At 47.0% G+C, this 72,089-nt stretch overlaps 1 protein-coding gene across 5 annotated transcripts; it reads right to left on the reverse strand.

Annotated features, from left to right (window-relative positions):
• Positions 1-15,372: 15,372 nt before the first annotated feature.
• Positions 15,373-41,356, reverse strand: LOC135825927 (uncharacterized). Of its 5 annotated transcripts, XM_065338567.1 has the most exons (3): positions 40,760-41,356; positions 40,437-40,584; positions 15,373-17,508 (listed from the first exon to the last, which is right to left on the reverse strand). In XM_065338567.1, the coding sequence occupies exon 3, from the start codon at positions 17,505-17,507 to the stop codon at positions 16,578-16,580; it is 930 nt and encodes a 309-aa protein (XP_065194639.1). In that variant the 5' UTR covers position 17,508; positions 40,437-40,584; positions 40,760-41,356; the 3' UTR covers positions 15,373-16,577. The 5 variants fall into 5 exon arrangements, with proteins under 5 accessions (XP_065194639.1, XP_065194637.1, XP_065194641.1 ...); XM_065338565.1 differs by lacking the exons at positions 40,437-40,584; positions 40,760-41,356 and adding an exon at positions 35,198-35,822; XM_065338569.1 differs by lacking the exons at positions 40,437-40,584; positions 40,760-41,356 and adding an exon at positions 30,900-31,915.
• Positions 41,357-72,089: the final 30,733 nt, after the last annotated feature.

Genomic DNA, 72,089 nt, shown 5'->3' on the forward strand with positions numbered 1-72,089 from the left:
GACAACATGGCAGTCCTACATCTCAGAACGAGATCAACTCCTACAGCGCGAGGCTCGTTGGGTACGGCTCTTGGAAGATTACGACTTCTCGCAACACCGTAGACTCGGTAAAGACAATGTTCGTGATGTTTTTTCTCAGCCCTCTGATATAAAGCAAACTGTTTTCTTCTGTGACCAGTTGAAGGTAAGCAGCAGCATCCGGTCGTGGAACATCTTTAAATTGTCTACACTACCACGGTCCACCTCTTTCTATTGCGGGAAGTGTGTGTGTGTGTCCATGTGTTTATGTGTGTGTATGTGTTTGTTTGTGGTCGGCCCCAGAGCGCAATGTCGGTGGTGTGGTACATAGAAAAGTTTGTTACATCACAGGGTGTAAGGCCAACCTGCAAATGGAGTCAGTGAGGCCAAAACTGAACACTTTATGGCAGTGAATATTAAGTTAACCAAAGGCATGTGGAGCGACTTGACAGGATTCAGATCGGGAACCCATTATTGAGAAAATGCGCCGTTCGCCATATGATCATCTTGGGTACACCATATCGATATGCGAACCAGCCACACTATGGCAGGAGAATGAACTCTAGAAAGCTATAACTAAGAGTACATAAACCAGAGTGTGCAACTCGGGATGGTTCCTGTGGGAGCGTAATTCGTGCACTACGTCATTTCTGACGGCATGGTAAGCCACAGGTACGGTGAAAAGTTGCGTAACCAGTCGCGGTGGTGCAGGTCACTGAGTTTGTCCTGATTTCGGTTTTTTGAGACGGATAGCCTGGTGACTTTACTTGTCGGTGGATGTACGCAGCGTACACAGTCACACAAAACACCGAAATCCTGAAACAGGACGTCTAAAATCAAGCAAACTTGGCTGATTTCCGGGCTATGAAACATGAAAATTTGAGCTGTACGCAAGTCGCGGCTTGGCTGACCTCATCAGGGTGACGTAGTGCACGAACTGCGCTGTTTCAGATCTGATATGTACAGTTACAGTTGCACACTCTGGTTTATGTACTCTTGCTATAACGGATACCTCTAGTAGTGTAGCAAGAAGGAGTCACGGGTGTGTGTTATCCCCAGTAGCCTGATTGGTAGGGCCCAACCCGGAAAAGCAGCGCTACTGGGTTCGAATCCCGCCCAATGGATCGTACCCCCCACCCACCTTGCGACCCCCCCCTCCTCACTCCCCTCTCGCCCGCAATGGTTCGAACCCACCCGTACTTGAACTCAATTGTCATTAGTGCTAAATTTGTTCCGTGTCTACACAATCACGTCATGTGCCGGTACAATGCATACGGTTGCATGCCGGCATTATCCCCTGTACCCTGTCTACATGTACCTTTCGGCCAAAGTAGCCCACTTGACCTTTCGTCTTCCAGGCTCTTTCTCGATTGGTAGTACACGTACTGGATACAGCAGTCTGCATATAAAAGCCGCCGCTCTCTCTCTCTCTTTCTCTTTCTGTCATGTTGTCCTATCTGTGAGCCAGGTGAGTGTCGCCATGTAAACACAATGGCGACATGTGTTCATGAAATTGTGTCGAGAAGCTGATGCAGGTCTTTTGTAACTTCTCCCTGGAATAATCATCTCTGTTTGTTTTGATGTCCCTGAGTCTCTCTGCTCCTGGTTGTCTCGCATTCTTGCACTGGAGATATTTCAATACAATACAGCTGTTCCTTGCCTTGTTCGTGTTCTGTCTCCTTACTCACTCGACTACCCACTACATTAGTTATGGTGAGTTGTGCTGGGACTGTGTACACTGCAATTGTTCTTTCGGCTCATGGAAGATCTACATGTCAAGCGTATCGCTCCAAGAGTTTGCGAAGTAAGCCAGATAGACCCCACAAGGCAACGGACAAGTTAGCAAAGAACAAGAAGATAAAGAACCCCACTAAATCCATACCAGGTAAGCCAATCAGATATCTGCTCAAACCCATTCTCATGAACACCAATGCCTTTATCATCTCTGGATTCCTTGTTCATAATACTAGTGCAGTAAACCCGGTGTAAGCGAACTCTGGGTTTAGCAACCACCTGCTCTTAACGACCACTTTTCCATGCACGGACAGTTCTCCACAGACACACTGTGGGACCTAGTTCTGAAGACCACCTGGCTTTAACGCCCGCTTTTGCTTGCACCGTGGGGTGGTCGCTAAAACCAGGTTTTACTGTATTGCACCCCACCCCTAGATTTTCCTGTTCCACTCACAATCTTTTCATATTTGAGCTTCAACGTTTGCAGCTCGTTCAACAAAAATGGACGAGATTGCACAGATCGCCATAGACAAGTGACTCCGTCTCATCGCCATCTGTGAAAATTGGGCAAATCCCCTCGAGCCAGATTCCCTATACCAACTCCCCGGCTACTCCCTATATAGAGAGCGGTACGATCGGCAACAGGCGATGCCTTGCTGTATCTGCCGACTTGGCATGTCAAAGGCTTTTGACAAAGTCAGTCACCCAGCAAACGGGCCGTGTATTTTTTGTACCGTATTTTATGATTTTACTTGGGCATTCCCAACAGACTCTAAGGTGTTCTTACAGGGTGCCCAAGATGAATGAATGCGTTACATTTCTGTCGAAATGAATAGGGGATATGATTTGTGCGAAGGGATTTGGGAAGTGCATTAAAGCGGTCAGCATCAACGAATGAAATAGATGTGTATCCAGCTTGAGTTTGCACAATGGGTAAAGAAAGGGAATAATTGACTTGGCCCCGGGTGACTCTACCTGTGTGAGCGCAGTCACGGCGAAGGGAGAAAATGTCAGAGGAGAGTTTGAACAGCAGATATTGTGGATGCAACGGAACACGAAGAATATGGGATTTTTGTATGATAACTTGTATCTAAGCTAATTGTGTGGTGCCGCTCAAGCAAATATGATGCGGTCTTTAGAACCAGGTAACACAACGTCCGTGTGGAACGCCCGTCCTTGGAAAAGGGTCGTTATGAGCAGGTGGTCGCTAAAAACAGAGGTCGCTTACACCAGGTTATACTGGACATGTCTCCAATGCGTTCAATGCAGCACACAGGTACGCAGGCCTTCACAGCAACATCTGAGGGTGTATGTTTTTGCAGTATTCTGCCATTTATCAGAACCGTATGCTTCTCTGAAATCCGGCAGCCTATTCCAGCATTTGCTCGTGGCTTCAGGAGTACCACCAGTTCGTTGTGTCTTGGCCATGTTTTGTGTTTTCGGCCATATTTCCAATTACTATTTGTTGCCAACTCGTCACAACCAACTCGTCACAACCACGCGCTCTCAGCAGAACAATACAGACAACAGCAAGGACATTTCCGTTGAGAGATAATTTTTCCACGCCTCTAGACAGCTGTTTCGCTGCCTGCCAGAGCTCACCAGTAGAGGATGATAAATTGATAATGATGATAATGAAGGGTAAAGGAATGATCATTCTTATACAGCAGAAATGGCGCAAGTGCGCGTTTTCCACATAGATACCATTTAGCAGCGTGCACATGCCATTGTTCTATGTGGAAAACGCGCACTTGCGCCATTTCTGCTGTATAAGAATGATCATTCCTTTACCCTTCATTATCATCATTATCAATTTATCATCCTCTACTGGTGAGCTCTGGCAGGCAGCGAAACAGCTGTCTAGAGGCGTGGAAAAATTACGACTGACTGAGAACAGCGAGAAGAACTACTGTACGCCGGCATTGGTGGAGGACCACACCACACAGGCGACGCAAGTCTTACGCGGAAATGACCCTACAACTGATTGCAAAAACAAAACAAAAAATAAGCGCGCTTTGCGCGCTCTGCAGTGCACTTGTGCCTGGCACGATCCTTGGGGCGCGAAAAAGACCTCTTGCACACAGAGCAGTTGACAGCAGCAGCCGCACCCCCAAAGACGCTATGCGAAGAAGATGCACACACATACACACACACACACACACACACACACACACACACACACACACCATGTACCACGTACCATGTATACGCCCGTCGCAAGAGAATCACGCAAATCTGCAAATACACTGGATGTGCATGCCGTCACCTTTATGGAAAGAAATAAGACTTGTCAGGAGTAATACTACTTGCTTTCGTGGAGTGTGACTGGTGAACTGTTCGTGCTGTGGTCTACAAGCGCTGTGGGGTCTCGTTGGGTCAAATGAAAAACCTATTACTACTATTTGACGGAACAAGATGGCAACAAATAATTATTACGTTATGCCGTTGAGGCACAGAGGACAAAACTCCGCATTCCGCGATGCCTTGGAACCAGGGAGTAGTGCAAGCGCAACGAAATTGTACCTCATTTTTGACGTAATGTCGGAATTCCATCCCCATGTATAATACAGAGTTGCACACTCTTGGGCCAACTTGGGGTTATGGACTCTTGGTAGCAGCGAGATTTGATCACAACTTGCGTATACATGTAGGTGACGCCTGCTTCCAGCTTTGACAGGCATGCACAACCGTAAAAAGCTTTTCACAATGTTGCATTTGACGGCGTGGTATCTTGGTGAAGATATCCTGACTGCTGAGACTGGTATAGGCTCAGACTCAGAGTCTTACTCGGCTGATACTATTTAAGTCTTCATCGTGAAAACTGAAGGTTGATCTGCACAATAATTGTAGTTCCGAAGTCAGGAAAAGACCCTGAGATGTACCTCATGTACATGTACATGTTTTTTTGTTGCAAAACCCAATTCGGTGGAGAGGATCCGAACACAACTCTCAATTCGGTGGAGAGGATCCGAACACAACTCTCCCAAAACAACAAGTAACTCCAAAGCACAAAAAAAGCCAACAACTAAATCAAGAGCATGTGCAGTGAACTCAGAAGATATGATTGATATAGGCGGCAAGCTTGGACCATGCCGCGCGCATGGATGATCCGGGGAAACTTATTGCGTGAGTTGGGTGATGGGGTACAAAATGGACGCAAAAAAGAATACATTTTAGTCCTAGGCTAATGCAACCACATGTTCTTCTGAGGGAGGCAAGAAGAGGAATCACGTACGACTGCGAGTAGTGAAAAGTAGCGCATTATTAAGATGACGGCTTTGAGCAGCAAAGCCAAGTTAGCCCACGCATGCACGTGTTTTGTCACGGGTTCGTCACGCGGCATATGAATAAAAAATATTTTTTCCGAAAATGGTGGATGAAAAATAAATCTTGCGTGGCCGCTTTGCCCTGCCTCGTGTCAGCAAAGCAACTTCCTTGTCAACAATTTCTGTCATCCAGTTAGTCAAAGTGACTCAAGGTAGTGTTTACTCCCCTCCCTCCCTCCCTTTAGACATGACACGTTGGTATCTTGTGCCACGTGACGAGGCCCCAAGGAGGGTCAAATGCATATGCCTCTCGGTGTTGTGCTGTACTGTCTCAGTGTTGTGACACCTGTATGTTGTTGTGTGGTTGACCCGCCGGTTTGAGGCATGGGTGGTCAACTGTGTATGTTGTGTCGGTGTGTTCCCGTTTGAAGTGGCCGGGCCACCATGTGGTTGACCCGCCGGTTTGAGGCATGGGTGGTCAACTTTGTATGTTGTATCGGTGTGTTCCCGTTTGAAGTTGCCGGGCTACCATGTGGTTGACCCGCCGGTTTGAGGCATGGGTTGTCAACTGTGTCTGTTGTATCGGTGTGTTCCCGTTTGAAGTTGCCGGGCCATCATGTGGTTGACCCGCCGGTTTGAGGCATGGGTGGTCAACCGTGCATGTGAATCATTGAAGTTGCAATACGTACATTGCTGTGACTTGCCCGATTGCTGTTGCCGGGCACCTACGCATTTATTTGCCTACTTGTGAAGAGATATCTCTTCTGGTTTATTGCATAATTCTTGGCTCAATGTTATCCACGGTGTCCCTCGATGCAAAGTCTCGCAAATGTTTATCAGACAAAATTGAAAGAAAAAAACTATGGCAAACCCCACTTCCTTGTATTCTATCTGCTTGGTGTACATGTGTCCACGTTTTGTACGTTTGGCACGCACATGCGTGTGTGTGTGTGCGTGAGAGCGTGTCTGGATAAATGTGCATATTGATGTTTTAAGTTTTATTGTGTGTATGCGTGCATGCATGTGGGTTAACTCATGTTATTAAGTTCCACTCAGATGGTGACACAATTAAATTATGGTGAAAAGGAGAAGGACAAAATTTTACGAGTTACGCTGACTGTATAAGACCTGGTCACGTTTGTGGACAGTTAGCCATGACTGGTAACATTGTCATCATGTCATTTAGTGCTCAACATACCGGTACGTAGAGGCGGACCCTAAGTGGTGCATCGCAGCTGGATAGCTGATCCCCCCACGACCACCTGTGTTCATTTTGCAGCACGTAACAGTCGTGGACGCTTATGAACTTGAACCACCTCTTACGACGTCACCATTGACGTCACGGTGATTGGAAGCTGCGCCCTTTTCAGAGTTCAAACACCAGACGAATTTAATGACTATGTCTCTGTTTCGTTGTCGAATGTCATTGATCTCTCAACGAGCATGCTGTACGGTCATCAAGTCTTGCTGGAGCAGCTTAGTTAGACTTCAAATAACATGAAACTTGGCCGAGTAGCAGCTAGCTCTTCCTCCTGCCGCCAGGAGTCTTACGAGTCTATAATTTTCCTTTGCAGATTCATGGAACATGTTTGCCATCCTCTGCGCGCTTGTTTATTATCTATTTTTTTAGTATGAATGAATTTATCACCGTAATGCGCTGGGTATCCTGTAAGACGAGTATAGTTTATACTATGGAGGATTGGGGACCCAAGTCCCCAGCTAGGGAAGTGCGAGGGATGTGGCTAATGCTTACTTTACTACATAACAGACAGTGTGTGTGAGCATGCACTGGTAAGATGGGTCGGATTGTGAATAAGAGTACGAGTGCGAGCGTTGTGAGTCAAGTGATTATTATTATCTTTTTGTTTGCACAGATCTGAGTTACGACAACATGGCAGTCCTACATCTCAGAACGAGATCAACTCCTACAAGGCGAGGCTCCTTGGGTACGACTCTTGGAAGATTACGACTTCTCATGACACCATAGACTCGGTAAAGATAATGTTCCTGATTCTTTTTTCTCAGCGCTCTGATATAAAGCAAACTGTTTTCTCACGTGATAAGTTGAAGGTAAGCAGCAGAATTTGGCCATTAAAATTGTTTTAGTAAGTCACTACACCACCAGTGGCACCACGACCGTTGCGACGGAACCTCTTGCCGTAGTGGGAAGTTTGTATGTGTCCGTGTGCGCGCGTGTGTGTATGTTTTTGTATGTGTTTGTGTGTGTGTGTGTGTTTATGTGCTTGTGTGTGGTCGGTCCCAGAGCGCAATGTTGGTGATGCAGTACACAGAATAGTTTGTTACATCACAGGGTGTAGCCAACCTGTAAATGGAGTCAGTGAGGCTAAAATTCAACACGTTATGGCAGCGAATGTAGAGTTAACCAAAAGCATGTGGAGCGACTCGACAGGATTCAGATCGGGAGCCCATTATTAAGAAGATGCGCCGTTCACCACATGATCATCTCGGGTACACCATATCGATATGCGAACCAGCCACACAATGGCAGGAAAGTGAGCTCTAGAAAGCTATCACGGATACCGCTAGTAGTGTAGCAAGAAGGAGTCACTGGTGTGTGTTATCCCCAGTAGCCTGATTGGTAGGGCCCAGCCCGGAAAAGCAGCGCTACTGGGTTCGAATTCCGCCCGATGGATCGTATCCACCACCCACCCTGCGACCCCCCCCCCCCCCCCTCAGTCCCCTCTTGCCCGCAATGGTTCGAAACCAACACCTAACAGACCCCTCCCCCTCCACCCCCTTTCTCCCGCGAGTAGGTACAGCGTGAGGACACAGCGCGGTTCACAAAAATTGGTACTCTTCTGGTGCTAGTGTTAGTCCTTCGAAAGTGTGTTTACGTCTTACGCCTATCACTTCTCTTTCTCGGTGCGTTTTATATCCTCATGACGCTGAAACTCCAGGTTGCCTGAGGGCACAAGCCTCACCGTCCATCTGCTCCAATTATGTAAAAATGTTGTCTTTGCGTGCGAGCTGCGATCATAGGCATAGTGAACAAACACCTTGTATGATTCGTTTGTTTTTCGTACATACTAAAGCAGTAAAACATGTCATTTCAACTGGTCCCATCCAAATAACTTGCAAATACTGCTTTCACTTCTCACCTCACTAAACAGTGATGGGTTTTTCGATCACAGCTTCCCTATTTTGTCCCAAGCTTCCACTTCTCACTTTCCTTCACCTGATCGCAGAATACAGCAGAACCATCAACCTGACGACCTTGCTCTGTCCCGTACATGTATACCTTTCTTACCACGTGTAGCGGCCACTTCTACAAAATGTACTTTTCATGAAAATCAACACTCGTTTCTAATCTGCACACTCCTACCTTCCACTATAAGTAATTATATTATGGCATGGTTGGGAGGGCAATAATGGATTTTCAGTGCCCGACAAGTAAGCCCCAGAGGCCGTAGGCGCGAGGGCTCACTTGGAGGAGTTCTTTCTTCATTAAAAACACTTAGGATGTGACAAAAAATGAAGACAGAGCGTCGAGACGGAGGAGATGGATGAAGATGGTGATAGTCAGAAGTCTGCTGTGTATCTTCATTTTTGTCACACCCTAATTGTTTAGAAGTATATGAGGATTTGTGTTCCACTGTACTTTGGTGCGCACGATATGATCGACAATTACAGGTGCTTGAAGCTGTGTGTATTCGTCTGTATAAGCCAGTTCTGTGTAGGCAAAAGAAGCATGTAGTAGCACTCAAGATATAAAATCGTAAGTTGACGCATTGGGTTAATGTATATGGCTCATAACTTTTATCTCACCTCGTTGTTCCCGCTCCTTTTTTTAGACCTTCTGGTATAATTGTATCACTCCAATGATTTCGTGACTGAAGAATAATAGTATTTATTGCTGTTCTGTACACTATTATTCCTCAGTCACGAAAGTCCACTGATGAGAGTGACAAGAAAATCGATTTTGGTTAAACCTCTTTTGAGACTTCTTTGTTGTGTGGCATTACCGTGGAACTACCGGTACTTGTCAGGTAATATTAGTCATTGCTAAGCATCAGTGCTAAAGGTGTTCCGTATCTACACAATCACAACGTCAGGTGCCGGTACAATGCATACGGTTGCATGCCGGCATTATCCCCTGGACCCTACCTACATGTACCTTTGGGCCGAAGTACCCCCTTTTAATTTTCGTCTTCCACGCTCTTCCCCGATTGGTAGGACTACCGCAGTCTGCATATAAAAGCTGCTGCTTTACCGAAATCAGTTCATTTCTTTCGTGCTTTTCTACCTTAAAGTTGTAGTTTCTTACTCAAGGTGTGCACTGGAGACTTTTCCGGTCTCTCCCCCCCCCCCTCTCTCTCTCTCTCTCTCTCTCTCTCTCTGTCTCTCTCTCCCCCCCCCCTCTCTGTCTCTCTCTCTCTCTCTCTGTCTCTGTCTCTCTCTGTCTCTGTCTCTCTTTATCTCTCTCTCTCTTTCTCTCTCTCTCTCTCCCTCTCTCTCTCTCTCTATCTATCTGTCTCTCTCTCTTTTTCTCTGTCTATCTCTCTCTCTCCCTCTCTCTTTCTCTCTCTCTCTCTCTCTCTCTCTCACTCTCTCCCTCTATCTCTCTCTGTCCTGTAACGTTGCAATGTCCTGTTGTCCTATCTGTGAGCCAGGTGAGTGCCGTCATGTAAACACAATGGTCACACGTGTTGTTCATGAAATTGTGTCGAGAAGCTGACGCTGGTCTTTTGTAACTTTTGTAACTTCTCTCTTTGTTTTGATGTACCTGAGCCTCTCTGCTCCTGGTTGTCTAGCATTCTTGCACTGGAGATATTTCAATACAATACAGCTGTTCCTTGCCTTGTTCGTGTTCTGGCTCCTTAATCACTCGGCTACCCACTACATTAGTTGTCGTGAGTTGTGCTGGGACTGTGTACACAGCAATTGTGCTTTCGGCTCATGGAAGATCTACGTGTGAAGCGTATCGCTCCAAGCGTTTGCGAAGTAAGCCAGACAGACGTCACAGGGAAACGTACAAGTTAGCAAAGATCAAGAAGACCAAGAATCCCACTAAATCCTTACCAGGTAAGCCCATCAGATATCTGCTCAAACCAACCGAATGAATACCAATGCCTTTATCATCTCTGGATTCCTTGATCATAATACTAGTATTGCACCCCACCCCTAGAGTTTCCTGTTCCATTCACAATCTTTTTATATTTGAGCTTCAGCGCTTGCAGCTCGTTCAACAAAAATGGACGCGATGGCACAAATCGCCATAGACAAGAGACCCAGTCTCATCGCCATCTGTGAAACTTGGGCAAATCCCTCGATCCCCGATTCCCCATAGCAACTCCCCGACTACTCCATATATAGGCACGATCGGCAGCAGGCTGCATCTGCCTACTTGGCATTTCAAAGGCTTTTGACAAAATCAGTCACCCTAAGCTGCTGCAGTACTTGTTCGGCATTGGCGTTTCTGGAACGGCATTAAGGTGGCAGCCTGGTCGTAAATTCACTGAAAAATCGAATTTGTAAATTCATATCGAGTGCTACATCAGTTGAAAGAACATGAACAGCTGCAAAATCTCTGAAAATCTTGTCTCGATCTGGCCAGCCGTTCAAGAGTTATGGCCGAAAATGTGCCCTTGCAAGGAAAGATATTTTTGTTGCACCCTGTCATTTGTTGGCAGCACTGTATTTGAATGTGAGCAGACCGTCCAAAAAATCCAAAAATTCACGTTAAAAAAACACGTATTGGGCTGCACGGCGGCGTGCGAAGCCCGCCGCCGTGCAGCAGGACTTTTGCCAGCACCCTCGTGACGTTGCAGAGATGTGGCTTGATTATTGTAGTTGATGTTGATTTAGTGACTTTGGCAAGTTTGAGTCGTGTCAAGAAGTCAGGTAGGATTCAGTACTAGGCAGTAGTGGAACGTGAGTGGTAGTCTTTGCCGATTTTGGAGGGTATCCTGTATTCGGTTTGAAGCGCTGTGGAAATGGCTTGCTGTGGAGGTCCCAGCACTGGATGTTTTATCAAAGGTACGACCTCGTAGCACGCCCTGAACCTAAAAAAAATCAAAAATTGACTTGGGTCTGTGGGAGTCTGTGACAGACCGCCCACTCCTACCGTTGTGACAGATTCCAGGGCCACGTTGAAGGGCCCTATCCCACCACCCATGGCTGCTTCTGGACGTTTTTTAGGTTTGGATCCTGCGCACGGACAGAATTGGCTAGAAAATGTGAAAAAATTGTAAATCATGGCCAGGAATCGAGGACATCTGAGAGTTGTAATTTTTGTACTCCTCCGAGGTGTGATTTTTGGCGTGCTGGGCCAAGCACAAGGAAGCCATCTGCAAAAAAACTGTAGAAAATGGTTGTTGTTTGATCCTTTGGTGTAATCTTTGTTTCTAGTCGAAGCTAGTTGCTGTTTGGAGCAGAAACGCTGAAATTGACTATTTTCTGCATGTACTCATACATGTACTCATGTACTCAGGCATGCAGTCTCACTCGTATTTTAGCTCTTTTTCTGGAATGGATGCTGCTCTGCGCCCCTTGGTGAACATTTCCTGCGCTCGTGGAGCAGCTGAAAAGGACCACTGGTATGTCTGGTTCCTGGTTTGAAAGTGGAGAGTTGACTTTTGTGTCTTGAAAAAGGAGTAGAGAGCGATAAAGGTACGTCTGTGCCTGATTTTTGAGTGCTCCTCGTACATTTTTGATCGTGATAGAAATTCTCAGCCCAAAGTCAGACCAAAGCGATGATGGTCGTACAGTTTTCTTGTGGATTTTTTAGTTGTTTCATCTCGTATCTATGTCAGTATCGTGATGGTGAAGTGGAGAGGGTGATTTTCTTCCTCTAGGCTTCGTTCGGCCGACTTTGCTTCGTCCTCGTTGAAAAGTGATCCTGAAAAAAAGGTCGATTCGCAAAATTATGTTGATTTTCAATGTACGTGATGACATGCGATTGCTGGCTGTGGTATTTGTTTGGCTCCTGGGTGGCTCGCCAACCGTGGCACTATGCCGGAATTTTGAGTTTTTCCGGCCTGTAAAGCCTGTCAGTGAGGCGCAAGAACTTTGAAATGTCCAGAGGGCCAGCATAGTGGCAGGAGTGTGTGGTGAAAATTTCACTCAAATCCATTGAGAGACACCAAAGTTATGGTCAATTGAATGCCATATGAAATTTAGGACCAGGCTGCTACCCTTTAAAAGTGGTTTGCCAACTACAGTATCTTTGCCATCCAACCCAGCAAATGTGCATTGGAACCCAGGACGGACCCTGTATTTTTTATATTGTATTAAAGGTCTTCTTACAGGGTGCCCAAGATGAATGAATGTGTTAAGTTTCTGGCGAAATGAATTGTAGATATGATTTGTGCGAAGAGATTCGGGAAGCGCATTGAAGCGGTCAGCACCAAGGAATGAAATGTATTTGCTTCCAGCTTGAGTTTGCACAATGGTAAAGAAAGGGAATTATTGACTTGGCCGCGGGTGACTCTATCTGTGTGAGCGCAGGCACGGCGAGGGGAGAGACGAGTGAACTGCAGATATTGTGGATGCAACAGAATAGGAAGGATATGGACTTAGTAAAGTATCTCGTGTCTAAGCAAATTGTGTGGTACCTCTCAAGCAAATATGGTGTGGTCTTTAAAACCAGGTAACACAGTGTCCGTGGAGAACTGCCGGTGCGTGGAAAAACGGTCGTTTAGAGACGGTGCTCGCTAAAACCAGAGGTGGATTGTCCAAGCTCTCAAAAAATGACGCACAGTGTGTATCTCTGCAATATCTGGTCGCTTCGCGGTCGGAACGGAAGCTTTTTGCCTCACCTGTCAAATATGGTGGTCTGGCAGTGCTGTGGGAGTAGCGCATTATTATTTTTATTTTTATTTTATTTCCCGTTTGTCACTTTTCCTCAAACTAGTGAAGATTTTATGACTTGGGGCTCCCCGCGGGCTAGAGTGTACGTGAAGTGTGTGGGTACAGTGAGGGCTGCGTCTCCCCGCCTGTGTGGATTCACAGGAAGTGTGAGTTACGAAGTCTGAAGAAAATGTTGAAAGGCCTCTGCTGGGATGACGACTACACCATAGCTCAGTGGTTAGAGCATCGCTAGCTACAAGCGAGGGTCCCTGGTTCGAGTCCTGGTGGTGACGGTCAATTTATTCTTCAGACTTTTCCCGTTTGTCACTTTCCCTCAAACTAGTGAAGATATTATTTTATTATTTATTTATTTCTGCACCTCGTGGCATGTCAAGACAGCCAATTGAATCGAGGAGAGGGTGAGACCAACCACGGAAGAAGAGAAAGAAAGAAAGAAAAAGACGTACCCAAAAGGGGTAGGGATTAGCAAGTTACAAAGCAAATTACATACGACATCGCGTCGATCGACCTACCACTTGCAACCGTTTCAGCGGTGATGAGTCGAGCGATGGCGACCCAGACTGAGACTCTACTCCCACTAATCAATCCTGTAGATATTGTATGTCGATTGAATGTGTTGAAGTGTTTGCCTTCCAAAGAACACTTTTGTTGAGCACAGTAACTCCTTGAAAGTCATGTCAAAAGTTGCGAAGTTTTTGTTTCAGGCGGAAGTATATCATTCGTTTTTCTGTAATTGTGTTGATGCGATGTGTTATTTTGCCCGTGCAATAGGCTCAAGCTGTTTGGAAAACCCTTGTTCACTTCCCCATGCCCGACTAAGCTTGCTGCAAGTGACAATGAGTATTATCCACCTGGTACCGGAGATCCTGTAATTCATCGAAGTGATCGATGAGTCTCTGCTGGGAGGATATTGCATGTGTGAACATGATTCGTCCGAAGCTATCCCCGCCAACTACAGTTCTGGCAACTGAAATCCGACCCCCGAACGGTGCGCGCACATCGCAAACACCCGTGTTCATACTGGCCAACCCTCCCGGTTTTCCCGGGAAAATCCCGGGAAATCAACACTACTCCCGGGGTCCCGGGGATTTCAAGCAAACTCCCGGAAAGTCACAGTTTCGTTTGATACAGGATTTTCCTGAAAACTCCATGGATTCGCCTCGAATGTCCCGGTTTTTTCCAAAATATGTACGGTGCGCACTCGCACATCGAACTGTGCACGGCACTTTCAAGACCTGACGACAACTGGCACAAGATCTGCACTGACAGGCGCTATGCAGGCGCCGACTGATCGAACTGCGATGCAGGGTCGAACTGTGCCGTACGCAGATCTGCAGAGTTGAACTTTTTTTTGGCGGGAAAAGCCCTTTTTCACTTGTTTTTGTGCCATCCAGGAGAAAAATCCAGGGATTCTGCATGTCTTGTCAAGGGATTGAGATTCTGGTGGTTGGTCAGTATGCGTGTTAACACGGATTGTAAAACTACGAAATAGAGACCGCTAGAATGCGAACGCATCGCTCAGGGGTCGGATTTCAATTGCCAGAACTGTAGAATACAATGACTATGTACTTGTACGGGTTGTTCGCGGGATCCGCGTCGGCATCGCTTGAATGTTGAGAAACACACAAACCAGCCTTCGCATCCGCAGGCCACCACTGTGCCTGTTCACCTTAGTGGCGAATGCAAACCTCACAAGTGAGTCAGGGGAGAGGAGGTTAGTCTCTCAACCAATCCGGCGTGTAACGGCCCATAACCCTGTAAACTGCATCCTTGTTATTCTCACTCCGAGGTTGTTTCGCACCTCAGTAAAAGTCTTCCAGGGACATGGATCCATGGATCTGGTGAGAAATGATGCGCAAAACTCTGGTGAAATCTAGTAGAGGTCTAGAGGATAACATACTGTGAAGCGTGAAATTTTCGCGGCGTTTTTAGTGCGCGTTTTCAGAATCCGGACAGGTTTGTGAGGTTTTAATTTTGCGATTGCAGAATGACATTCTTGCTAAACCTGTGGCATTCTTGCTAAACCTTTCATGGATATCCTTTTCGCGTTGTCTAAATTTCGCGATTTCCACGCGGTCGCGAATTTCGCAGAAATTAGACCATCGCAATAATTTCACGGTTCACAGTAGCACTAGTGCACTGTACTGAACAGAGGTACTAGTAGTAGGTCTACGCCCTATGATGCTATGGCGGCTACATACATGTACATGTAGTCCAGTGCCTGTGGCTGTGCCTGTGCTCCCTGGTGGTTGACTGAGCGCAGAACGCACGACGCAGCATTCAGTAACGAATGGCGGATTGAGGCAGTGTCGACAATTGGGATTATGGTCGCTAAGCTTCGTTATTGCGAAGTCGAGCTCGCCTACAATTGAGATGAAGGTTTTTTTTCGCTGCAGTGAGATGTCGAGATAGCGATCACACCAGGATTGGTTCACTCCCGGGCGACTCGAGACGGTGCTATTCACCGTAATGCAACGACAAAGAATACCCGCATTTGCACGTTCACAGAATGGCATTGTTGATATTGTTATACATTATGTTTTCTTCAAACGTTGAACGAAGACGAGATAGACAAGTGCATGGGAGTGCTGGATTGCGTACAGCCTACGCTCTATTAGTATTGTGCGGTGCTATAGTTACTGCGTACACATATCGCGAAATTTCAGCGATCAGCGATGAACGGAAATCAGCGAAAAGCGGAAAAAGATCGGAACTATCATGCAGCGTTCTTATGTACAGGAGTGACCTCTGTTACAATAATTATAGCTTGCATTCGCCTTTAAAAAGCGGTCAGCGATGAACGTGAATCAGAAAAACCAGAAAAGAGCGGAACTGCCGCAAGGGGTTCGTATGTACATGGGTGACCATCGTATTGCATTCGCCTTTAGAGAAACCTTTTAAAAATACTCTATCAGAATGACAAGCAATGGCGTAGACACATGAAGTACACTGGCTCATGCGCCAGGGTTCTGAAAACTATTGGTGCAGGCAATTGCAATCGTATACCCTAATATGTGGAGCTTCAGATACCTAACAAGCAACGCCTAAAATCGCTAAGATCGCTTGCCTGTCGACAAGGGGACGCATTCAACGGGGATGGTACAATGATGGCGGCTATGTACAAAAGCAGCGCCTGTGACGGCAAATATAGATTTGAGCCTATGGCTCATAGAATGTGCTAAAGTAGTTATAATTGATATTGGAAGATAAAACAAAATACTGCCAGTTCTGATATCTCTTTATTAGATAAAATTATGGCCGGAAGGAGGATGGACATTCCGAATAATCTTTGCAAAGAAGCGGGATATATGAAATAGTGAGTAAAGGGCCTTGGACATAGTAGGCTCACCTGGGGGTTTTTTAGTATTGAAAGGAAGGGGGACGAGACCGGGGTTGGAGTTAGGGAGATAATTGAAATGTCAAACACGACGTTCAGGTGGGAAAACAGATTCGGAAGACGGTAACACATATATTAATGAACGTCATCGCGTTTCTAGAAAACGGATGATTCCGAATTCTTCATTGTACCCGTACAAGAGGACAACACGCACAATAACAAGCACAGTACAATTGACTAAACAAGTTGAAAGAGACAGGTATAGCAGACGGATGTATACTCAACGGAGCAGAAAGACGTAATAGGTAAATGTTTTCGTAGTGGTCCAGGTGAGCTCCAGATAATCGTTAATGCTTCGATAGTACAACGTTCCACTGCATTATGACAGTAGCTCAGTCGACAAACCTTACGCAGGCCTTTTTCCATCTGCACTGGGTACACCACTTGTCCTTGTTTTCCATTCCGTAGACTTTACGACACTTTCGGCCGTCACCACGCACCTTGTTGATGGGAATGCCGTCCATTCGGTGGTAGTCCTTGCGCTGGACGCTCCGCTGCGGAGCGATCTGATAGATTCCGCTCGTGAAGGGGTTGGCGGCCATGGCGTGGTCCATCATGCGCTGCTGCTGGTGCATATTGGGAAAGGCCGGGTCCATGCGTGGCTGCTGCCCTGGTGGAGGCACTGGCGGCTGGTACGTGAACTGTGTTGCCAGCATCTGGTTGGTGGATGGCTGGGCGGACGGATTTAGACCGCTGCCTTGCCATGCAGATGGCCAAGAACTGGGTGGAGCAGCCGGCATTTGAAACAACTGGGCAGGGGCTGTCGGAGGCGGAGTATTCATGCCGGGTGCAGCCGTCACTATCGCTCCTGGGCTCGAACCCAGCTGTTGGGAAGGCAGCGAAAGCCCTAGGCCGAAACTGGAGGAGTCAGCCAGCGCCAGGTTGCTGAATGAAGAGTTGGGAGAGGAGTTGGACATGGACTGCAGTTGTGGCATACTGTTTGATGAGGACATTGTTAGTGATGCGATACTGCTGCTACTGCAACTGTCGGTGCTTGAATTCACAAATCGTCCTGCTTGGATCGCCGACGTATGGACTGGAGACGCTTCAGTGCCACGCTGGTACATGAAGTCTTCCAGTATCCGGTTGTTGGGGCTGAATCCACCGCCCAGGTCCTCCAAAGGTGCTGGTGGCAGGCGAGGCTGGGGCTGATGCGCCTGGATTTGCTGCAGCGGCGGTGGTGCGGGCTGCTTCAACTGATTCTTTAGGTGCTGATGCTGCTGTTCTATTTTTACTAGCCCAGCCCAGTCGTCGTCCTTCATCCTGTGGGAAATAGCGACAAACACACGACAGGAGAAACCAGCTTGTCAGTTCCATGACAAGATGCCTGCAACTTTCTTATCTTTTATGCTATTAATTTTCGCCTGGAGCCTGGATGGTGTTCTTTGTAAAAAAATTGATTTAAAACAATTGAAACGATACACATACGGTGAACAATAATTGGAGCAACGAGTTACTGTGGTGCCATCTCTGCACCATGGCCTGTAGCTCGGCCTATTTAAAGCTCGTAGCTGTACTGATAAGGCCTATGGCTAATTATGGCCGAAGCAGCGTGTGGTTCACAGCATTGGGTGAGCAAAGATTGTATAATGCAGCCTCGCCAATGGTATTTCACATCACAACGTAACGATTGTGAATAGTTACACGTCTGCACTTTGATGTAGGAAAAACACGTAAGCTTGCGTTAAATGCAACACTATACTAGTACTAGGCATTGTGCTTGTGATCACCCACTGCACTGGCATGCATTCACACACGGCAAAACAATGCCTTTCGTGTAGTGAATACTAGTATGCTAGGATGAACCGCATAATAGAGTAAACGAAGTCAAGACGAGCAGCCACACCAACTCTTCAAATTCTGCTACATGTGATCTGTAAATCGAATACGTTGCAATGATCTCACACTTCTATGACCTGCCTCCCCCCGAATTCAAGCATTTCCTCTGCCAGCACGATCGTCCATAGTGATATGGCTGCGGACATGAAGTGATATCGCCGATGTCACGTCACAGATGGCACATCAATCCCATAACGTTCAGACTTGCACTGCCCGCTTATTTCATTTTTGTTTCCTTTGTTAAACCCTGTTAAACCCCCTTTGCTGTATAGGTTCCAGAAAACATGAACGCTCTGTGAGTGGAAGACCCTATGATGTGACAGGCCTAGTAGTAGAACTTCCAAGAGCCTGCTTTCAATCAAATACACTATTAGGCTCACTGTATCGCGTAAGAGAATGGTAATTGACCACTAAAGTGCACTCTAGAATCTAGGTAGAAACGTTAGTAGCACAAGTAACTGTCCTCCCGATCTGCTCAATGCTCCACTGTTGCTGCTGGAAATGGAAAACGACGTTGTCAGTGTTTTTTTTACATTCGTTGCCATCTTTGATCTGTCTCCGTTGCTACTTGGGAATGACTTTACACTACCAACCCCTAATATGGAGACATATCCAGCACTTCAATGCATACACCATTGAGAAGCTAGACAAGTAGTTCTAGTTTTTAAAGAGTGAAGTAAAGTGCCGATATTTGGAACTCCGATGTGTTTAACACCAAGCCTCGCAACGCTGGAATTGATCTTTTAGCCTCGCAACAAACTACAGGATCGGAGAGGAATATCGATAACATTATGAACAAATACAGAGTCTACATCAACCCAATTCAGATATCGAAGACGACATTACAGCGAACGCTCACTGTACGAATAGCCCGTTCGTCGAACAATGTCTATGATCTAAACGACAATACGATTTTCTTTGACAACAAAAGCCTCTCCGAAGAACTTTTCTTACAGCTGCTTTTACAGCGTGGACATGCCTTTCCGAAGCAAAACCTCTCGCCACCCATGTCTAGAAGACGTCAGATGGTGACTGTATGGTCCGGTGGTCAATTTGGGTCGGACCGATCAGACGCACTCGACAAATGAACGGTCATTGTCTTACCTTGGCATTGGCAGTGTTTCAACCATCGGGAAAGCGAAGACCACCGGCACGCGGTAAATCAACAATCAAGTAGACAAGCCTTGGTAGTGCGGCGGTGAGGAGCCGAAGTGCAGGTTGGGAGATCGATGGTGATAACGAAGATGTGGATGGTACGACCTTTGCTCACCCTTCTGCACTTTACGTAAGAATAGGACAACTGGAAACCAGTGGTAGATGAACCACAGCGTCGAACCTTTCACACTTGCAGAGATTGATGGGAAGCAAACTTTACTTGCTGCCGCTTACAGGTTGAAGCTGAGGGTTCAACACATCAACCACTCCCTGATCACTGCCGCACCGTACCGGAAACATGTGAATACTGATCCTGGAGACGGGATCAGGCGGCTTTTGAGCAGTCCGGAATCCCACATCATCTTAGGCAGATTGCAGCAGGCAGCGGCAGCAGAACATCAGATTCTATGCACCCAGGGTAAAGGACCCGTGACACATCATTAGCGCACTGACTCTGGCTCAGTGCCGAGCTCCAGGCCCTCCACATGCTTTGACGGCTTGCTACGCCAGTCTACGCGTACGATAAACTACTAGCTGTTTTCAGAGTGGGTCAAGCCCTGAGTGCATGGCTCATCTCGTGAGGTCCTCCAAAGGTGCTGGTGGCGTGGAAGCCATCAGGCACTTCAGTACGTTTTTTCCACATCAGACGAATACAGTGCAGCTTCGTGTAAGTGACTGCGCGAACGACGCACAGACGTCTGGTAATTTTACTATTCTTGGCTTTGTCAGAGACAGAAGCTGAATTAATAATTCATGGAATAGGTCATAGAAGCACCATGCTGGTCTCGGACGTACTGTTGTCCGTTCTTAATTGTCGAGCGTAGCAGAGGTCCTGTGTAAGCACGTGGAACGTCCAGATTGTTACTAAGCTAGCAGACAGTGTGGCTGTATCATAGTGTATGGCTGCTCCATGGAGATAACCAGTCCAGGGACTCCGATGTACGAGTGCGGCTCGGGTCAGAGAGCCAGGCCATCTTACATCGCGAATCGCTAAAAAATGGCTCCTCCAAGCCGTCGACAGTTGCCAGTAGATTGGTTTACATGCGCATCTATGTGTCGAGTTGTCCAATACTACGCTATAAGTGATTTACTTCACAAGCATTGGCATGTGGCTGGCGAATACAACACCCACTGAAACCCAATACATTAAATCATACATTAGGCCATGTATGTACTTAATTGCTAGTTGTGTGTGATTCATCTGTCATTGGCGTTCGTTTGACGAGTCAGTAAAGTTTAATGTTGAATAGATACAAATACAAATGTTATGGTTTTTACAGCAGCTACGGTCTAGCTGAGCAGAAAAAAGCAAAAAAACAATTCGACGGGTTCGCGTACCGGGCAGGTCAAGAACAAGGAGCAGAGATCGTTCCAAATTGTCTTAAGACTTCAAAACTGCCACACTTGTTTCTTTCTGTCAGCTTTATCCCGTATGCATGTGTGTGTGTGTGTAAGAGAGAGAGAGAGAGAGAGAGAGAGAGAGAGAGAGTGTGTGTGTGTGTGTGTGTGTGTGTGTGTGTGTGTGTATGACGTGCGTGTGTGGGTGTGATGCATGACGGAGGCTGTATGATTGTTCAAATGTCATCTACACGCATAGTACTGGTTAGAACAAGTCACTAGGAATTAGCAGAAGGACCAATGAAACCCTTGGATGCCTTTCTACTACACGTACATGTACATCACAAGCAACAACAAGCAACACGTCAGACAGTGGGATTTCCTTTGCTTCCAAGCACTGAGTGGGCTTTCTCCGTAAGACTTGTGCTGGTCACTGTGAGAGTACTACAGTTCACTTGGCAACCATTCTACGCCTCGCCAAACACTTCTGCTAATGCATTTACACTACAGGTTCATTTTGCATGTGCTTACAGCTCAACAGGATTTTAGTCATAGAGTTCACGTGGTCCAGAGGAGAGGAGTCTGATTATGAGATCTCCAACAGCTCGAAACCAATATGATACAATTACATGTTATTTGTCGGCATAATTATACATATACGTGGCATGCATGCAAGCTTTTGTACAGCTACAGTGTATCTACTTCGAATTGCAGTTGGTGATATTCACAATACGATTTCATAGCCAGTGTCTAACAAGTAGGTTGCGGAGTGGGCAGCTGCATCTTGCAGCTCAGATTAGGTTTTCCCAGCCATTTTATCTCCTCCGACCTGCGAGCAAAGGTTCTAAACGTGTAACCTCAGACTTTTAGTATACACAGCCTCTCACAGCTCATTCAGGAAGTTGCTACAGCTGTGCACCCAGGAAGGAAATTCCAAAGCTCCATACGAGTTCTAGCCATGCACCCAGCTTAAAGGTCCACAGGACGCAGATCACTGCCCAAACATGACAATATGCTGGTGATTAGATGGGTAGTGATGACCTGAGCCTATAACTTGAGTGTAAGTAGTTGCATTGGGCAACATCTCGAATGGGCAATTATTCCGGGACAAGTGAGTCATTTCGCATCCAACCCCTGCTGTGAACTAGCTGCCGTTCAATCCAATCCCAATCCCCAAGGGCCTGGGGCAAGGCCTTGATTCCATGCGAATCAGGATATCGGCTACTGGTAGTGGTAGCAGGAGACCATAACCTCAAGAGTCATACTGGGGTCTGGCTGCTGTAGCCTGTAGGCCCACTGCGCGCGGAATTCCAACATTACGTCATGCCGCGGAGGCACAGTGACAGAGGACAAAACTCTCCATTCTGCGGTGCTTCGAACCAGGGAGTAGTACAAGCGCAACGAACGTGTAAGTCACTTTTGACGTAATAGCGAGGTTAAGACGCACGTTATTTCCGACGTGACGCGCATTTTCACATCAAATTTGGCGTAAAACTCCAAATTTCGACGTGAGCAGTAGGTCACTCGCGTTGATTTTTCGACGTGCGAGCCAAATAACGCGAGCTGAACTTTCGCGTCACGTCAGAAATAACGTGCATCTTAACCTCTCTAATGTTGGAATTCCGTTGCGCAGATCAGTATGAGTACGTTTTTGTTGGACAACCATTCATTATTTATGTCCAGACTATGTGGAAGTAACATAATAGATAGTACTTGCGTCCATGACCAGATGATGTACCCGTGCCCAGTCGAGTAGGCCGCGGAGGCCAAGATTATTGCACGGAGCAAAAAGGCACACGGCTAGTTTTTCGCTACTCCGAGTTTCATACTACGCCCTCACCAGGTAACACTGAGATACATGTTCATGTTCATGTACATGTACATGCCCATAGATGATTACAGGCATTTAGCTTGGCTACCTTCGATGTACAAGTCGACTGTAGGTTTTACACAACTGTATGCACCCTTTGCAGGCTACAAAGATGTCGAATGCCTCGACCTCGGAAAAGGACCTCCATTCTCTCATTTCTGATGACGCAGCGAAGTTCAATTACGCGAAATGATTGTAAACAAACAAAGTGGCTCGGCGCTGGCAGAAGGCGCTTCGAACTGACATCCGAGGCTCGATTCACGAGTGCCATTGGCTTTGTTCGGACACGGAGTGTCGCTAGCACTAGATCTACTTGCCTACAGGTACGCATCCATGCCATTGACTGATGACTGCATGCTGTCGGGTGCCAGTTTCTTACGACAGGCATAGATCGCAAACACATTTGAGAGACAAGCCTGAGCAACAGCTACATTCTATGTAGACCTGAGCAGACCCTTGACAATCTCTCTGCGCATGCATGCAGTCAGACTCAGTAAGAGTCCAAAGAGGATTCAGACCAAAATTGAGAGGTCCATACTTATCAACATATGGTCCATTGCAACTGGTACTAGTATACTGATGACACTCCAAAAGTGTTCGCCCTTTACATCGAGGCCCCTACAGGTAACTACTCTGATCTAAGCCAAGTATACATATCATACACTAGATTCATGGTACATAATCCAGTGACGCAACATCGATAACCAACTCCAGTGGATCTGAACATTCGACAATCGGGTTAAGCCAAGAGTGCCTGACGAGAGATGAATCCTCTCTTCCATATATGGTAAATAAGCACGGGATTGAAATGGGTAGATCGCATCGGGATGTTGAGTCTGGTCTTCTAAGAGTTCCGCAGACAACAAATCTCTTTGCAGAATTACTCAGATCTGCTGGAGCAAATTCATCTTGGGGCCAACCTCTAAAAGCGTTCTCTACAACTAATCCTCTCACAAGCAATTCTAGTATATGTACATGTGTATGTATCTGTGCGTTATTAGCCACCCGAGCACATACTTATTATCTTCTGCGAGACATACCACGATAGTTTGGAATCCAAAGAGTGTCCAGATCCGGTGGAATTCAATACCGGTCACAGTGAGACAACTAGTTACATAGGTACGCTGCAAATATGTTGTGTCAAACTACGTGTCTTGAGCTGAGAACTCTGACTCCCCGTTCAACATCAGCCCATGTGCAGAGGTTGGTGTTGGGGAGGCAGGGGACATCTAAGCTGCAGTACCTTAGCACTAACCCGGTTCCCGGCCTGCTCTTCAAACAGCCGCAACCCTTACATGTACTTCATGCATGGAACTCCCCATAAATATTTTCTTTCTAATTCTCAACTTTCTACATGCGCCTCTTCCTTTCCATTTAATGTTTTATGTCGTCTTCAATTCAGAAGGCAGCTTTGCCTCTTTGTACGACTCAAAACTAAAGTCAAGAACAACAACTACAGTGCTGCTAAATGAAATCTGATAGAGTCACTCAAGTTCGCGCCTGGCGTATAGGAAGTCCGAATTTCGGATTCTCTCTATTTTTTCCCTATCTTCCCATTATACATGTATAATGCTTTCTGCTCTGTTTGACAATTTCTTTTCGTTCGTCCGTCTTGATGATATTCTTCTGCACTTTGTAGTTTTACAATCGGTGCAACAACCTGACATCATAGAATCCAACCAAGCGGTTAGGATCAGTCAGATGACGCTATGGGTGGTTGCACACGTAACCTCTCCGAAATTCACTTGTCAAAATCAGATTCCTTTTTTGCGTCACGAACGCCCACACAGTGTTGTTTGTGGTGTGCACTTACAAGATCACCTAAGCTCTTTCAGTCTTGGTATAAATGCGGTAGTATGCACCGCGTACCCCTAGATGCTTGGATCCGGCGATGTGGTGCAAGGAAACCCATTTACTCCTACTGTGATTAAGTACGCGCACACTAAGACCAACCGTTTCTTCCTGCTCTCACGATTCTCCATCAGAAATCTACATTGTACGTGTGCGAATGGCGCAGGACTACATCTCGCGATAGGAGGGCATTCTTTCTACGAAAGATCCAAGTGGGTTGCACTCAATTTCTTTGCTGGAGATTTGTAATTAATCTCAGGAAAGAGTGACGTTTGCAGGTGACACGAGCGGCGTCCAAAGCACAAAGGCCAACGCACAAAGGGAAAGTTGGAGTTCACATGCAGCGAGCCTTCTGTGATTTTAATACATCTAGTTGCATACAAATCACTAAGGCCACTAACTACACTTAAAATGTGGTGATGTCCGGTACCAAGGCGTGAACAGTACAAACTTCAGAATAGATTGCCAAGGACCATCACGTCGGTGCATCTGTAATGCTAACTGTTAGCTCCGTCACGAAGTGCTACGGTTCAGTTCAGTACAGAAATCATCACAGTGTGTTCACTGAGAGCCAAAGTGTATTTGCCTGTCGAGAGACTGCGCCCACTGCAAAACACACTGTGACAATTACTGCTGGACTCCAAGGATACCGCTACTGAACTGAACACTCAAGCTCAAACTTTATCTACAGCTACTGCTGCTTTCACAATAGTCCATTTTCTCAGGCAAGTTCTCTTCCATTGGTGATCTTCTTGGTGTGCTTTCCTTCGAGAAGGATCTGCTTTTCTGGGAGTTATTGACAGTGCTGGATGCTCTTACATTGCACGGTACGAGCCAAGTTTGACTTATTCTCCTCGATGATCCAGGTGAAATCATGCGTGTCCCAATGAAGGCCTTCCGCTACGGCTGCTGCTTTCTTCGTGATGATCATTATATCGCCAAGGTAACGTTATATGTAGCTTTCCGATGACTGCTGCCCTTTCAATGGACACAGTTTGTCTCTCCCTTGCTGATGTCTGCCCTCTCGTCTGGTGGGCGCATAGATCACTCCGCACTTTGTGAACATTTCTTAAAATAGCTAGGAACAGCTGGGAGCGGTGACGTCCGTTTTTTGCAAGACCAAGAACCCTGTTTTCTGCTCTGGTATCAGTTGCTCATAATTCCACTGACAACACTCGCCGCTCACTGGGGGTTATCAGTTTGTTACGAAAAATCATGTTTTCCTTTTGAGAGGCAGACCCCTGGGGTTCACTAGCAGAGTGCTTTAACATGCATATCCTGCGTACGACTAGTCTTTAAAGGACTGTAAAGAACTAAGACAAAAGGGATGTGCGTAGATCGCCTCAAACGTATTGCATAAGCTATGGCTTCGGTATCCAAACTTGCTTTTAAGTGCGCGTGAATCCATCGGCACACACACACACATCCACTACAAATCCACTTTGGCGACGGACCAAAAACAGAAACACGAAAACATCAAAACGCGAAGGCGAACCTACGCTCACAGCACAAGTACGCCTTGTCAGATACACGCGATTACATACCGATTCACTTCCTCCCCACTGTGTCCAGAAGTTCCAGCGATGGAAAGAGTATTTCGGGAGCCTCCGCTTATGTGTTTACCGGCCGGATGACGGCCAACGACAAAGTGTGAAGACCAAGGAATGCGGCTACAGGCCAGCTACACTACTTCTAATACACTGATCCACAACTGGACTTGTAAACAAACTATCCTCAGGAAGAGATAGAGTCCTGAGAGGACCGGTTCTCAAGTATTCATCCCTTACATACTGGTAGTACGCAATATGCACTGGCCAGAATTCCTCTCCGCAGGCTGCACCTCACTAAACCTGGTCGTATGGTCAATACCGCACTAGTTTGTAGCGCCCCCACAGCAAGTGCATTCTCTTCATTAGCGATTCGCTGACGTTCGCGGGGCCCTTGAGTGTCTTGCTCCAGTTGAACGTTGCGAGACCTAGCTAGGTCGGGAGTAAACTATAACATTGACACAGCTCTATCGGCCATGGATAAGAGAGCATAGGAGTGCTTTTGGCCTCCTCGGGTCGTTTCACATGACCAGCAAACGACAAGAGTAAGCTTGGTGACATTGAGTGGCGACCAAGTGAGTGTCGAACGCATGGCCACGGCATAGGACGCAGGACACAGTGGACTGACATACCGACAATGACCGTCTCTCATAATACAAAATCATGCTCCGTTGGCTTCTTTTTTAGAGATGATGAGTTTAGGGCGGAGGGTGTTAAGAGAGGCGTGATTTTGACAATATGCTATCACAAACAAAAAACGACTCCTCCCGGGTCAATTACATTATTATCATTGACGAGAGGACAAATTGGACTCACATATACATGTAATTAACAATACATGCATGTGAGTTGCACTGACAAACAAAAGCTCGGCCGATCTGTATCACACTGCAGTGCGGGTGTTTCCCTTACAATCTGGTTAAAGGTCTGTAAAGTCAGGTTTGCCTTCGCCTGATTCATGGCCACTGCGCAGCTCAGTCATAGAATTGAAGTTGCCACGACGCCACCTTTCTGTTGCTCTGAATCTACATTCATTTGCAGCACATCCTGTCCTGAACCCAATTACTTAAGCCGTTGTTAATTATTGGTGATTCCCCTGTTTCGAATCGCGAATTGCCATGATTGTGCTGCTCCAGCACATGTATCAATAGCCTGCAGTGTTTGTAAATGAGTCTTTTGAGTGTTGTGTGAATCGCCCCTAGCCAAGTACCCAAGGTTCACGGTGCAAAGCAATGTTTCTTTAGTGTTTGATACTCGCATAGTCATGTGCTCGCGTTCTACTAGCAGCCTGTAGTGTAGTCTATTGGGGAAGAACGGTCACACACTCGCCCAACCCAAAGAGGCTCTAAGTGCCCTTCACCATGGCTTCGAAGTGTCCTCCTTTGCTGACTTCCGTCTTTACTCCAGCGCTTGGTTAGCTCAGTGCTTACAGTCTTAGTCTAGATTTGAAAACTGCACATGTGCTGCTAGTCACACAGGATTCAAAGGCAGCTGCACAGGGGAGGCCCCATGCTGGGAGAACTGGCCATTTTCAGCCTGCCAGATGCCAATAGGCCAGACTTTAGTCTGAGGATAAGGTCAAAACGGAGTTGTAGAGCTGCTGGGCAGTAGCCGTGTACACACAGTGACTTCGAAGCCCGCCTGACCTGGCTAACTAGATTAATCAACGCTGTATTTGTCCTTGCGTCACAAACCCAGAGCAGGGCGAGGGTACACTAGCATACGCCTTATTATACGCCTATTACTTACAAGCAGTTTATTCCAAACTGGATTTCACTGGGGCAACTAGCATGATTCCCGCGTGACCAGCTCGTCATCCTCTGCGAGAACATGGCCAGTCCTAGTGATGCATGTACTAGGGACAACCAGTAGATCATGCATGTACATGTACCCAGAACTTAGTCATCGTTACCACACCACTCTCGAGTCCAAGTAGGAAACGACCCAATCATCCTGATCATGTTGTTGGCACTAAAGTCTAAATTGAAAGCCATGGCTGCGCCTTTCTTGGGCTGGGTTGCAGATCTTGTGGACAAGCATGCCAGTGGCACCGTGGTCAAGATCTGCTCCTCTGTACCCTCCTGGCTGCTGCACGCTGTAGTGCTTTTGAATGAAGAAAAGGACTTCAAATAATTCACCAGGCCAGCAGGGCCACTTGGATTTTAATTGTCCCTGGCACTCACATGTGAAACTGACTGATCAGTGAACACAGTTAGCCGTGTGCAGCGCCCAATGGAGCTTGAAACCCATACTCAGGGCCACAGCTCAGGCGTGTCGACATCTTCAATAGGCAGCGAACCCCGTCATCTCGGAGCAAACGCTGTTTTTTTACCGCTCCAGCCGAACCAGCACACACAATGTACGAGTTCTGTACAACAACAAGGGCAGCATGACAGCTGCTCAACCGCACTCCTGCCTTTAGCTTTGTGTCCGTCTCCCACCTGCACACGACGCGCTTTTGTTCGCGGAGCTTCGTTGCCGTTCCGCTGACATTACCTGCACACATGTCTTGAATGTGGTGAGTTCTTGCCAGATCATGGTGTTGTCAAACAACTGACACAATGGCATTCTTTCCACTACTAGGTTGTCGTTACACTTGGCACACTGTATCAAGTACTGGCGTAGAGGATGTCCTTATAAAGCCGATGGTTGGTATATTCATCATCGCAATCATGTTTCTAGTCATACTGGCAACTACCACTCTACCCCACAATGACCACTATTTGCGTGTGCAGCCTATCGTCCTAATCACTCCAACAAAACGCTTGCAAAACTAAGTTTCGCGTCCTGGTACCGGTAATTTCGTTGTGTGCCATGTCACTTCGCGGTTACAGACATATCAGCAGTCTAGGGTATTGTGCAATCATGCTGACCACATACACACAATCGTAATTCAAGCACAATACACGCACTTATACACGATCGATAAAGACCTCTGATCGGTTGCATTGCTCACAGTGGTCTGCACGTCGTCCATACCCCTAAAGGCCCTATGTCTTTTTTATGTTGCCATCCACATGTTTCTCAGTAGCACTGGATTCCTAATCAAAATTGATGTAAATTGAAACCTGAACTTTGTACAATGTACCTACAGGACTATGCCCCAACAAACGAAAATCCAGTGGAACTACATAATTATATATCCCAACTAATGAATATCTAACTAAGCGTAGTATTTCTCGCATCAGACCGCACCCGCATTACAAGCACATTTACACTGCTGTTTACACGAGGCAACACTTGTCAGAGGGGAGGAGGTCTTTTACGCTACATATGGCTGGTGGTATTGGACTTGACGTCATACCAAGACCAGGTGCGACATGTGCCATCATGGCCAAGAGTTCACAGGCACATACATGTCCAATGTACATGGGCACAACACTCCAATGGACATGCCTCTTGTCCATTCCACAGAGCAGGTGCGTGCATGCGTACATACATTGTACATGCATGCTGATCTGGACATCTCCATATAAGGCGAAGGTCTCCTTGTCCATTCGATACTTCTAAGCACAGGGTGCGTCAAGACATACTCCACAGCGCTCTAGTCCGTAATGAAGTTAATTAGACCGGGACACGGGCACACGCGAAGTGCGACTATGCATTTCTGTCGTGATGGTAGTAGGGCCAAGGGGAGTAAACCAAGTCGATCTGACGTCTTCTCAAACTCCTGCCCACTCCGCATCTAAATGGAACAAAGCGAGACTCTGAACCTGAGGAATTCAATAATGTTTCGTCTTGTACTTATGGTGGGTAATACAACGGAAGTCCTACTCTGTTACACACGCTTATGCTCATCACACGCTGCACGGAATTATTTCCCCAAAAACACCCTGCAGCCACGTACATGTAGACCCGATACCGACGCCTCGCGATAGAAATACTTGTATTATGGCTAACCACTAGCAGAACAGAAGGTTTATAGTTTATACGGTTCACTTCTTATCACCGCTAACATCAGGACTAACAGCTAATATCACAAATCCAGCCTGTTTATAGTATGCACCTAAAGTATCACTCACTCACACCACCCTCCAACTCACACCACACTGAATGGGTACTACAGGCTTGCCTTAAAACCACACTCTAGATGCCGTTCTGCACTGTTCGTTTTGTGCAGGTTTTTTCCTAGTGTCTTGTAGTGGCCTGCAAGGTCAATGTGAGCGGGGGGCATAGCTGGGTTATTGCCAAGGCCAATGATTCGATTTGCCACATGTGCGGCCAAAATGGCGGCAGCAAGCAGGGAAACACTTCCCCTGCGATTGGTACCCAGTGATACGCAAACACGGGTATTAACATTACGAGAACAAGGGAACTAACGGTCATTACATGGGAACTAACATTGCACGGAACGTGGCTAGATCTGGTGTAGTGCGTATCGGACTTATGGTGTCCATTTTCACATCGCAGCGTAGCAAATTCTATTCTGTGCAGGTTGAAGGTGTTGCGCCAGAATGTATAAATTATACTATTCGCCGGGCCGTGATCGTTTGCACAGAATCATACCAACTACATGCAACGCTCCTCTAGTGTCCACCACCCATAGCTGTGTGCCACGCACAGACACTACTTGCAATAGTGTGAGACGTTGCTTTCAGATTTCTCCACGAAGAAACGGACACGAAGCTACACATCTCAATTGTGGGGGGGGGGGGGAGCGGCGGTGGTTCCTGACCATTTTGGTGCTTAAACTCAATGATGTTAGTGATGGTTTTTGATCTTTCAAGGATCTTGCGATATTATGATCCTGCAGAGATGATGAAATGCCCACGCCCAAGGTCTTGCTCCATTTCCTTGACTTTTGTTTGTACAACTTTCATCGATTGGAAATATAAGTAGTTCGTCAATGGAGTTTAAGACACTGCCTAGCACTGACTACAAGATCGGTGATATCGTAAATCTATTTTGAACCTTGGGCCCCATGTATCTACAAACACCTCTACACGATGTAGAGCGGTAGCTTGTGTGACGTTGTGTCAGGTAAACATGGCGTTGATGCTTCGGGCGATAGGGCTACTGCCAGGACTCGCAGGAGGGTCTTTGCGTGTTCTTACCTCTGTTCCTTGTGGTGGTGGTCGTGAGACTCGTGTTGCTGCTGCTGATGCTGCCGCCGGTTTTCGTGATGGTGTTGCAGCTGGTGGTGATGCGGATGGTCGTGAAGATGATGTTTCGGCTCAATCGTGTCGGCCGGCAGCTTGGCCTCCCGACTGGGTAGGCCAAGATAGAGCAAGACAGAGAGGGAAACTGGCAAGAGGACGTCCTCTTAGCTGAACGAAGGCGGTACTCAGCCCGCACTTGAATGTCGCTTGTCACCACTGTGCTCTGCATAAACAGCTTGCAGTGGTGGTTCTAACTACAACACGCCTACTAGCCGACTCTAGTTCAGACCCTAGTCTCGTGTAGGGTGTTAAGTCAGCGGATACATACACGCCAGTCTTAGTACTCTGCCGGCGTTCCTGCGGACCTTACAGAAAGGAAAAGTGTGTTTTCTGGCAACCTTCAATGGCTTGACGATGGTACCAGGGCATAACACGCTGTGAAACATGCGACTTTACCAAAGGGCAATCGCCACGCAACGTCTTTCAGTGACTTCGGCGAACTGAGAGGATAAAACTCGACATGACCATCTTCAGCCGATTGTGAGACGCTCCTGTATTGCCGCAGCTCGATGTGAAACTGAATTTTAACAAGCTTCTCATCTGTGAGGGCGCTGCGTATGAGGGAAGTTTCGCTGAACCGCAGACGGGAGAAAACCCACATTTGAATCGGGGAAGATCACCGGACGAGTGGCCCACATAGTATATTATACACGTGTGGAGGAAGGCTCCAGGAGATCCAATGATAGTGCGACTGGAGTTCACATCATACAGTTGGCCCGCTGGACACGCAGGTATGCGTTCACGGCTGAGGGGCCATGAGATCTGATATCACCACTAGCATCAGGCTGTGATATCAGTACTTGCAATCAATACGAGCTACCCTGCCTTCTAAAGCCTCGTGCTAACCAAATGGGTGGCTAGGAAATTAAGATAGTCCAATCCGATCATGTTTCACTGTGTGCAGGGCAAGATGGCTGCTGGACTTTGTGGTATCAGATTGGACGCTGGAGTGACTTCTTGTGACCTTGGCCGTCGCTGTCGTGATACCCTTAGACGTCCATGAAGACATGTGCGTGCGTGCGTTGCTTGCGCGTGCACGTGTGTATGTGTTTGCGTGCCTGACGATGTTTACCGTTTCCACGGAGGGCTGAGCGTCAGGCATGTGGAGAATGGCTTGTGTTCACGCCGCGGGCGACAGTGACAGGTGATAAACAGCCGCCTGGACGACCGGCCACGCCGAGACGTGACCAGTCCAATGATAGTGAGACTCCGTCGAAACGTAGCTCGTTGCCCGACCAGTGAATGCGTGAAACTAGGGACATGGATAGGCACAATGTACCTGGACAGCACGAAGAAATCTGAAAGTTTCTGATCTTGAGTTCGTCTGGCCCTGACAGCGAGAAAGCCACAAAAAGCTGAACCCGTCACCCGTATCACAGCCACTACCACATGGTCATGTCGTCCTTGTTAGGACAGCGCGACGTTTCCTGCAGCTTTCCATCACCAGACACACGCCCTGATTGAATCGAAGAAGTCCCAAAGCTTATGATGTCTCGGTATCATATTGCTGCTTCACATTGCGAACATGTGACTTAGCTTGCTCTGCTCCCAGTGCAGTTTGCTATGCCTTTCTTCTGGCCGAAGTTTCTACGGTTACTCCAGAGTGTGCAGTTAGCGAGTAATCCATCCATGCAGTTCGTTCCGCAGCTGTAGACTCCCAATACTCGCGGGACAAATCCCAGCCACAGTAGAGGTGTCGTGTTGCTGGTCAAGATCCTGTTACGTGCAAACTGGGAATGTTAGACTTGCGCTGATGTGTCAAAGCGTTGGACATGACATTAATGTATTTACGTCCATGGCGGTTTCGTGTACATGTACCTACACGTCGTAGTGGTTGCGAGAGACAAACCACCGTCGGAACTGGCACCTTGTCTTTCACACACGCATGCTGTATCACACGCTCTCTGTATCTCCAAATCGCAACCCCTCATGCACACAAGCACACACACACATGCACACACACACACATACATGCACACACACACGCGCGCGCACGCTATTCGTGATTGTCCAAACATCCGGCCGTCCGGGTATAGAGCTTGATATTGCCAGCTGGTTAACACATACACGCTATGTGCATCGTCGTGTACTACCAATGCATGATGTAAGGGGACGGACGGTGAGTATTTCAGTCGCTGCTGTCTTCCAACTGAGCACACAACATCACTGAAGCCCGACTGGAGAATTTCCAGATTCAAGAAACGACATTTATACAGGAAGACGTTGAGACTGGCTACAGTTGTTCATCTTCCAGATCCGACCCAGCCCTTGCTGCCGTTTCTATTGGTGACATACTTACTTTACTACACGAACACATTCTACTGATAACTATGGCTTTGGGATACAGCATTTCAGACCGTGCAGTAAGGTCGGTGTCGGTGCAGACAAACCTACATGACCATAGGCATGCATCGGCTCTATCCCTCGCCCTAGCCACGCACAGATTCCTGGTGCACTGCGGGAAGATTAATATCCCCACTACTGTCTCCATGGGCCGCACCAAAATGTCTACAGTTCGCTTGCGCAACACGTATCATTTCATTCCTCGCCATCCTGTCAAACTTATACTGCCCCCACAAGGCATAGCCAAGATGTCACCATGTCACTGCCGGAAGTCCGCGCCAAATATGGGCCTCGCGATCGTGGAAAGTGTAGGAAGCTACTAGAGCAAGTCCATTGCGTAATCAGGCTGGTTAACATCATTAGTAGTGGTGGGGAAATGCAATCAATCAATGTCCGCTTGTAGATGGTCGTTCGTGCCTATATACCACGGGTTATTTATGTGCGATGTAGATAACCGCGTTTGAAAGGAACTGAATGACAATCTTATCAACACTATGACAAGGTCCACAGCCACTCTATAATCAGATATACAGTAGCTGGAAGGAAAGGCTGCGCCCTATGGTCAATCCCCCTCACGGATCATCACCACTAGCCTAGCCGAAGGGAAGAGACATTACATTACATCATTCGGGGGGTAGACAATGGACAGTGTCCAGAGCTGATTACGTCATACATGGTGCGTTGCCAACAGGATATCACAAGCGTGTATGGTTTGGATTATTCTGTATGCCCGAAACGCATCATAATACAATGCACAAGCGCTCAGGAACTACACTCTACCTTCCTTACAAATTAATCCCACACTGCCATAGATAACCACAGTCAGATGCACGTACAGTACCGCACGATGAAATCCGATCGAGCGAGCTGATGCTACACTGGCCTCTGTGCAGCCCTAGACCTGCGAACATTGGGAGGTGACCTGGTGCAGGGCGCACACTTGCCTCACGGGACCGGATTTCGTTGAGCAATACAGTACATGAGGGTACACGTCCTGTTCAATACTTTTATGGCTACAGAGTGGTGAGGGAAAAGCTACGAAGACAGTACATCGCCCGATGACCAGGATGAACCTGTCACACGGCACGACAGGCAATATGCCCTTACACGACCACTACATGCTGTAGTATTGTACATTGCACTTCAAAGGAAGTAAGCCTTGTTTCACAATCACTGCATACATGTATACCCCACTGCGCCCTGTGCACGGTCGCCACATCATGACGTCACGCAGTGTCCGCTGCCACGAGTAAAACGAGCACAAAACGAAGATTTGGACACGTAAACGTGTCGCCCGATACGCGTTGACATTCCTAGTGACGGGGACGCTTGGACAAACCGCAAACCCATTCCTCTCCCCACATTACCAGGCTGCACCCAATGGTAGAGATTAATAATAATGACGTCATGAATAGACCGATCGTGCCTTTGATGTGTATGCATCAAACAGGATACAACCAATACTTGGAAGAGACCGGAACACAGAGGGGAAGATAGCAGCGGAAACTGCCGAGGCAGCTCAACGGACCTTTCTGTAGCGCGTAGGTTACCTCACACAACGTGAAGTCCGAAGCTAATTTAAAATCGAGTCCGTATAGCTCCTTTGCTTTGGACTTTTGAAAGGGACGTTTCTCTGCTTTTTGGGCGCCCTGCTCCACTAAACCCTTGTCACACGAAATCATTTTTTGTTGGAGCCATTGTTAATGCGCAACGGCAACGAAAAGGCTTCAAGCATGCGCCGGACCAAAGCACTATGACTAAAACGAAGTGTCAAACTCGCCTCCTGTCTAGTGCGATGTAGTGATCGTTTCTTTTAAGAAATATTAATGACCTAGCAAAAACAAACTTACAAAGTCATTGTTGGTGGCCGCTGCTGATGCGGCTGCTGCTGCTGCCCATGCTCCTGCTGCTGGGGATGGTGATCGGGCGGAAGTGCATGTTCTGCGGGTGGTGCCGCACTCTTTCTCGGCTGCCAGTTCATGCGGCACTGTGTACGGAGACGAGCTTACACAACTCACTGTCGCTAACTGCTAGTACAACGGTCCACGAACCGATACAGCTCCAATCCAAGACACGAACACAACACAGTCGGCGCTGCTTTCTATTTCCTAGTGAGCTACAATGCTTGAACGAGACAGGAACAAACCTTTCTTCTTACAAAGCTACTGACATGCTGTTCTAAGGGCCATCTCGTTATCATTCGAATTGAATTGAAAAGCCAGAGGGACGCCAAAATGAACACGTATTGGTGTGTGGTGGAAAGGCGCAAAGTTCTACACATCAACACTTCCCACCAATGCTTGCCAATCCTCGGGAGATTTGGTGCAACATTACCACCAGCCCTCAGCCTGGGTTCGCCACACGTTTCACGATAAAGGGTTATCTTGACGTGCCTGTGCCTGACATTAGTGTGAAAGGTGACATGGCTGGCGTGTCGTAGCAGCTACACTGTGCAGCCACCCACGAAAAACCACCAACCCAATGCATAGCAGTTTGTGTGGGTTGGCACAGTCAGTGGTTATAACTTTATCGGGATCAGCCTCCCTGATAGCCTGAACTCATGAGGACCTTTCCCGCTGCCGGCGTCAAACGTGTCCGTTATGGTGTGCATGTGTTTGTTCACAAATTGTCAGATTGTCACGTGACAGTGACGTTGCTCGTAATGGTAGCGATGAGAGTTGAACTAGTTGCAATAATTACCATTGACTCGAGAGTCAACACCAAAACGGTACACGCGTAATGGTCACTCCTCCCCACGCCCCCGCACCTGCATACCTACCCATGGTTGTACACACTCCACGCATTTCAGCTACATCGATATTCAACCAGCGATCGATGGCAACGACCATGGGATCGTGTAACTTAGCTGGGCTGGTTTACATACCGCACTGAGCAGACCATCAAGCAGCTGATTCTGTTTATCCTCGCGCTATCGATCTACACTGACAACGCTCGCTGGACCTGGCAAACGCTCCCGTTTAGGCATTATTCCCTTACCACCATGATCATTGGGTACGATTTCGAACACACTGGAGCAATTACTAGCATATTGGTGATGGCAACGGACGTTGATGTTCAGTCATCGTTATCATTCTCAAGATTTGAATACCTGATTTAGGTTCATTTGTATTTGATTGTGTGGTGGTCCCTGGAGCCGAGCGGAAAATTGCCCAGCCTGCAAATGGTGCGTGTTTGATCAGTGATACCATCGCAAGCTGATCGATGCCCCCTATGCGACACGCACCATCACTCCGTGCTACTCAGACAACAGCCCCCCCCCCCCCACACACACACACATGCTGTTCGTGTGCCACTAGATTGTTATCCCCTGTGGTTAGGCAAAACATGCGGACACGTACTAAGCGAAGGGCATCACTACCCACGCTATCTCCTCCCCACCAGCAATAAACACCATCTTCACCAAGGTGCAAGATCCTATGCTGTTCAAGCTGCAATCGCTAATGGCCGTTTTGCCCATCTAAGGGTGCCAGGAATGTGATCCGAGCATGGCTCAGTGACCCCGGTCATGGAGCTGCGTGTGCTGAACAAGGTCTTGGCCATTGGTGCGCATCGGACGATATAGAGATACTTAGTGCAATCTCTCCAGCAGACACACGCCAAGGGCTATCTTCTGGACACGCCAGCTACCAGCAGCCACAGCACCTGCCTAACGGTTCGTAATTGACTTTACAAATTAACAGCTGACGTGCTCGCTGCTAGGTTTGGACGATATGGCCTATGGGGACCCTGTTCAGCCAGCCCTCAGTCTATCCAGCGTTTGCTAGCCACAAGTCCGATACTAGGCATGCTGCTCAGTTGAACATCGAGCACAACCTGACTATGGTAGACACACACACGTACAGACACACATACCCGCACACACACACACGCACGCACCATACATACACACACATACACGCGCGCGCGTGCACAATGCTGGTCTTGCTAGTCGGCTACACGATACAGTGGCTTATCGCCATCAAAGTACCTCCTCTAATGGAGATAAACCTGATCGCAGGTAGAGATGGAGACTTAAGGGGAGAGATCAGGAGGCGACAAGGTCCAGGATAGGCGTTGCGTAGCAGGAATGAAGCACTGATAGGACTAGACATTGCACTGAGCTGGCATGATGAACCAGTAGCATTCTCACACCCTGTCAGGCCTCCCATGAGACGCTCTTCGACTTGTGCTAGGGCCTATTGCCTCCGTCCAGCACTGTCTGGTGGCTGCTGGCCAACAAAAGCTCTGACAGGCGATTCGTGGGACACTGCGGGCCTGAAAACAGCCACTCCAGCCGTCCAAGGATGGACATTGTCACAGACATGTGCATAGCGGGGCGAAGACAACCCTGCCCAGATGCTGATGCTTGTCGATTGGTCTTGAGGGCAACTCTAAATATCCACCTGTTTCCCCCGGTTTTAGCCAATCAAGATTTTTACCAGTATCCACAGCAAGACAGGCCCACAATTCAAAGTTTAGTATCAAGCGGTGAGCAAGAAAGTTTGAACAAGATCTATGCGGCAATTTAGAAGCCGATTCGAAACACCTTCACGCGCTGCAAACATCGATGATCATTCTGTCGCTGAACAACTTCGGGAAGTGAATCCGTCGCTCTGAAGCCTCCTCGAAAACAGCCCGTACATAAATAGCCAATGGGTTCGTTCCTCGTGCTGTGTGAAAGAGATTTCAGAGAGCTGTTTCTTGAACTGGAAGATGCGTGGGATTCTTCATTGATCCGCACAGCGAACCGAGTCACCTGTTGGAGTACGTCCGTAGATTGCACTGTTGTCATGCAGGGTAATAGTTCTGGGCAGCAATGTGTTCGATGTGTTGGATGTGTAGGTCACGAGTTTGCCAAAAGGATTGCTCCAAACAACTAGATATGCAGGTTATGATAGGCATCCGCCCTGAAATGGGTGTTGAACTCCCAACTAGGTGGTCTTTCAACTGCCCATCAGACCTTTCCGACCCCGTCGCCATAGACTACGATTAACTCTCTAGTTCAGCTGCGACTGTCATCATATCTTTCACCAAAGTTATAACGTCTCTGCTCGTATTCGCAAATCTTTGCCACCCAATGTGAAGAAGCATTTCACGCAACCAAGTCATCAAATCAATGGATACGCTCATACGCCTTGTCAGGGGATTGGAGCCGGTTGCTGTGCCTTTCCTCTCCTGCATCAGGTTTTTGTGGAAGAACCAAATCGTCTGACCCACTGGTGGAAGAGGTGTCTTGAGCGGAGCCGTCGCTGTAATGTCATCCATGCGGCACACCTCACGTTTGTATTGTTTCTTGCGGGATTCTCAAGAGGGGAAGAGCAAGAAATACATGTATATCCGAGGTGTGCTCGGCTTCTGCCAGGAACACCATGCACACACTCTATGAAAGGACACAGCGGTCGGGTCTCACCCGGTGCTAGGTGATTGTGTATGCCGCGCGCTCTGCATCTTGGTCTTAATACAGTCTTTCTGTGGAGGTGGGTGAAGGGGACTGTTAAGCTGCTTCGTGTGATGAGAAGCGAATACCCAATGCTTACACGCCGGGGAACGCGGCATAGCAGCACATCAGCTAAGTAGCTGCCACTGTCCCTAACCTTTGGAGCACTGCAGGTCTTGAAGCCCATATTCTACACCTTTACCCAGCCCCCAACGCTGCCACCTTCCATATGTCAAATGAACGGCATTGTTTTTTCTGTCTTCCACTCTCATCTTCTCTTTTTGCCAATATAAGATGTCGGGTTCACAGGTGAATATACCTCCGCCGATAGAAGTTGGAAGAGCTATTTCAAACACGGCAGTGTCTCTTTACTCTTTGCCACGACTTGTGTTGGCAGCCATCTTCTTCTGTCAAGCGGTGTAACTCCCCGGGGCGATCTGCACGCCGCTAAGCTACATATTAGGGCGAGCACGCAAGACGGATTCCAGGATGCAGCTCTTCCCGAACGAATGTAATGTTCAGGAAATTTCCTCTTGCCAAGCTGCACCAGGCAGTCCCCACAGCATCCTATCAGTGCGCTGCGTCAGGACAACCAGGAAGCTTTCTTGAACAGACTAACTGCGCTCGTGTCTACATGGGATAATTCGTAGTCGCTACAAAGTAGCTACCCCGTTCATAGAACATCGATACATAGCAAGCACTTCATCTCACATACGTGAAAACCGTCCGCTCGCGCCTATAATATTTTAACTCGCCCCAGCCACCCTGTGATAAGAAGGGCATGCGGCACCGTGATGGCTGATGATAATCATGCGTGCATGGGATATGCATACTAACGTCAGCCTTTAACGGACTAGCTAATCAGTGATTTACCGTGCATTTCAGCCTTCAAACTGAATATCTATGCCATGCCGCAATGCAAGAAACAGTCCAAACCATCTGGTGCCGACACACCAAGTCTTCGGGTATGACATTAACGCCAGAAAGCACGAACGTAGCTAATGTTCTGGCGATTGCCCCCAATGACTAGTTACAGCGCTAGTTACCGTTTTCAAACCTAAAACAGTGACAGGCGCCTGGCCTGCATCTATAAGACTATAGTATAGCGTGATGGTACTGTCTGACATACTTAGAAGGCGAGTCACTGCGTGAACAATACTCACTAGGATGGCAGATAGATCTGTATCCGTATTTGTACTGACAGAAATGGCTGCCTGCATTCCTGGAGTTGATGTCTGCGATCGTGTTACCAGACTCCCTGTAATTATCTACTTTACGCCCACCTCATGCCTAAAGCCTGACTACATACACACACACACACACACACACACACACAGCAACTCTGAAGCACGAATCGCTGCGCCTGCATCAAGTTAGGACAAGCTCAACCTCCATCCTGGTTTGATGACGCATATCACTGCGCTTCGCAACGGGTTGAGGAAAGGTTTGCTCATGCCAGGCCACTACCACCAAGCCCTATAATTATGTTGTGTGTTAATGATATTGTATGTTCTGTTATTAAAATGTAATGGTATAGTGGATAGTACAGCCGGGTTGGGTGGGGGGGGGGGGGAAGATGCTAAAATACATACAAACACATGATTAACACACCGTCACCTAGTTAGGTGGACAATACCGTGAGGACGACTTACCAGCGATACGCCGAGCGGTGTTTTCGATTGTTGACTATTCGACTATTGTAGAACTAGGCGATGTGTGCGAGGTGAAAGAGTGATTTCCACACGAAATGTCCTGGCAGTTCGGCTGCACCGACCTTGATAGGGCTGCCAATATACCCTCCTTGAGCGTCAAATGCACACAGACAGCCACACACACACACACACGTATTACTCGTTACTCTCAGACACTCGGCGAGTGAGAGAGGTGTCTACTGTCGATCGCACACACACACACATATACGCACACACACATGGACACACCTTCGATGCAGTCACACAGAGCACAGCAAACTCACTGGTGTGGTGGGTTGTCGCTCTTCCAAGGGGGGATTGTTCGGCCACCGGTCGAACACCACCGCCGTTTCAGTACGGTCTGTGCGGGTGAAACAGGCGAGCTAGTTGAGGGACAAAGTCCTCTGTGTCAACTGGCTTACGCACTCTGCAATGGCGGTCCACGGAAGCTCTGGCGGCGGTGTGTGCGGCAGGAACACCGCACTACTCCTTCATAAACTTTCTACAAGGACCCACACCGATCGAGGCGGACAGATTCAAGGACGAAATGAAACTCTCTTGACGAGCAGCAGAACAGAGAACCGAAAGTCGAGAAGTCCAGATAGTTTGTAACGGTCTGATCGACTGTCTCCACGAGAAGTAGTGCAATTCTGCAAAGGACACCTTGCCACCGTGATGCGGCTGCTGATGGAGACGTAGAATATGCTTTCGAAACCTGTGCAAGCGGTTTCAAACTAGACGCGAGAGGGAGGAATGGATCGGCACATATACTGGGGATAGTAGGTAAACCCTATGCGTACTATACCCTGTGCCTGATCTGGCAGGATGTGCTGATAATCGGCACCTGTGAATGTGGGATCTTTGAATACAGCAATAGCGATAGGTGACTATCCCACGCACACACACGCGCGCGCACACACACACACACACTATCCAGCCTAATGTGACCCGCAGCGTAGAGCATTGTACTTAATGATGGCCTTTGTAGGCTCTTGCTGCTGCTGCTGCTGCTGCTGCTGCTGCTACTGCTGCTGCTGCTGTTGCTGCTGCTGTAGTGCGCATGACTGGGAGAACTGAACTTCCCTGGCGCAGACCGGGATCAAGCAAGCACGACCCCAACTCAAGGGTATTCTTCTCGCCAGGTTGCATGTCACCACGAGCCTAGCTGTATCCTTGTATGTACCCGTGATCAGCCTGCCTGACAGTCGCTGAGTCGGGAAGGTTTCTGTGGTCGACAGCCTGCTTTCGATTTCCAGTCACGAACCAGCGCCCTGCTCTTTCGCTCGCTTCATCATGCAGCATACGTGTTGGCGATGACGTATAACATGGATTCGAGCATGTGCTCCATGAAACGACGTGTATGGACTACGCGTTGAAGGGCGCTAATACCATGGTAGTACCGTAGTATGGGCGGATCTCAACGAAGCACGACAGCGCTCAGCACGCTAGTCAAGAAGGGGATTATGTGGAGTATTGGCTATTTTCTGCTCTGATTGTACTGTATCATGCTTGCTGCAGCCAGCGAGTATCCTCCTTAGGCTAGCAACGGCTGGAGTAGCTGACTGTAGCCAGGTCGACAAGCACAGCTCGTGCTGCATGACTGCCTTCAAGTTAGATTAGAGCCGGCAATAGGAAGGGAGAGAGTCAAGGCCAGCGTTGTACTATTCCAGCGGCGAGCTGATCATAGTGTTAAATGCAGCCAGCAGGCACCTAGTTCATATCTGTGAATACGCAACTAGCGAACATTGTGCTGCTAGTACTGCTAATATTGTTGCAGCATCATCAACCCCAGTGGTACGAGTACGTATTGACGAAGTGATCATCACGATTAGTTTCGAGTAAATGGCCGGATAAGCATGGTCGACTACATCAAGACTCGGTACTAAAGGCTGCCTCGTTGACGATATGAAGGTATCCACCAAAGGACTTGCCAGACGCTTTTGATCACGGCGCGGCGCCATCTCCGAGTGACAAGGCCCCTAATGCGTGCGTGGGCTGAAGGCAAAAGGGCGCGATGTTTGCTAGGGCCATTTGTAAAGTAGTTTGTAACGTTGTTACAGGTACAAAGGTTTGTGCAGCCAGGCAAGACGAACTTATTCCCATCATCACTTGTCACACGCACACGCCTGACTGTTCTTCGACGGGCGGATGTAATCGCGACAGCATCGCCCCTAGCTGCGTCAGCTAACGGAGACGGGCTTACAAGATCTAGCATGTGATGCGAGAGCCACATGGGAGATTCTGTTGCTGTGTCTTAAGTTGTGGTGAGAATCTAACTTGTTAAGGCCTGCAGCTAACGTGGCGTATCACATTGTACCATGTTCGTCTGTACGCTCTCATCACGCTGCCCGTCACCCTCTACAGCTGGGGATTAGTTGTCTAGCTCACCTTCCCTGCAGTTCAAACTACAGGCTCTCCAGCAGTGAGCAGTGAACAGTGAGCTTTCCAATATGGCGATTACCTAAAAGCAACGATGGTGGTGGTGGTGGTCGTCGTGTTGGTGGTCGTGGTGTAGTCAATTATTTGCGAAGCACCTCAACTGAGGTCGCGATAAAGCACATTGGCACCCCCGACTTGTCTCCAACAACTCCCCTACAACAGTACTTTTACCCCTACACACTGTTCGTGGTTTCCCGTAAAAATTAAAACCACTTGCCCTCCACTCCTCACACTCGCCAACGACTCCACAATCGCTCTGGACCCCACAATGACCATGCCCTGCACAATCGCCATGGACCCCATAATGACCATGCGCGCGCTGCGCAATCGCGCTCTACGCGCTTCTTGCCTGGTATGGGTGGCGGGTTAGCCCTATCCTAGCCTAGGCCGAACGTCAAGTGCAAGTCTTAAGATTCTACTTCCCCCAGTAATGGCTCATTGTCAGTGCGCTACCCACGGAGCAAAATAGCCAAGACGCGTCAGTCTATTATAGTTAGTCAGATGTACAGTCCACTTCGCTAATAAAGACTGCGGATATAACGACAATTCGCGAATAACGACTGCAGATATAACGACAATTCGCGAATAACGACAGAATTTCCATGCCCAGAGCAAAGTACCATCTACATGTAATTGGAACACAGTTATAATAATGAGACTTCGGGTATAACGACATTTCGCGAATATGGACACTTTTGTGATGCCCCGCCGAGTGTCCTTATACACAAAGTTAACTGTATTGCAGAAAATGTGTGTCCTACCTGGCAAAGTGAAAACGCCAGGCCAGCGGAGTTGGCTACAAACAGATACCTAAGGACAAGTGTGGTGTGACAAAAATTGTGGTTGCTGCGTTCTATACACGATCCGGCGATCTGCTCGCCGACAAGTAGCAGCTGTTCGCTGTGTACTCCTGCGAATGCCATACACACGTTGCCACCGGTCGCTGGTATCCCACGTACAGGTATCTGCCGCATCTCTGCCGCAAAGCGAACACGCATACCAACGACGGAAAGACAACATTTCGGGCAGACTCCACACTCCAGGCACTGATTACTGGCGGCGATAGATACGCCTCGTTCGCCGCCATGTATTTTCTATCTCTTTTATGCAGCAGATTGGTAATGACTCCCGGCGTTGGCTTCTCAAGGGCATACTGCGCGCAGCTTTAGTGTGAATTAATTACTCTGAGACCATCATTTGACACTAGCTTTTAAGCTCGGGGCCCTGTACGGGTGCGTTGGCGGGTGTCTAGGCGGTTTGAGTCCAGTATTGTTTCCTTGCTCCTCTAGTACACTCGAGCAAGCACACAAATTGCCATTTCTAACATGCTGTTGTACCGTGTGTTGCATGAACGACCACATCGTACAAACAAACCTGCTCTGTATGAGCCTAGTTTTCAAGACCAACCATCGGCACAGGAGCTAGCTTTTGTGCCGACACATTAGACATCTGCATCACACAGCCGTTTGCGTACCGTAATAGCACAATAGGTCTTTTCTTTTCAGTAATATTTCCACACGTGTACACATCGCAACGCAACGACTCGGTGAACAACTGCAGCTGCCTCGCGAGCAGTCACTGAAGCTGCGTGCAACTTCGCAGGCCTGGGTGGACACAGTCAAGGAGGCCAATGACCAAGCGCTACGCTACGTTCATTCGGCCAAGGGGCTGCACTGTTGATGTGGAGGGCAATACACAAAGAAAATCAGTGAATCATGCAAGACATTGAAGAATGCAGCAGCCATACTCCATAGACAATGTTGATGATCTAAGGAGAGATTCCTAGACTCGCCGTTTCCTAACTAATCTTGTTCTTTAAAATCTTTTCTCCCTTTCCATCGCCATCATAACATTGGGCATGATTGCCCGTTTGACTTGCGATGTAAAATAAAAGCAATACAAATACAATAGCTCTTGTGTTCCTCGTCCCAGTACAAATCTCCCAAAATGCTGAATAACCTACATGACAGTTTGGTTGTATTCACTTGTTTGAGGGAAAGACGCAAAAGGGGAAAGTCTGAAGATATTTTTTTGACTGTCACCAGACTCACCGCCAGGAATCGAACCTGGGACCCTCGCTTGCAGCCAGCGATGCTCTAACCAATGTACATTGTAATAATGTAGATGTAGCCTGGGATGCTATGAACCTGTGAAAGAGGCAAACAAGCCTCAAATGACGAGTAGGAGTTGCAACATGATACCTCTCAGTTTCACTTCTTCCACCACCTTATTAATCCGAGTACTTGTGATCGTGCCCGAACATCCACAGGCCGCTGGGTGTGAGAAAAGAGAACTTGTCTCGATTATTGCGTGAAACTGCAGTGCAGGAGGTTTCCAACAAAATGGGAAACACTCAGCCCCATACCTACCCCCCCCCCCCCAACAAGATTACATGTAGCTGAGCTACTATCGGTTTGTTTTAAAGGGGAAGTAAAGGCTAAAATCTAATGTCACCAGTTGTAGTCTTCGGGGTGCTGAGTCGAATGGTCTTGGTCCGAGGAAGATGGGACGATCCCTTCCTCCTGTATTCCCAATCGAGCTCCCCACTTCCACCGAAACTGCTAGATGGGGATTTGTATGCAAAATGTCACTAATAGCCGCCATTTCGTTCTTAACAAAGCACGGATGACCACAATTGGCCCATGTTGTAGTGTTTTAGACGCTGAATCGACTGGTTGTGGTCCAAGAAGGCTGCGATGCAGCGTCTGGCCCTTATTCCCAATCGAACATGGCTGTATAGGCGGTCACATGCTCATGCATACACAAGTTACCTGGTCACCGTGCCTGCAGTAGGCCCAGACAGATTCTGCTCTGCTCGCCTCGATATTTTGCCGCAAAAAGTTGCTGCAAAATCTTCGATATTTTGCCGAGCCTGGCGCAAGAAATTCGATATTTTGCCCCATTTTTGCTCCGGAGAAACGTGTATCCACTTCCGGTACAACGTTTCATAAAAATCGTAGGGTCGGTTTCTCAACACGGTTTTCCACGCACGTGCCCCTGAGTTCTTCCAAAATCATGTCGATCCACAGTGAATCGGCCCGTTTTTTCGCCTACTAGTATTCGGCGTTTCGCTTAGCTGAAAAATACATCAGATTCGGCTGCAAAATCAGCTGATTGTTCGAAAATCGGCTGCAAAATCAGCTCAAAGAATTGTTAGCATATTGGCTTGAAAATTGGTGAGATATTGGGAATACAGCTCTGCTAGATGGAACTGGCCACAACTGTACGCTGTAGTGTAGTGTTTTACCAGTAACGATCTTCCTAATTTAAAATGGCTAGTCTTTGTTTGAGAGGAGGTCAAAGGACACGAGTCGCACGACCTCAACGCACTCGTACTACAAGTACTGAAGTAGAGAGCTCGCACGGTCATGCTTGCAGCGACATCATTCGTTCGTAAACGCACTTTCCAACAACATTTGGTGCACTGTAGATTTTCGGCGATTCTCGCAGGAACCCTCCATAATCGGCAAAAAATGGTTGGCTATCACCCCTCTCTCATTCAATATTGGCATTGCTTGCCACGAGATGATGATGCAATGATAATAATAATAATAATAATTTGAAGCTCGGGTATTGAGCCAATAATTTTTTCGGCCAGTCGGCTACTATCATTTCGTCTTGGGGGTTAGACAAGGGGAAGTAGCCATGTAGGTGTGTTAGCCCGCCTTTCGGCACCGGGAGTTGCAGCTCGCTCGACTTGACTCTACTGAGTGCAGAGGACCCACATCTTGATCTGGTGAGCTGCGTCGTGGGGATTTTGCAGTCAGATGTGCGACTGCGGGGCTCGAACCCGCGACCTCTCGGGTCGCAGGCAAGTGCAGCACCCAATGTACTACCGGGGAGCCCCCGAGCCAATAATAAAAGTAGAAAGGAAAAGGAGTTTAAAGGACATATGGAAACGAGTTAAGAGTAACTCTCCACCACTGTAACTAGATACTATTATACCGTCAGAAAGTGCAACAACTAGGCACACAACTGACAGAGTACTGAGACATTCGACGTTCTGACACCTAGCTTCAACACATCTCCGTAGCGCTAACCGACAGCTTTCCAACTTGGAAGGTTCAAGGTTATGGAAAGACCAAAGAGGGGAAGGCAAGCGCAACGAAAACGAGCACAAGCTACAGTCCCAACGGAACAAAGAATGTCGATTGTTACTGGACGATGACGAGACCAGTAGGCGATTTTGACAAAGCGGTCTAACTACAATTCGAAGCAGCAAAGCAGCACACCACCCAACTTGGGTGGGTCATAAAAAATATCAAAGATAAGTAAAGAAGGGGGAAGCTTTGCGAGAACGAATTGTACAAGCCGAAAGCCAAACTCCTACAGTACTCCTCATGCATGACATTGTGATCGACTAGTTGTCAGTTTTGTGCCTAGTTGTTGCACTTTCTGAATGTATATAGTATCTAGTTACAGTGGTGGAGGAATACTCTTAACTCGTTTCCATATGTTCTTTTCCTTTTTACTTTTAAAAATAATAATAAAAGCTTAGCGATTTTTCCATAAGTCTCACTTTCGGCGAATTTTTCGGCTGGCCGATTTGGGAAAAGCCTACTACTATAGCACATATACTATGGCCCTTGGCCTTGGAGGATTATGCTAGTATAATTTCTGGCATAAGGCTTCGGATTTTGTATAAACATTATGCCCTAGCATAAAAGGACTCCTGTGACCAGACTGGCGGCATAACCTTGCGATGCTGGGCATTGCTGGCTGAAGACTAATCCTCCAGGCATATTTAGTCATGTCACAGGAAATAACCTGGTGAGTGTTACCCCCTTCAAGCCGTGCTATCATGGTGCCGGAGTCGTTGTACATACATGTAATTTCTAATGTCGCACAATCACTGGCATAATTTGGGCATAATGGAAAGAAAAATTCAGCAATTTACCGACCATAATCCGCCATGGGTTTTGCAATTGTTTTGTATTTTTTGTTGTTTAAGGATTCCCCAAATGCTTTAGCCTATTAGGCTCCGGCGGATTATGCTCGCGAAATCACGGAATTATGCTTTCATGGATTCTTGCATTATGCTCACAAAATTCTCATATTATGCTTTGCCACGTAGGGATACATACCGGTATCCACTTTGTTGTACATGTACTTGTGGAGCCTCAAAGTTCGGGAACTTGTGCGTTTTTCGTGCTTGCAAGTGGCCATAAGTACAACAAAATACATGAGTATCCCCACACCAAGGTGTCCATACATGCTAGAGATCAAATGATAGAAAAGAGAAAACATCATTTCTTCCATTCATTAGTTGACTTCTTTTTGCAAAAAGATTTTTTCATTACCAAATTCGTTTGAGTTACCTTTGAAAATTACCATGTTGACTGTCTTCGCAATCGTCATACATGTACTCGTCCAACTGATGTCACCCTCACCCTTCGAATAATCAGCTGATCTCCCCCGTAGCTCCACCTCTCCTTCCATCATGACCGAACTTCAGCTACATGTATACCCCCAACTTTCTTAATTATTAGAGGATTATCCGTAGCCCGCACAGTCATGGCTGCTAAAAACCAGAGGTCATGACTTCGTAGCATGCATAATGTACATGTACCTAGAGTTTTGCGGACTACCCGTCACCATCTCGTCCGCCCCGGGATACTTGGTAAAGGCTGATTCACTCGCATCTTCTGCTACATGTACTGTATCAGTGTGAGAAATAACTTTGAAGAAGACGAGTTCGAGCAATACTAATATATATATTCGAAAAGGCGACGAGGAGACAATAACTTTATTAATGCGATTAATAGTATAAGTGAAGCGGACATTACAAAATGATGAATGAGAATACATGTATCTAAAATGGTTGTTCCTAATCGATTTTCTTGAGACTATCATCAGGGAAAATCGTCTCACAATAGAGGCTATACGGAGAAACAAACTACTTATAGGTTATCGGATAGTGGGAAGTATACAAGGTGAGGTGTGAAAAAAAACTAAAGTGGGAGAGAAGACGAAAGAAATTAGAAGAAAAGATGTGAGAGTGTTCTGACGGTGTGAGCTACTACAAAAGGTGAGTGAAATGAAGGCGTGGAAGCAGGTGAATGTGATAGAGTGAGAAATTGTGAGGTGTAGGTGTATGCGAATGAATACGTGTGTGAATGCTAGGTGAAGAGTCTCAATTTTGTGACAATTTCTTTCTGAATGCATAGATTAGGATTGTGTTTACGGATGAAAACAGCTTCTAATACCTTAAGTTCAAGAAACCTACGAGCACGACACAAAACAGTGAAGCATGAATCATCATACACTGAGCGGCATTGGCTACTAGACAAGAGGTGTTTCTTAATTGCTGACCCTTTCGTTGTGGTCTCACCTTCAGTCCGGTCATCTTCATCTTGGTTGTCCAACTCACTCTCTTCATCACTGCTCTCACCTTCCTCATCCTCTTCCTCTTCCATCCCGTCCTCTGCACCCAACGACAATCCCACGCTACTGCTCGCTGCCAGTCCATGTCCGGTTGTAGATGCCATTACCAGCGCACGAGTCATGCTCCTTGTTACTGGTCTCCGTACCTGTGTTTGGCCATTTCCTTCAGTCTCACGTACCTGTGTACTTGTAGTACGTTCAACCGGTACTGTGTGGTTCTGTTGTAATTGTGCAACTGGCACCTGTTTGCGGGGACGGCCTCGTCCAGGTCGCTGGGCTTTGGCTCCATCTGACAATAGGTACAATGGTACATGTTGTTTGACGCGTGCGCTCAGGTGCTGAAGGGTTCTTCCTACATATCGGCTATCACAATGCCGACATTCAAAATGATAGATTACATGGCTAATCAGTTGGGTAGGAAGAACATCCTTCTTCACCGTGAACGCACGGGCCGTAGTAAAGACTGTTGTCAATGCTGTGGCAAAATAGGTTTGTCTGACAACAGTCCTCACGGCGCGGGCTACATCCAGCGAAATTTGACCTTTCCATGGAAGTCGTAAAAACACACGACATGGGTCAGGTCCTAACTCAGGCTCGGCAGCCTGAACATCAGGTTCGCTAAACAGCTTACTGAGGAGCTGAACAGGATATCCATTCTGAACGAATACCTTCTTCAGGAAACAAAGCTCTTGCTGAAGCTTATCAGGCGAGCAAATCCGCCTAGCGCGCATGATCAAATTTCGTACGAGATTAGTTTTGTATAAAGTCGAGCAATAGGAGTCGTAGACAATGTATTGCCCGGTGAACGTTGGTTTTCGATATACTGAAGTTGAAACACCTATCTCCGTTTTCTCGACTAACACATCGAGAAAAGACAAACGGTTTGACTGCTCATGTTCACATGTAAATTTCAGAGCGGGATGTAGGTTGTTGAGCATACCAAGAAACTCATTCGATTGTTCCAGATTACGGAAATGCGTGAACGAATCATCCACGAATCTAACATATAAGCTAGGCCACATCGCACTTGGAATCTTCGATTCATAAAACCCGACGAACACATTGGCCAGAACTGGACCCAATGATGCCATGTAATCTATCATTTTGAATGTCGGCATTGTGATAGCCGATATGTAGGAAGAACCATTCAGCACCTGAACGCACGCGTCAAACAACATGTACCATTGTACCTATTGTCAGATGGAGCCAAAGCCCAGCGACCTGGACGAGGCCGTCCCCGCAAACAGGTGCCAGTTGCACAATTACAACAGAACCACACAGTACCGGTTGAACGTACTACAAGTACACAGGTACGTGAGACTGAAGGAAATGGCCAAACACAGGTACGGAGACCAGTAACAAGGAGCATGACTCGTGCGCTGGTAATGGCATCTACAACCGGACATGGACTGGCAGCGAGCAGTAGCGTGGGATTGTCGTTGGGTGCAGAGGACGGGATGGAAGAGGAAGAGGATGAGGAAGGTGAGAGCAGTGATGAAGAGAGTGAGTTGGACAACCAAGATGAAGATGACCGGACTGAAGGTGAGACCACAACGAAAGGGTCAGCAATTAAGAAACACCTCTTGTCTAGTAGCCAATGCCGCTCAGTGTATGATGATTCATGCTTCACTGTTTTGTGTCGTGCTCGTAGGTTTCGTGAACTTAAGGTATTAGAAGCTGTTTTCATCCGTAAACACAATCCTAATCTATGCATAATCCGCCGGTGCCTAATCATGACCGAACATCAACCTCATTGTTTTATCATTAGAGCAATATCCATGATGACCATGGCCTACACAGCCACGGCTGCTAAAATCCAGAGGTCATGACTTCGTAATGCTAAGCATAATGTAAGTAGTATAGGGGAGGGGTTCTGGCTCACCTGACGGTGAGCCGAAATCGACTTTTTCGATCGGACCTATCGGGCCAATCTCTCAAGTCTCCCCCTCCCCCTATACTACTGTATTAAAGGATAGACCTTCCAACCACTGATTTCCCCAAAATCTAATGTTGGCTCACCCCAATTCCAGAAAAGTGAGTCAACTTGCTCTCTCCGAGAAATCAGACCGAAATCGGAAGTGAGCCAACTTGAGCCTTTTTCACTTGTCCCGATTTCATCTATAGTAGAGGATCTGAGGGCTCTCAAACCCGATCTTGACTCACTTCGAGGACTGATTGGGATCGGTTCCTCAGTCAACTTTGGGTTGTCCAGCTTTGGATGAGGATCCTAATATTATTCTGTATTAGAGAAACGGTTACCATAGATATACCCAACGATCCTATCAGAACCTTCCATGCTGACAAGCAAGAAACCAACCCCGTTTGACACAGCCGCTATTCTCAATGAGTCCATTGATTGTCAACTTACAATCAAGGATGGGAATTAATGTGGATCAGTGACAATCAATGGTGAGGAACCGTACATCAAATTCACTGATGAGACAAATATATCATAAAAAAAAATATATATATATATGTAAAAGAGAAAAGGACATATCGATACGAGTTAAGAGTAACTCTCCATCACTGTAACATGATACTATATACAGTCAGAAAGTGCAATAACTAGGCACAAAATTGACAGAGTACTGAAACATTCGACGTCCTGACACCTAGCTTCAACACATCGTCCTTTTCTCTTTTACATTTATTTATGGCTCAACATCCGAGTTTCAAATATATATATATATATATATATATATATATATATATATATATATATATATATATATATATACTCAATCTGCGGACAGCATGCTGTTTCGTTCTTTTTGAACTCATCAGCGCAGCACAGAGAAAATGAGGCCGAACCTGATAGCAATGAAAATAAAAATTTCCAATCAGGCCCGAACGTACCTTGCCAGAGTGCTCAAACTGACAAGTCAGTGAGCTCTGCATAACGCAAACAGCAAAGGCACTACCCCACGCAAGAGTGCTCAACTGCTACAAGAGCAGGAGCGAAATACTCAATCTGCGGACAGCATGCTGTTTCGTTCTTTTTGAACTCATCAGCGCAGCACAGAGAAAATGAGGCCGAACCTGATAGCAATGAAAATAAAAATTTCCAATCAGGCCCGAACGTACCTTGCCAGAGTGCTCAAACTGACAAGTCAGTGAGCTCTGCATAACGCAAACAGCAAAGGCACTACCCCACGCAAGAGTGCTCAACTGCTACAAGAGCAGGAGCGAAATACTCAATCTGCGGACAGCATGCTGTTTCGTTCTTTTTGAACTCATCAGCGCAGCACAGAGAAAATGAGGCCGAACCTGATAGCAATGAAAATAAAAATTTCCAATCAGGCCCGAACGTACCTTGCCAGAGTGCTCAAACTGACAAGTCAGTGAGCTCTGCATAACGCAAACAGCAAAGGCACTACCCCACGCAAGAGTGCTCAACTGCTACAAGAGCAGGAGCGAAATACTCAATCTGCGGACAGCATGCTGTTTCGTTCTTTTTGAACTCATCAGCGCAGCACAGAGAAAATGAGGCCGAACCTGATAGCAATGAAAATAAAAATTTCCAATCAGGCCCGAACGTACCTTGCCAGAGTGCTCAAACTGACAAGTCAGTGAGCTCTGCATAACGCAAACAGCAAAGGCACTACCCCACGCAAGAGTGCTCAACTGCTACAAGAGCAGGAGCGAAATACTCAATCTGCGGACAGCATGCTGTTTCGTTCTTTTTGAACTCATCAGCGCAGCACAGAGAAAATGAGGCCGAACCTGATAGCAATGAAAATAAAAATTTCCAATCAGGCCCGAACGTACCTTGCCAGAGTGCTCAAACTGACAAGTCAGTGAGCTCTGCATAACGCAAACAGCAAAGGCACTACCCCACGCAAGAGTGCTCAACTGCTACAAGAGCAGGAGCGAAATACTCAATCTGCGGACAGCATGCTGTTTCGTTCTTTTTGAACTCATCAGCGCAGCACAGAGAAAATGAGGCCGAACCTGATAGCAATGAAAATAAAAATTTCCAATCAGGCCCGAACGTACCTTGCCAGAGTGCTCAAACTGACAAGTCAGTGAGCTCTGCATAACGCAAACAGCAAAGGCACTACCCCACGCAAGAGTGCTCAACTGCTACAAGAGCAGGAGCGAAATACTCAATCTGCGGACAGCATGCTGTTTCGTTCTTTTTGAACTCATCAGCGCAGCACAGAGAAAATGAGGCCGAACCTGATAGCAATGAAAATAAAAATTTCCAATCAGGCCCGAACGTACCTTGCCAGAGTGCTCAAACTGACAAGTCAGTGAGCTCTGCATAACGCAAACAGCAAAGGCACTACCCCACGCAAGAGTGCTCAACTGCTACAAGAGCAGGAGCGAAATACTCAATCTGCGGACAGCATGCTGTTTCGTTCTTTTTGAACTCATCAGCGCAGCACAGAGAAAATGAGGCCGAACCTGATAGCAATGAAAATAAAAATTTCCAATCAGGCCCGAACGTACCTTGCCAGAGTGCTCAAACTGACAAGTCAGTGAGCTCTGCATAACGCAAACAGCAAAGGCACTACCCCACGCAAGAGTGCTCAACTGCTACAAGAGCAGGAGCGAAATACTCAATCTGCGGACAGCATGCTGTTTCGTTCTTTTTGAACTCATCAGCGCAGCACAGAGAAAATGAGGCCGAACCTGATAGCAATGAAAATAAAAATTTCCAATCAGGCCCGAACGTACCTTGCCAGAGTGCTCAAACTGACAAGTCAGTGAGCTCTGCATAACGCAAACAGCAAAGGCACTACCCCACGCAAGAGTGCTCAACTGCTACAAGAGCAGGAGCGAAATACTCAATCTGCGGACAGCATGCTGTTTCGTTCTTTATATATATATATATATATATTAACTGGTTTGAGGGAAAGAGACAAACGGGAAAAGTCTGAAGAAAAAATTGACTGTCACCACCAGGACTCGAACCAGGGACCCTCGCTTGTAGCCAGCGATGCTCTAACCACTGAGCTATGGTGTAGTCGTCATCCCAGCAGAGACCGTTCAACGTTTTCTTCAGACTTCGTAACTCACACTTCCTGTGAATCCACACAGGCGGGTGGGACGCAGCCCTCACTGTAACCCACACACTTCACGTACAAACTAGCACGCGGGGAGCCCCAAGTCATATATGAGCCGTCAGATGAGAAAACAGACCTTATCCCAAAAAAGTCATATTCTTGTTTGTGGTGCTATCTGATTGCCAGGAGCACCAGGAATCGTATGCAGAAAACTAGAGTTGATTTGGACCAGGGAAAGTAAAGTTATAGCCTCGACAGTAGGAGACCATTACAAATTGCACCTCAATTTTGGGTACAATACCAACAATTGTTTCACCTACTTTGGATAATATTTTCTGTTTCCTTTGACCGATTTCCACAAACTTGAGCTTTCTGGAAAGCTCTGGCGACAAGCAACCCGTTGGGCCCAAATCCGATAGCAAATAAAGCACAGCTCCAGCGCAACAAGCTGCAGGCATCGCCTCAGCGCTAGACTTGCGCCGTCACGCGAAAATCGTTCGCCATTTCCATTTCCATTATCCCAGGACGCCCAATTTTTTTCGTGAAGATGCAGTGAGAGCTTCCAAGACGTCTGAGCCTGTTGCCGAGATCGTAGATCGCTTGAAAAGGGGGAAATCCCTGGTCTGGAGCGTTTGACTCGCGTGCAGAAATGCAAAGTGCCGTGACGTATCTTGCAGGCTTCGCATCTCGGGAACGCAGTATTGTGCCGCGATCGCGCTTGCTGCATTGGATTCCTTGGAGTTTTCTCTTCGATTTACATACTTGGATTGTCCCAAAAGACCGATATTTGACTGAAATACGACGGTTTGTAGCTTGGCTGTCCAGACGCACCAGTGGGTAAACTCGCCAACTTTCAAGTGCACTTTTCTGCACTGTACAGTTTTTGCGATAAGGTCTGTTTTCTCATCTGACGGCTCATATATATATATATATCATAATGTTGTGAAGAAAGGACAAGAGGACTCTCTGACATTTTCTTCTGACAGTGACATTTGTAAATCCATCCATTGTATCGAGAAACCATCAACAACCAACAAGATCAAGCAAGGTGACACCATCAATGGTATTGTTCACCTGAAATAGGTTTACAAAGATAAAATCGATGATACTCTCAGTCTCAAACTTGTTGTAGTTGCCATAAAACATTTCCAGAAAGAAGAAGTAAAATTCTCAACAAATGATTTGTAAAAGATAGTCATAAAACTTCACAAAAACGTTTCTGTTTTAGAAGTGAAATCATGGATGCGTGGTTTGATGACGACTTCTCCACAAACAAAGAAGAAGAAATCATGGATACATGGATAGGTGATGAAGACTCTACCAGAAAAGATAAGATGATAGCAGACTACATTGACTATAGAAACCAGGAATGGTATCCAACAGATATGGAATTGATGATTTTGGAAAATGAAGTAACTCCAGAGGATCTTGAGGTGTATGAGATGAATAAAAATGATCTGTATGATACCGCGTCTTACTTCGAAGAAATAGAAAAATCCAAAACCAAAACAGGAATCGAAACAAGATTGGAGATAACCCTGATCAACGTCGGTTTACTAAAATATCTGAACAAAACTCCCTTCAACAAACTTATTGATGAAATTCAGAGGATCAAGGAAGTAGCAAATAAAGATAAAACGGTCAAAGTGAGTTATCCATTCATCCTTTCGAAACTCATTGATGATGAAGATGATGTGATCAAGATCAAACCATTCATTCCAAAATGTAAAAAATCCCAAAAAAGACTTGATGCTATATGGGAGAATTATAGAAAATCAAATGTGTAAGAAAAGTGAAAAAAGTCTTTTTTCTCATGATTACTGGACAAACTGCTTCATCATATCCGGCGCCTACCTCATGAATGGAAACGCTGCTGTCAAACTCCTCCTCAGCCAGATATCTTGGTATTTCATGGTGTCCGAACGCTAACGTATTACATCCATCTTCTGTGATGAATCTTTTGTGTCCAATGGTGATAAGGCTATCTTATTTACTGTTTCTCCGAAAATACCGTGTCTATGACTCCGGAGTGTTGTCATTTCTCGATGGAACACGGATTGATCCAAGAGACAATTTCGGAAATCATCAAGTGTGACAGTTTTCTTGAGCACTGATGTCTTCACCTCCTTTGCTCTTTTTCCGCTTTCCTCACCAGAGTAACTGTACATCTTAGAGCGAAGTCCCACAAACTCAGTTATCAGTTTCCCACCGAGTTCATCTTTGAACAGGCCAACAACTTTCTTGTTTTTCTCAGAATATAGCGGATGTGATTGATCATAATTGCTTGCATCATACTTCTCAAGAAACTCACCCATATCATCAAACAGGTCATCAGTAAAGAAATGAAGAACCAAGCTGTCTGTATCGGTGTACAAGAGTCTCACATCAGAGCCATACAACGCTTTCAGATGATTGTAGTAAAAGTAGGCCTTGACGGATTATGCTAATATTTTCGTGAAATTATGCTTTTCGCATTGCTGAAAAAATTGCAGAATTATGCTATTTTTATGCTAAAAGTTATCATATTATGCCGCATTATGCTCACATATGCTCCTAATGTATTATGTATATGATGGTTCTGTGCAAAATAACCGAAGAATTTTTTGGAGAGGGCGTTTTACTGTAGTAGCAGAAGTTCAACGGGGTCAACGCACCGTCCGACCTAGCTACGACCGTCACTGATTGTAGTGGACTGGACATGTTATCAAGGGAGTCGTACACCTACGACTTCCTGGTGCATCTACTGTCTTGTAGAACATGTACAACTGTATGGAATTTGATGCGAACAGGCGGATTATTCCAATTTTATGCGATTCGTATGCAATTCGCCTCGACTTATGCGATTATTCGATTTTGGTAGGAATTATGCGAAAAATTATGCTAGCATAATCCGTCAAGGCCTAAGTAAAAGTCATACATGAGCGTCTTTGTTGCAATCGGAAAGCTGTGGAACTGCCTTCCACCAAGGCTGACATCCCAAGATTCACTTTCTAAATTTCAGCAGCAATATCGCTTGCACGTGAAAAGTTTTAAATTTGACTGTAGTGGTATATCCCTGGACATTTAAATTAATTGTTTTATTTTGAACAACCCAGCCCTGTGTTTATTGCTCACTATGTAGCATATACTGTAACACGTGTAGTTTTCCTCACTGTTTATTTCTATTGCATGATTTGCATCAGGAGATCCCCTCGACAGGCCATCGCCTCTAGCTCTGGGAGATCCTTTAATAAAGATTATTTATTAATTTGAGAGATCCAAAATCGACATCCCAACGTATATGGGCTTGTTGAGGATGACCTTTGTCCTGTTGCTTTGTACTCCGACCCGGTCATCATTGAAGATCACATGGCGGTTGTACGTTGGTTTGGCAACAAGCTGTTTGATTTTTTTCTCCTCACGACTTCTCAACAATTTTATGTTGACTCTCCTCCGAACGTTTTCCATAGTTTTCCCAAACACCGCATTGTTCATTAGGTTATAGAAGTCCTTAGAGAAATCATCCTTTGCCTTCTTCCGGAGATCAGTGTTCTTCTGGATGTAGTCTCTCATCCACGGCTTCTGAGTAAATTTCAGAACACGATGGATTTTGATACAACGTAGTCCAAGCTGAGTGTAGAGTTTCAAATTTCGATAATGGAGAACGTACTTTGTCTTGTCCCTCAGGTTTGAGAGCATCTACTCCAGAAGAATTGAGTTTATCAACAAGCTCCTGCTTGTATGGAGATAGCATGTCCTCATTGACGGAAAGACGTTCCGGAGCAACTGGATAATCGTTGTGCTCCTCATGAAGTTCGTGTGGATATTCCAGATCACACTCAACGATATACCCCGATGAGAAATCATCTCTTGTATTCAGTATCTTCTTAAGGAGTTTCTCTGATGGCTTCTCCCACTGAAAATCAGACACTGGGAGATGCTGTGACATTGCCCAACCATAGAGATGGTTCGCATCCAGATACTGGATAAAAGAACAATTTTTCTTGATCCTTAGTGAGGTCCATCGGTGTTGGATTATTGAGTCCTGATTGGATTTTCTTCTCCTCAGTTTATCAAAGGATACATCCATGGCATCATCACCCCGGTAGAAACACTGACTTGTCATCACCCCGTCAGAACGCACTACGACATAGCCAAAACTACAAGCAATATCCTGTGTATCCTGGATAGTTTGTGGGCGTTTCACTCCATCGATTTTCTTGACCAGTGCCTCAGTGTCAGCATAGATGACATGAAGGCATTGTAGATGATTGATAAATTTCAGCGTTGGTTGATCGTCATCCGGTTCTGGTAGTACCATATGTGCTGATAATCCAGTGACATTATCACAATACTCCTGATGGTTGCTCAGGGATTTCTCTGTGTTGTGTGGTTGGAGACATCTTGTACAGAAGAATTTTCTGGCTTTGTGTTTTGACTGATCGTAGCACAATCTACTGAAATCCTTGATCCAACAGAAGTGATTCTGATATTTTTGGTAAAGTAGAAGATTGATCACTTTCTCACCTCTTTTCTTTGTCAACAGCAGTGGATAGATACACGTTATCCTCATACCCAAAGACATTGATAGCTAGGTTGTTTTGCTTCTCAACTTTGAAAATTTGACTCAGTGGTGTTGGAAAATCGATTCCGATCAGATCAAGTTTGTTGCTATATTCTGTGTACTGAGTTACCCTGTCACCATTTTTCTTTGCTGGATGCAGAGCTGAGAGCAGTGCCCACATCAGACATTAATCATCCTCATTCTTGACATTGATGATTGCCTTCTTTTTCTTGAGATTGTTTGGTAAATCAAGGTAGGATTTACCTCTCATTGGCTGATATGCTGCTACATCAACATAAAATCTGGTGATGTGATTGATGTGCCGGTTTGATCCATTCTCTATCCACTTATCGATATTTCTATGAATTTGTGAATGTGCCGCTCGAATGCCGTCACCAATCTCATGAGATGTTGTGACTGTCATTGGTCCACTTCTGAAGTATGGTTTGTCTGTGGCTGTTATGTCATCTCCTTTCTCCATTTCCACTTGTAATATTAAACTGACTTTCACACCTTTGAGATTTTCCAGTTCTTTCTGTATCAATGTTCTCAGTGGGATGCTGATACTGTCAAAGAATATAATATTATACAGATCTGGATGATTCTCTTTCGGTTCATAGATGAACGATTTCAGAATCCCTTTTGGTACTGATTTCGAGAGTGTGACCAGTGGTGTGACAATCGGATACCTCTTCCGATTTTTTCTTGAGAAGTTCCCGATTCTTTTTTTTTGTCCTAATTTTTTGTGTCCACCAGAGTTGTTTCTCATTCTTGAGCTTCTCCCCATCATAGGTGAGTTTGCTTAGGTCAAATACCATCTTTACACTACACAAGGATTTTTCGATCAGAGTTAGCAAGACTGTATACCACTACCCTCCAATAATTGACTGTGATCTTCCAAGCACTAAGATCGTGGGTTCGAGTCTCGCTATTGAATCTTCCAGGTCTGTATTTATTCACAGTATCCAATTTTTCAATCCAGTATCGCTCTCTTCTTTTTAGCTCATCTTGATTAAACACCGACATAGAGTCAATCTCAGCAATTTCTAAAAGTCCAAGATCAAGCAGAAAGAATGAGGTCACAAATCTCCATTTACGTTTTTGATATGTTTTGTACCCTGAACTATGAAGAACGTAGAAGTTGCGACTTCGGCGGTAATAGTAATGAAGTTGATTGCTCCAACGAGGAACACGCGCTTCTTGCCGAACTTGACACTTGACTGACTCACGACTGCCATCCGGAGCACACCAGGAGCACGTCGCACCTTCCACTCGGCAAACCTGCAAGAAAGCACCACTCCCTGCTCAATACACAGTGTTTCGGGGAATTCACCCCTCATCAGTTGAGCTTGAGTAGGCTGAGGAAGATTGTGCCTGAAAAGCAACACTTATATACTGCTCTCCAGGCCAAACCATCACCAGGGATACAAACGTACAGAGACGCTTTGTTTCAAGCGCGACAAACACCTCGTGACAAACACCTCGTGAAGCCCCAGAGGTGTTTGGCGCGCTGGAAACAAAGCGTCTCTGTAAGTTTGTATCTCTGGTGATGGTTTGGCCTGGAGAGCAGTATATAAGTGTTACTTTTCAGGCACAATCTTCCTCAGCCTACTCAAGCTCAACTGATGAGGGGTGAATTCCCCGAAACACTGTGTATTGAGCAGGGAGTGGTGCTTTCTTGCATGTTTGCCGAGTGGAAGGTGCGACGTGCTCCTGGTGTGCTCCGGATGGCAGTCGTGAGTCAGTCAAGTGTCAAGTTCGGCAAGAAGCGCGTGTTCCTCGTTGGCGCAATCAACTTCATGAACTATGAAGGTCCATTCTATTTTTCAGTGGGAGACATGTGGAGACAACATACATCTTTTCAGTGTGCTCACTCACAAGCTTGTAAATTTTGCATGGAGAAGTCATCTATGGCATGGTAGGTAATCGGTTTCACAAATTCTTTATAAACTTGTTGGATTTTACCCTAAAGCATGTACTGTTTAGATAAAGTAATTGCTGGTATGGGGTGAATAGTGGGGAAAAAGAAAAAAGGAGGAGAGTTGGACTCCCTTGTTGTTATCAATATTCATCTATATTTTCCTGAATCAACTCTCTCAGATAAAATTTAATTGATTGAGTAGGAATTCAACAGTTTCTCATATCTTTAATTTTCACAAATTCTTTGGAAATTGTTGGGGGTGATATCCATCTGTTCATCAAGATTAGTTTCCATCACATCATCACACAAATCATTGAACATTGAATGAAAATCATCCACCAAATTTCTTTCGTCCATCACATCACTACCACCATCAATGTGATTAGTAAATGATTCCATATCCTCCCTTGGATCACCACAATCAGGAGTATCAGGTTCAGACGGGTAGTCATCATAGGAGAAATAGTCACTTGGAAAAAACACAGCCAAATTTGTAGGTAATCGATTTCACAAATTCTTCAAACTTGTTGGATCTTACCCTAAATCGTGTACTGCTTAGATAAAATAATAATATTGCTGATGGGGTGAATGTTGATGGTTGTCAATGGGTGCGAAGAAAGAATGATAGGTAGACAAACATGATCATGTTTAACATAAACTGCTATGGTACAGTTAGTTTTGGATACTCGCTTTCCAATATTTCACATTTCCGGGAAAATATTCTGGGGGTGAGTTTGGAATTTCACAAATATGACCGGGAACACGATACGATTACTATCCACATATTTACCAATAGTCCACAGATTTTTCTGTCATTGACAAAAGCAGAGCTTGACAAAATAGATTGTGGGAATTTCCAGTTAGTGAGCGCTGATAAGATTGACGGGTCCTTGGAAGAATATTGGGGAAAAGAAGGATTGATGTCACATCTTTGTATACTGAGAAATAAAAAAGTAAATATATACATCAAGATGAATGTTCATTGCCTATCGTGTAAGACAAAGCAACAGATGAGGGGAATACAAGGAGATGTCACATCAACTGGTCAACCATATGTCAAGGATAAATGCTCAGTATGTGGTCGATCGTGTTCACAATTTATCAAGAAATCAGAAATCAGAGAAGGTGGATTCCTGTCCAGCTTATTCAAGATTTAAGAGTAAAAAAAAGATAGATACGAAATGGACTGATGATCTGGCTGATGAGTTACATAAACCGAAACGTGTGAAATTTACCAGAGACGTGTGACTGTGAGTGAGATTGATGAAATCTGGTCTGCCGATCTCGTGAACATGACAGCTTTTAGTAAATAATTATAATGATAAAATCAAAATTCTGCTTACTGTCATTGTTCTGTTCAGCAGATATGCTTGGGCTGTCCCACTCGAATCCAAGAAAGGTGTTGTCATCCAATCAGCATTTCGATCCATCGTGAAAACTAGCAGCAGGAAACCACGAAAGCTGTGTGTTGACCAGGGGACCGAGTTCTATAATCGAACGTTCAAACACTGCCTTGATGAGAATCAGATCACGATGTACAGCACTCACAACGAAGGAAAGGCTGTTGCAGTTGAGCGTTTCAACCGAACTCTAAAAACCTGGATGTAGAAATACTTCAGTGCTAACTCCACCAGTAGGTACATCGATGTCCTTCCACATTTGGTACAGAAGTACAACACGACAAAACACAGAGGTGTCCGGATGACGCCAACTGAGGCATCACGTGAGAAGAACGCCGATCGAATCCGTGATTCACTGGATGAGAAATCCCCACTATCCAGGTCCACCAAATTCCAGATAGATGACCATGTCCGACTGATGAAGCAGAAACAACATTTCAAGAAAGGATAGTCTCCAAACTGGACTGAGGAGGTATTCCAGGTCACCGATATTGTCCCAACCAGACCCACTACGTACTCTGTCAAGGACCTCGATGGTGAACCCGTTGATGGCTCGTTCTATGAGCAAGAACCCCAGAAAACTACTCAAGAAATCTACCAGATCAAGAAAGTGCTCCGAAAGGACAACAAGAAGAAACAAGCCCTTGTGAGGTGGAAAGGCTACTCGGCAGGATTCGACAGCTGGGTCCCATTTGATCAACTCAGTTGGTTGTTTGAAAATTCAGAAATTACAGAATGGCTCAGACCATGTACCACGCAGTGGTTGCCAGATATTCTGGATTATATGAAGAATGTGATGTCGAACATATCAACGTGTTTGGCCTAGTTTCCTAGCATGTGACAGCTTTTTTGTAGTGGAATGTTTTTTTGTTTTTTTTCATTTGTTTTGTTATGCGCATGCTTGAGGTGTCCTATAAAGTCGGCCCGGCCCGTTTCCTTGTAGTTCATTGGCCTTTGATAGCGAGCCTTTGAGAACATTTGGGAGGGCAAGGGATGGGACGTTGATATGTTCGACATCCCATTCTTCATATAATCCAGAATAGCTGGCAACCACTGCGTGGTTTGAGCCATTCTGTAATTATATTTCAGAATGCTCTGCCTCCATATCAACGTGATTTCGTAGCTTATATCCCAGTGGTTGGCAGCGTCTTTTGCAGGATAGCACCGCATTAGAATAAGAGGCATTGTGCTGAGGTTTATAATAGAATTTCTGGAAGACGGATTGACTGCTCCAGTCTGCAGTGGCTGAAGCCGATGTACTTCTAGTCGAGTGTGCCTTGAAGATAGTTGTATCAATTCCTGCCTGTGATAGACCGGCTTTGAGCAAGCGTGCAATTGTAGAGGAAGTCACCGGTTTGTGAGGCCGGATTGTTGCCAGAAATAGGCGAGTCTCGCCCGAGCGGTGAGGCTCAGTCCTTTGCACATTCTCCATTAAGGCTTTGACTGGGCAGAGTTTGACATCATCAGTGAAAGTGGCAAAGAAAAATTCAGCCAGAGGTTTAGATTGTCGAGACTGCTTTGCAGGAACACACGACTGAAAGGTTGCACCCTCCGGGGAGAATTGCTGTAATCTGGTATCAAGGTTAGCTAAGTCAACCGACCGAGATGGTCGTGTCAAGGCAAGAAGCATGACTGTTTTGTGAGTTAGATCACTAAGTGTTAGGGTAGAGTTATCGCCCAGGGTTATGACAAATGACAGCACGTTGGAGACATCCCACGTGGTACTATATCTAGGTTGCGATGGTCTCTGATGGAAGACTCCCTTCAGAAGTCTTATGACCAACGGGTGCTGCCCGACATCATAGCCATTGATTTTATCATGAGCAGATGATATAGCTGAGCGGTAGTTGTTGATAGACCGGTACTGGTAACCATCTTCAAAAAGAGATGCCAGAAAGTTAACTGTGGCGGAGATATCACTTGAAAAGGGATCTGAGTTCAGAGCACAAGCGACTCCATTTACTAAAGAGAGAGTCATACGTTTTATTTGACTTTTCTCGCCACGATGCAATGAGGAGGTTTGAAGCCTTTGCTGAAACCTCCTTGTCTGTGAATCGTTTCCGGAGATGCTCCACGCGGCTACAGTCCATTCATTGGAAACTTGCACCCTAACTTTTTGGTGTCTCTCACATAGTTGTAGATATCGTGAAAACAACAGTACATCCTGCATTGTGTGACCCCTGACCCGTGCAATTACTCCTTGCCACATTTGAGGCCAGAAAAGTCCAAGAACAGGGAAATAGAAATTCAGCCAGGTTTACTAAATTAGGACAGGTATGCCATGGCAAAATGTATGGAGAAGCAGATCCAAAACCCAGATATTTGAGGTTTAAAGTGGGTTTTTGATCCTCAATTCGGCCCAAATCCGACTTTCAAAAGCCAGCGGGCCAGTTTCCGATGAATGGACTGTAGATGAGGGTTTATGTCCAGCCTGTTTACACTGTGCGTGGGTTGTATGAGATCATCCATCTCCGGCAAAAGAAGTGGTTCTGATGTCAGCAGATCCAGTAGAAGTGGGTACCATGTACCAGGGTTGGCTGGGCCACACTGGGGCAATCAGTATCACTTGTGCTCCTTGATCCTTGGTCTTGGCTAGGGTTTTTTATTTATTTTTTATACGAAAGTCCACTATATTCCCGAATATGTGCGAGACGTGGTGGTGGGGCCAGGCTGCTCTGCCGACCTCAAGGGTCTCGGCGTCTACGCAGACAAAGCGCGCCATAATGCAGTAAAGCAATGAGGAGGGGATGAAGAGGGGAAATGAATAATAGTGAGAAACGAGGACAATGGGTAGATGGTCGTGAGAGAAGCAGAGTGAAAGATGACGTCACATTTTGGTAAGGGGGGAGGAGGCTGCTAGAGAGGCGCTGGTCTAAACCGTTTCATAGGGCGTCGGTGGCTGTTTGCCAGTTCAGGTGCAGCAGATACTTGTTGCATTTTCCTTGAAGGATTGGAGCTGTCTGGGTTGCGGCCGTGCTGGTAGAATGGTCGCTGGTAGGCTGTTCCACAAGGGAATAATGCAGTCTGGGTAGGAACCCTGGAGGCTGCTACGAATGCGCACGGGCAGCGTCGACTTGAGCTGGAGCGGGTGTCAGTGGGCAGTCTCCGTTGCTAACCTAGTGGATCGACCACCCACTGGGCGGGGTTGGCTGGAGGTGGGAGGATGGGCTTCAGGGGGCTGGTTGTTGGAAGGTAGGACAGCTTGAACATGATCGAAAGCGCAGCAACCAGTCGGCGGTGTTTCAGGCTGGGAGCCAGGCGCCTGGGCCAATCACCTTCAGTGCCCTGTGCTGGATTTTGTCCAGCTTGGATGTACCTGACCCCATCCACACCTGGCAGCAGTATTCCATTGTTGGCCGCACGAAGCCTTTGTAGACTGCCGTGCGGCCGCTAGAGTCCAACAGGGGTGCAACCTTTCTCAGGAAGTGTAGGCGTTGGGCAGCCTTTGAGGCCACGGCCCGGAGGTGTGCTGCGTAGGACAGTTGCGAGTCGAATGCTATGCCCAGAAGTCTAATTTCCTTCTCTTCAGGAACAGTTACTCCATCGAAGAGCACTGGTGGGAACGCTGGGGGAGGCTTGCGGTGGTCGATGATGAGGGCCTGAGATTTGGATGGCTCGAAGGTGACCTTCCACTTGGAACCCCAGTGGGAGACGGCGTCCACTGCTTCCTGGAGTTGTGCTGCAGAGTCGGATATGCTGGCGGTGGCAGAGGTGCACTGATACAGTGTCGTATCATCTGCATACGTGGCAAGCTCAGCACCAGCAGGCAAGGTGTCCTCGCAGTCATTTACGTACAGGAGGAATAACGTAGGTCCAAGGATGCTACCTTGTGGTACCCCTGCTTGGATATGGTGCAGGGAGGACTCTTGGCCGCCCACAATAGCCTGCAGGCGCCGGTTGTGCAGGTAGCCTTCCAGCCATCCGAGAAGCGGGCCGTCTAGACCGTACACGGAAGCCTTGTGCAGCAGGCCAGCATGGCTGACTTTATCAAAGGCGCCTGCTATATCTATCGCCAAAATATGGGCGGCTCCTCCAAGGCCGGCTGCTCTGGACCATTCACAGTGGAGCTTGGTTAAGATGTCAGCTGTGCTCAGGCCCTTTCTGAACCCGAACTGCTTCGTAGAGATGACATTGTGGGACTCAAGGAAACTGGTTATCTGACGATTGACAATTGTTTCCATCACTTTGGATATTATAGACAGCAGAGACACAGGTCTGTAGTGTTGAGGCAGGTTCTTGGATTTCTTCTTGTGAATGGGTATGACTCTAGCTGTCTTCCAGGATGTCGGCATAACCATGCTGTGGAAGCTAAGGGAGAACAGTTTGGAGAGTGGCTTACTTAGGGGGTCAGCACACATCTTCAGAACTCGCGCGGGAATGCCATCCGGTCCAGTAGCTTTCGATGCATTTAAGCGCCGCAGTTCTCTCTTGACAGTGGCAGGGCGGAACCGAACCGTTGAGAGCTTTTCAGCCGTGCGCTGAGCAACGTGGGGGAAATCAGTCGCAGGGTGGTTGGTGGGGAAGTCGTCGGCGCCCAGGCTGCACTTTGAGGCGAAATTCTGCCCAAACCACTCAGCTTTTTCGGCATTCGATACGCATTCCAAACCAGGCTGCGGCGTGAGAGTTGGGATGGACGTGTTTCTGCTGCTGCCACCTGCTTGCTTGATGGTAGACCACCACGAGCGCGGTCGCTCAGGCTAGCTTTGGAGAGCTTAGTACGCAGGGTAGCCAGGCGGGCCACCTTGATATGCTGGAGGATGTCATTACAGCGTAGAGTGGCTGCTGAGGCTGTCTGCCGCGCTGCTGTTGACTTCTGCCGTATGGCAGTAGCCCAAGCCCTATCTTTTTGCTTTTATGGCATCGGTGCACTTAGGGGTCCACCAAGCTGGATCCGTCGGCCGGGATGTGAGTTGCGGGGATGGGATGAAACGTGACATGCCCTGGAGGATAACTTTTATGCACGTGTATATCTAGAGTGCGGATGCAAGTTTTTGCGCTCCGCGGTCGAGTTTGTTTCACCGGTGTAGCTGCCTTCGGCAGGACCGCACCTACACTGATTTGTTCTAGTGTTGATGTATGACTCAATAATATGGCGACTAACGAAGATATGGACTTAGCTCTGCTTACATACGAGGAGCTGCTCACAGTTGCCCGAGCTACAGGACTGACCAACCCGGAGACAATGGGCCGACAAGACTTGGTTGTTGCCCTTCGCAAGGAAGGACTAGGAATACGGAAGTCACCAGACCAAATGGTAAGCGACCTGCTCTCCACTTTTCAGCTGCTTAACGAGACTATAAAAGGTATGGCTTCAGAAATAGAATGTCTTCGAACGAGCAAGACAGACGCAATTGTCTCTTAGAAGTTGCTCAACTGAAGGGAGTAGTAGAGAGAATGCAGTCCACAAATCCCGTACCCGTAGCGTCCCCAGCTTGCACTGACCAAGAGAAATTGTACAGTAGCACTGCAAGGAAAGCTGCCTCACCAACAGGCACACACACCAGCACGGACGGTAGTACACGTACTACTACAAGAAGTAGTACCCCAACGGCCAGACCTGACCTGCCCGCCAAACCTCAAACGCAAGATACAAGCACAAGCGACAATGGGTGGCAAAACCCACACCGCCGCCGCCCTGCACAAGCCGACACCAACACTACCGGTACTCGTAGTCCACTGAAACGCACTATCACAAGCCAGTTCACAAAAGAGCCAGCCCGTACCAAACGCACTGACCTTCAGGGCGTGGAGTGGGTGAAGCGCACGGCTTTCTACCTTGGCAATGTAGACCTTGGATGCGATGCTGCCTCAATTGAACTGTGGTGTAAAAGGAAAGATGTCGAAGTTTTTCACTGCTCAATCTCAGAATCACGGTACTTTGGTACAGCTTATGCCCACCTGGTTGTGGGAGAGAACTGTGTAGACAAGATCCAAGGGCCTGGTTTCTGGCCTGACAAAATTAGTATCCGGAAATGGAGGTTCCACACTGACCAGGCTGAATCTGAACAATGAGTAAACCAACACCTCAACTTGACCCTAACGCAACACCCTTCTATCCTTCAACGCCCCTAGCCTCCTTTCCCGTAGCCTGTATCAATGCACGTTCCCTTAGAAACAAATCTGCTGAGCTATCCGACTTTCTCACGACCAGCTGTCCCCTTGTTGTTTGCATAACTGAAACCTGGTTGTGTCCACAAATTTCCCTCTCCTTCCCAGGCTATGAATGTTTTCGAAGGGATCGACCCACCTCCGAGAATAAAATTAACACCAACGACTTCCTGGCCTATGGCGGTGTTGCTATCTTAGTAAAATCAAGTGCATTTGGTCCTATTACCCACCGTACAGACCTACATCTTCCGCAATTCGAAGCTACCTGGGTAGAGATATCGCCATCCACTGGAACCTCTGCTTGCCCCACGCGCCAGCAGCCCATCCAAATTGCGGCTGTCTACCGCCCACCGTCCACCGACCCGTCGGTGATAGATAACTTTTACGCCTCGTTTCAAAGCTGCTTGACTAAAATACGGACCCCTGGCTCGCCAGTCCTCATCATGGGAGATTTCAATGCTAAATGTTCCACCTGGTATGGAACAACAACAGACACTGCAGGCCACCACCTTTCATGTCTTCTTGACATGTTTGCCTTGCAGCAACACGTCACATTCTCGACCCACCGCTTCCACAAAGGCAATGAGGCTGCTCTGGACCTGATGATCACTGACACTGCAGCCAGCATCTGCGATCCGCGCCCCTCAGCCCCTCTCGGTCAGTCGGACCACTCAATTGTTCTCGGCCGTTTGTGCATCCCGACATGTACCGCATCACCACCTGCACCCAACACTACACTGCCCTCCCATTCCTTCCAGATACCTGACTTCAGTCAGTTTGACATCTCCTCCATTCTTCCCACTCACCTAGTTGCTCTTAATGAATCCATTGCTAATTTGAACTGGCATGCTGCTCTCCAGTTGAAGCTTGGAGATCCAAACCGTACTGCTCCAGCATTTTATGACATCCTTCATAGTCCATGCTCCGCTTTCCTACCCACCCGGTCGCGCTCTTCAGCCCCTAGACGACGTACACCAAGTCCCCGTGGCTGACACGTGCTGTTAAAGCTCAGCTGAAGAGGAAGCGAGACTCGTACAGCTTGTATCGCAAGTATCCTACCCCTAGCAATCACGAGCATTACAAGTGCGAACGTAACAGAGCACGAATCCTATCTAGAGAGGCTCACCGCCAGTATGTGTCCTCCATTAGCACTAACCCCTCATCCATTATTCCATCCACCCCTAGTTTGTTCAAGTTTGTTAAGCAGCTTCGTTCGCCGACCCCTGTTGGAAACCCTATCATCACTGAACTCCATGAAAATAACACAGTACACAACGACCCTACCCAGATTGCCAATGCTCTGAATCGCCAATTCATCAGCTTTGGAACACCGGATGATCCTGCATGGTCTCTCCCTGGTATTCCACACCACGGGCTCCCAGCACTATCCTCTTTTAGCACTACTCCCACCGCCATTGCTCAGCACATCCGTCGCCTAAAGCCCAAGAAGGCGGCAGGTGCAGATGGCATATGCCATGAACTGCTAAAAGCCCTGTCTCCTAGTATAGCTATCCCTCTCAGCCTAGTTTTCAACCAGTCCTTCGCCACCGGAATCTTCCCTGATGTCTGGAAGGCAGCTGTGGTTGTGCCTATTTACAAGAATAAAGGCAGTAAACTGTCTGCATCCAATTACCGGCCGATTTCACTCCTTTCCACCATTTCAAAGCTCTGTGAACGTGTGGCATTTGGCCACTTATACCAACATGTGAACCCGGTCCTTGACCCGTCACAGTCCGGATTTCGGCGAGGTGATTCGACCGCCTGGCAGTTGCTGAGGCTTGTGCAGAAGCTATATGAATGCAAGGATCAGAAGCAATTTAGCCTCCTATGTTTTTTCGACCTCAGCAAAGCATTTGAGACTGTCTGGACAAGGGGTCTCCTCCATAAGTTAGCAGCGTTTGGCGTAGCCGGGACGTGTCTGCAGTGGCTCACCAGCTACCTCACTGAACGTCGACAGAGTGTCCGAATTGGACATGCCCTGTCCGCCCCTCTAACAGTCCACTCTGGAGTGCCCCAGGGCTCTATCTTGGGGCCTCTATTGTTCATCGTATACGTTAATGATTTGGCAGGTTTGGATCATACCTCACTCTACGCGGACGATACAGCGCTCCATATAACCAAGCCAGGCTTATTGCAAGCCTGCGACTCGCTACAGTATCACATTAATCAAGTTGTGCGCTGGATGTCGAAGTGGAAACTCCGCCCCAATGTGTCGAAAACGGCAATCCTTTGTATCCCCCACGACCCTCCAGTAACCTCACCCTCCTTACGACTCGGCTTTTTACTTTCCCTGATGATCCCATTGCTATCAACATTGTTAAAAATCACAAACACCTTGGTATATTTCTTGATGAACACTTGTCCTGGGATTCGCACGTAACCTATATTGAAAAGCGAGTTTGCTCCGCGATAGGCTGCATTTCTCCTCACATCTCCCATCTACACCATGGTTGTCGAATACAAATTTATCACTCTTATGTTCTTCCTTTGTTTGATTACTGCTCTCTCGTTTGGTCCTCCGGTCTATCCTCCGCTCTTATGCATCGGTTAGAAGTCACCCACCGTAAATTACTTCGATTAATATTTCGCATGCCCCTTCTGACCTCCTCTCAGACGCTATACATTTTGGCTTCCTCTTCCCCTCTCTCAGAACGCTTTCCCCACTCGGCATGCAAATTCATTCACCGTATTAAGCTTCAACTTGCTCCTCCTCATGCACTTGCGCATTTAAGCTGGTTCAATAATAGCTCGCGTACTAGATGTTCTCTCCATTTCCCACTTGCCAGGTCATCGATCCTTTTAAAATCCCCTCTGTTCAAGTCCTATTCTCATTAGTCTCGGCTTCCGCAGGAGGTAAAGTCTCGTGACACCTTCGCTGCATTTTGTTCCATTCTGCCCGCGCCTAAGTTGAATTGAATTGAATTCGTTGTTTTCCATTGCTAGCCTAATCTTCATACTGCTCTCTCCAGGTTCCTATAGTACTCCTTTTGTTTTGTTTTCTTTTCTCTTTTTCTTCTCCTTCTTTTTCTCAGTTGTCCCCACCATGGCTGGTTAAAATCGCCCGCATCACATGCTTATTGGCACTATGTCATCGTGATTGTGAAATAATAATAATAATAATAACTTCGGTGATGTTGGCACACGACTCATCAGCGCTGGTGGTGAAGGCAGTTAACCAGTCATAGGCTAGGAAAAAGTGACAGAGGCGGTTCCAGTCTGCTTGGTTGTACCGCCAGGCAGTGCGTGTGGTTTTTGGTTCACGGAACGCAGAGATAGGGAAGTCCATGGTGAGGACAGCGTGGTCAGAGGACCCCAGTGGGGCATGGCATTTCACCTGAACCGGTTCGCCGAAGTCAGACATCACAAGGTCCAGGGTGTTGTCTCCACGTGTGGGGATGTTGACATGTTGCTCCAGGCCATGGACATAGCAGAGTTCCTCGGCTGCTTCTCCTGCCAAGGTAATCTTGGTGCTCCCTATTCATGCTGCATTGTGGACATTGAGGTCCCCTGCGGGGATAACATAGTCACCGTGGCTGCGGGCCTCATCTAGGTGGGTATCAAGGTATTCGATCAGCTCCGTGTCTGTCCCGGATGTGGAGCCTAATCGGTAGAGTGCACAGATAACAATCTTGTACCGGCTAGCTGTTGATACAGATATCCATAATTATGACTTCGTGATGTTCCGTGCTGAACCGGTCCAGGTGCTCGAAGGCCATGTTTGATTTCACCCAAATGGCAACTCCGCCTCCATGAGCGTTTCTGTCATGTCGGATTGGCGGAGCGTATCCGGACAGACAGACCTCACTGTCA

This window comes from Sycon ciliatum, chromosome 10, assembly GCF_964019385.1.
Source record: "Sycon ciliatum chromosome 10, ocSycCili1.1, whole genome shotgun sequence".
In the NCBI taxonomy this organism is placed as follows: domain Eukaryota; kingdom Metazoa; phylum Porifera; class Calcarea; order Leucosolenida; family Sycettidae; genus Sycon; species Sycon ciliatum.

Excerpts from the sequence above, each read along its gene's own strand:
- LOC135825927 (XM_065338565.1), bottom strand. The coding sequence starts at position 35,328 with ATGAACTGGCAGCCGAGAAAGAGTGCGGCACCACCCGCAGAACATGCA. Across the intron at positions 17,509-35,197 it reads CGGCCACCAACAATGACTTT|GATGAAGGACGACGACTGGG; the intron begins GTAAGTTTGTTT and ends TATTTCCCACAG.